Source organism: Poecile atricapillus, chromosome 13, assembly GCF_030490865.1.
Source record: "Poecile atricapillus isolate bPoeAtr1 chromosome 13, bPoeAtr1.hap1, whole genome shotgun sequence".
Taxonomy (NCBI): domain Eukaryota; kingdom Metazoa; phylum Chordata; class Aves; order Passeriformes; family Paridae; genus Poecile; species Poecile atricapillus.
In genome coordinates, this window is record NC_081261.1 from 5995484 (window position 1) to 6067572 (window position 72089).

Genomic DNA, 72089 nt, shown 5'->3' on the forward strand with positions numbered 1-72089 from the left:
CCAGGTTCTTGAAATAACTGTCTGTGAGACTACAGAAGAGCCTGGGTGTCTCTGACACTTCTTTCATTACCCACTGAAAAAGAAAATAGATGTTGTGTAAACTAGAGCCTTGTGGGCGCTAATAGCAGATTCTCACATGGGATAAACATATGTTCAGTTTGCTCAGAGCAAGCGAATTTCCCATTTCACTAAAAAAAAAAATATATAAAAGCCTTATTTTAACTGATGGAAATTTCACTGTAGAACACACTGGTAATTACTTGCAATATTCAGTTCTCTGCCCTTGGATGTTCAAGTGGGTGATGAGAAAAACAATGTGGAATTCCGGCTATTTATTATCCATCTTGAAAACACCTGTAGCATCCAAGATTTTTGCCTTTTGTGGATTAAGAGTCAATGTCAAATTTGAAGATTGCTGAAAAACAAGGCATGAATAAAACTGAAAGGATCAGTGATGAGTTGGAGAATAAGCCAAGGGAAGCCTGAGTGTGGATTCTTTTGTGCTAGAAGAGAAAAATGAGTTCACAAATCTCAGAGGAACATCCCGCCACCCGCTTCTGTTGTTTCAAAGGTACCTTGATGTTTAACCTTCAAACCGCATTGCAACAGCTCTTCTCCCACACCAGCATTTTGTTTCCTGCACTTAAAGCCAGCAAGTGAGAGGGAAAACAAACAGTGTAGGAAGAAAATATTCCATTTTCTTTGGTGACTCTTGCTTAGAGTTTGGTCTGTGCTGACAATGATGGAGGATCTTTGTTCCACAGAAAGGGGTGGTGGTTCCTCTCAGGGTCTTAAAAATTTCCAAATCATGTCCCAGATTATCCCCACTTCCCTAGACAGCCTGTTTTTAGAAAAAAGATTGGAAACCCTGCACCACTTGATGGTTATTTCTGAGAACACAGTGAAAGAGTTACAGGTGCCCTCATTCAGCACTGCTGCCCATAGGAGTAAGGCGGCTCAAGCCTCCAAATTGTTCCAGATTCCACAAACTCAGACAGACAACATGGTCACACAAGGAGGGCACCTCACTTTGGCCATTTGCTGCATTTGCTGCATTCATCAGATTTTGGCATCAATCTCACATTCTGTTTTCCCCTCTCCCTCCATATTCCCACAGTATATTCACTTTGTGCAATTCTGAGTTTTGGATACGGGCCTGCCTCCCCTGTTTCTCCCATCTTGGAGCATTACTGAGTAGGAGATACCAGTGGCTATTCCTTTGTTGATGGAAGAGGTATCAGTAAGAGCTATTTTGGGGGAAAATTTAATTGGTTTTTAAAAAACAACAGAAGTACCTGAAACACACTTAAAATACTTTCAGACAACTTTGGAGATTTGACAGTGCTGTTAAAGTCTGAGGATAAGGAACAGGAAGAGCAGAATAGAAGTAGGATCTGAGCTAATGATGATAAATCTTGGGTGAAGAATTACTTAAGTTGTGAAAACACTGAAGACCAGAGAAAATCAAAAGCCACTTCTAGCTGCCATTTCCAGTTTTCCTTTAGGAACCAATGCCTAGTTTGGCCATACTGTCAGCTGACAACACATCACCACAGATCTCCTACCAGCTTTTCCCTCCTGATACACCTTTACTGTTTAATCAGGGTTTTCCTTCCAGCTGCCACACGCCTGTTACTGAGCGAGTTTGTAGGGCCAGGGTGAGTCAGAGTGGCATTGAAATAAAGCCAAAATAAAGATAATTGTGAACATGACGCCCTCCAGCAGTAATTCCTAAATAATACATCAGGGAAGAGAAAGATAGATATGGAATGAACTGTGAAGAAGTAAAAGCTAAGTGAGAGGGAAGAAGGTGGGATACTCTACTTGAAGGCCAAGTCAGGGAGGGCTGGATTCAACATTAGAGTGAATTAGTTTAAGTTAGCCTGGCACAGCAAGAAGTTGTGTAATCATGCAATGTGATTATTGATCTTTTCCCTTCATGCTGCTCAGTGCTGAAATGTCCTGAATACAAATGAGGGCTTTTAGTGGATTCCAGCTATTTGAAGGAAAAGTTTTGAATATACTGAATCACCCATATGACCAGTCTGTGAGAACAAGACCTGCAGCCATGAGGAGAGGAGAGGAGAGGGGAAAAGGAAAGGGAAGGGGATGAGGAAAGGGAAGAGGAAATAAACATATTTCTGTGTCTGGCATTCATTTTTATTCTGACAGTACCATGTGCCCAAGTCCCCAGATCCTGCTCATGAGTGATGGAAAAGAAAACGCTTGATGGGTTCTGACATAGAGGGACCATCTGGGCAAGGTCTGAACTCAGAGCTGCGAAAGCCACATGAGGAAGTGAAATTCAAATATGATGCACCCCTCTCACTGCCACATACAGAGAATGACTTGAAAAGGCAATGACAGCTCCAACAACACTGTTTGCACAGCAGAACACTGGGAGAGTCAGCTGGGGAAAATTGGGGTGGAAAGGATTGAGCTTCAAGATGCACTACAGATGGACTATATGATTTTGAACATGTAATTTGTTGCTCTCATTCATATGGATACTGCACTAGTCCTGAGACACTCTGTGCACACAGATTCATAAAGAAGAAATGCTCTTTGCTGTGCCACAGTTAAGGATGCTGAAAGGGAAGATGGATATGAGTATATCAAAATGAGACAGAAGCCTGTGGAAGGTAAAATCCTCAGTCCCAGTCACTGACTAAATCATTACAAATAAAACCACATTCTTCTGAGCCAATCCAAAGGTTCCTCTTTATTTCAAAGCAGCTTTGGTTACACTCTTGCAGAATCCAATATCCTCATCTTTCCCTCGCTGTCTCTGGTGATACTCTGCTACACTGACACACAGTTGGCATCAGCATTTTTCTCTGGAAGGACTTATCAAAACCACTCATCCTTCCCTCTCCATTTCCTGTCTATAAAGTGGAGCTAACACTGCTTGCCTTTCTAAGTTCCTTTCTCATATCCATTTTTTGTTCAATACTTTAGGGCAATGATTTCCTCATTTTATGTCCTCTGCAGCATTAAAACATAAACAGCTACTCATGGTAAAAAATATGGCTCAAAGGAAGAAAATAGCCACTCTTTTGGAAAGTGGCACAGTAAAGGTTTTGCTATTTAGCAGTGTTTCAATAAAAAGTTTTGAGTAACAAATATACATTTTTGAGGTCTTGAAGTACCAGCCACTACCATTACACTTAACAGACCAGGCTGGGAAGACAAAGTGTTTTTGCAATCCAAGTCCCAGCATTCTATTTTTTCTTCCTTTGGAAAGGATTTTGTGTCTACCATTCTCATGGGGAAACAGTTTGTGACCTTGTTTCTTAGATGACACTTCCCACAGAAGCGGTTAAAACACTTCAGAGAGTAAATTTTGTTGGTTTGGGGTTTGTTTGTTTGTTTTTATGATTTCTACTCCTTTTAGAATGCAAATGCCTGGACATCACTTCAGTGAAGGCACTTAACAACAGCTGAATGGGTGTCAGCTCATACATGAATCGTAACATAATGAAAAGTTGGCTGCCACAAGATGATTTTGGTGGAATTCTATACTTAAAGGCTCTAAAAAATATTAACTCTTAAAGAGTTACAGCTCCCAAACTGCCCCATTTCCTGTGTTGTTCTTGAATACAGAATGAGGAAAAAACCCCAAACCCCTGGAAATATGAGCAAAAGCTTTGTTTGCCGTTTGTTTGTCAGCCACACCATAAAATAAGCTCAGAAAAAGGAGTGATATGCGCCATAAATCTCAACTGCTTTATAGAAAATAAAGCAAAGCTGTCACAGGGGTGACATCACAGAGTACACAGGAAATGCAAAAATATTTGCAGAAATGCTGATTTCAGTAAGTATTAGAATTAGATTAAAATGTTGGGGGAACTTTTAGCCCAGCTCAAAGTCAGTGGCAGCGAAGGAGGGGATAAACGAATAGGAAGTAGATAATATTTTTCCTTTTCAGTAGAAGTAAAGAACCAGAGAACCAGGTTAAAACCATCTCTGATGATTCATATTCCATCTGGACTGGTGAAACATTTGGCCATGAAGAGTCCAGTACAATGAAAATATCAACCGCAAGAGCAGTTTTTGAATTTTCTTTGTCCACAAATCTACCTGGTTCATCTATAGACCACTAACTGCACCTCTTGACCCACTAGTTTTATTGTCTGGTCCTAACAATCCAGAATTATGGGTATGTTCCTTATCCACATCACCAAAAGGAGCTATTCCATCCCTATTTGTTTCTTCAGTCTCAATACTCAGCTGACTTGGCATGGTGAATATTGTTCCCAGTTTGCTGAGACTCCCAAACCAAGGTTGAATAACTGGAAAACTCGAAGGTTGAATATCTGGACACACTGAATCCTGGAAAACACTGCTGCCAGCTCTTTGGTGAAACTCACCCATGGGTTGAACTGAGCACTGAGGCCTTTTGCATTTTAATCCCCAGCATTCTTTCATTATTCTTTTTGCCACAGACAAATATATATGGGTACCTTGGGTTTTTTTTTAGTGTGTAACAAGTTACCTGTCTCTAACTGCTCTGCTGTTCACCCTTGATGAACATCCTCTGATGTTTATCTTTTTGATTTGCCTGCTGTTTATTTACAGATATAGATTTGCTTCTCTCCCCTTCCGAGTAACCTTTGGAGCAAAGCTTTCAGTGAGGGATAGCCTGAGGTGGCTGAGCACACAGTCTTTTCTTCTCTGCTTGTTTAGTTGGGAGGCAGCAAGGAACGAACAGACCAAAGGTCAGCTCAGTTTGCACAGCCTAAATACAGTATTATTTATCAACATCTCCTCTGAAGTCATCCAGGAAGCCTCTGAAGTCATGCCTACCTTAGGGAGGGGACTGCCAGAAGAATAGTAGTGCTGACATTACAAGGAAAAGAGGAAGAACAAGGAAAGGAAGAAGGTAATGGCAGCAGAAGAATATAAAGTGCAAAAATATTCATCAAAGGTTTAATAATTGATTCACAAGACAAAGTACTTTTCCATCTGGAGTGACAGAATGGCCACTGAGATAAGCAGACACACTTAATTTCTTTTATTAAGAAATAAAACCAATAAAGGTAAGTTATTGGGCCTTGGAATTTGTTGCATATTCTCTCGTAAATCACAGATTCTTTTTGAAATATCTGAAAGTTTCAGGACAGCATGGAGCCACATATTACATTTTTTTGGAAACTCTGCAAGAACATTGGGGAGGCTGGAAGGGAAATTCAGAGTAGTGACATGTTAAAGTGGATATATAAAAAATCTAACTCTGGCTTTTGGCAAGAGTAGGGGACATTTGTAAAGCTAAAGAATGAGAAAGGTAGGAATTTACCAAAGCCACAGATGAATCCACACACACACATTTGACCAACTCCTAGAAGAAATATCTAGAGATTTTTAAACATAAACTCATTACAACTCCAAACTATAAATTTCTGGAACTGAGGGAAGCACAGTTCTGTGCTTGCCTCTTTCTTCCATTCTTTTCTGACCAGTCTTCCTCGCTGCTGGACAGCTGAACTTGACCAGTTGGAGCTTCAGTCTCAGCCACTTCTTACACTGTGTTGTTTTTTATCAGGGGAATAGAGAAGGGACTTCATAACACACCTAAATGTGTCACTTACAACAAAATATTATACCCAAAAAAATGTAACTTTCAGTAGCCACTGAACTGTGAAATACATTCTCACTGGAATGTGCACCACTGTGCATGTTCAGGAGGGATTTTTTTGGCACAGCTCCCTGTGCTGGAATCTAACACCAATACATGCATAGCTTTGCATTGCATCCAATTCTAAAGAACATGTAGGTAAGCATAAAACCCAATATTAGTGTGATTGTTCTGGATATTCCCCACTAATGTTGACAGAGATTCCTCATTATATGGCAGAAAAGAAAAGTAAACCCTTTTGTTGCTGGGTACTGGAGTTGAACAAATTATTTCTAATGAATAATTTATCTGACTAAATGAGATGTTTTCTGCTTGCTGAAGACCAACAATCCCTCTAATACACACGTATTTTAGTGTTGGAATGTCAGACAGCTCCTGTGAGTGTGGGGTGCCCATGAGCTGGCGGGGAGCAGCTCTCTGACAGAAGCAGCTTTCACTGGCTGAGCTCTGTACGAGGCCAGCACAGCTTGGCTGAAGGACAAAACTCTTCCCACCACATCCACAGGGGACTCCTTTGGACCAGCAGGTAGGATGGGGCTGGGGAATGGTTTTTGTGAACACGGTTTTGGATGGCTGAGCCATCACAGCACTTCCAGCTTGCACATGTATAATTCAAGCCCTGTGAATACCAGCTGTGACAGGATGGGTAACTATTTGCAAAGAATCATATTTTATTGGGAAATTATGATCTATTTTGATCCATCTGTACGTTTTGATATGTTGCCAAATGAAGAACCGGGGCTGGTCAAAAACATAAACTAAAGGTCTGGGCCAAGGCCCAATATTGGCATTTATTTGAGATAGTTTCATTAACTACATGATAGGGATAATGTCTAAAAGTGCCTGAAGAACCAAGCTCTGAAATGGAGCTTGGTCTTTGACTTCCAGCAGCAAAGCAAGCCTGGAGATGATGTGGAGGGTGGCAGTGCTGTCCCTGAGCTCACCAGGGGAACACCTGAGGGTCACAGGGAGCCTGCAGGTCACAGCAGGGCCCTGGGACAGTCGCTCTGCCAGCTCTGCCAGCTCTGCACACATCGGCTGGGAATCTCTGACTGGGGCAGGGGAGCAAGATGAGAGAGGGATGTGGTGCAGGACAGTGACTCAGGCTGCCGTATTTGGGGTGCAGGCAGAAGCACAGACATGAGTCACCCGTCACACCAGGCAGGAAGGGCCAGCTTCCCATCCAGAAGATTAATTTGAGACTGGCTGATTTCCAAGAGGAAATCAGATGGAGGGATGCAGGAGGCAGTGTTTCTAGGAGAGAGATATTTAAGTACATGTGAGATGAGAGGGAAGATTTACCAGAAAGACCCAATATCAATGAAAAGAGAGTTATTTTGGAGAGGGAAGGGAAATGAGGAGGATGCACAGCCCAGTGAAACTACTTAAGGTTTGGGAATTTAAAATTCATTTTGCCACGTTTGTAATTTCTTTTTCCCCAGTGAAACTATGGAAATCTTTCACATGATGGAGCTGAGGGACCTGTTCTGCAAACATCCAAGAAATGTTGGAGGACGATTTTCTGGGATATTGACTTCATATAGGGACACAAATCATACAGCTAACATGAGACCATAGAAGAGACGCAGGCAAGGAAATGCAAAGACAAAGTTGAGAAGTAACCACGTTTAATCCTCTTTTTGTCTCTTTTAAAACAGTCTGTCTCTGTTAACTGGACTCTCCTTTTGTGAATGCCACACTGGGCTGATTTACTCCAAGGCTATTCCAACAACCTTCTCCCTCTTGCAGGAGGCACACAACGTGAGGCTGAGGCTCAGCCTAACTCTGGTCCTCGCTGCAGACAGCACTCCCACTGTCACCAAGCTGCAGCAGGGAAAAGGTGGTGTAGCCTGGTTCTGTTCCCACACCTACAGCCACAGAGGGGAGCAAACAGGAGGAAATCTGCCACAACCTTGGGAACATCGTTTACGCTCTCTGCAGCCACTTTGCCTCATCTACAAAACAGCATTTACGAATTTTCCCTGCTTCCTAAAGATAATCTGAAGGTGTAGTTCAGCTGAACACAGTGACTTGAAGAGGAGTGTGTTTTCACTCTGTCGAACATTATAATTTGCTATAAACTGTAGTTTCAGGAGTTTTAAAGCCTTGCTCACAATGCATTGACTGAAAATCTGATTAAGTATGCAGTGAAGAGTGCAGTGACTTCTCTTCAGAACATGTTTTCATTGGAACCTCAGAACTATTACAGCTGTCTAAGTAATAAACAGGCTTGACATATATGGTATAATTTGGTATAATTAAGGATTTACATCTTAGTAATGGATTGAGAGTACACACTTTCTGGACTCTCTTGTCACTAATATTACACTGAAAAAAATCCCCTGGTGATTTGTTTATATTTGTTCATACAGATTTTAAAAGATACTGAAGCACTAGACAAAGTAATTTCAATGCTTGACATGAAGAGTTTGCCTCCATTTCTTTAATGCTCCAACTGCAATGATTTGTTCCTAAGGACTGCGGATTACAAAAATTCTCCCTACAGACAAATTAATATTTTCTTTAACCAGGTTTTTTCAGGATTTTATTTATTATCTGAGACAGTCTGTGGTGGGAGTCACAGGCACTGCAAAGTGAATATTTGAGTCATTAATGACTCAGCCTCCAGCAGCTGTGAGCTGGTGACAAGGTCTGTGGTGTTTCCCCCAGGCCCCTGCAACTGAACCTAAGCAATAGAACAGAGAGAAAGGGTTAAGATATTCCAGGGTGTTAAAAACCACTTCTGGATCCCATCCCTGGTTGAAACACAATCCAGCTGGTGGAAATTCAACAAGAATTGACTGATGACCTCTGCCCAACCAAGCGTGTGTTATCCATCTCTGACACAAGCAAATCACTTTGCGAAACATTTCCATCTGTCTCCATTCAGCTCCTGCCCTTGCAGTTCCGTGTCTGCAGCAGACACTGCCTGCCAGCTCTCCAGGCTGAGCTCTGAGGATGTGCCAGCACCCCCCTTTTGCCAGGATGATGTTGTTTTATCGTCTCTCTGACCTCTGTCCACAGCAAAGGGGTGTCCGAGCCCTCTCCCTGAGCACAGCACACAGAGATTGTCTCTCACCCCCTGCTTCTTCCAGCGATTCCCTGGAAAGGGACAAAGCCCTTTCCAAGCAGCCCCTGTTTCTGCTCCTCTCCCAGCAGCTTGGTGTAACACCTTGTTCACACGCTCACACAGGGCCAGAGACATTTCCCTACTCAAGGGAGAATCATTCGAGAGATTAATCTGTTGTGACACAGATTTTGTTCAATAATAGCTATAAAAACATGGCAGGAAGTGGGAGAAAGAGAAAGAATAGCTTGACTTGTGGTCATTTTTCTCCTGTGGAACTTCTTAATTCTGCTACAAGATACATTTTACATTGAGGGATGATTTAGTTTCCACTTCAAACTTCAGGTCTCTGATAACGTAGCTAACTCTGGGAGCCACAGTTTCTTTCTTCTGTCTTGCTCTCACCTCTCCCCCTCCCTCTCACAGTATCTGAAAGACATAATATGGTTATAATGGGGGAAAAAATCACAGAATATGATATGGAGCATCAGAACTTTTCCATGAAACATTTTAGATCTGATTTTTTTTTTTTACTACACGGCAGGAATTTGAAAGCTAAATGGAACTGCAATGCATAGCTACAAAGCTGCTTCTCTTTTTAAAGATCCTTATCATTCTCTACATTTGTCAGCACCCTGGCTGGGTACAGTCCCCGAGCACCAGAGGAACCAAACCTGCTGGCAGGGATCCAGGTGGGAGATCAAGCATTGGGAAATAAATGTGCCCAGCTCTCCTGGATCTCCAGAAACTGAGGCTGAGTTTAATGTTCCCTGTCACAGGTATGTAAAGATGAAGATTGATAACAAGAGAAGCTCAAAGTCAGGGCTGCTGTACCCATTTGCATGGTGACACCTGGAGGGGAAGCGGGGATTTGGATCTGGGAATGACACCTCCACAAAGCACAGCCTTCCTTTATTGTCCTCTGCTATTTTAGCTGCCCCAGACACAAAATAAAAGCAGAAAAGACATAAGGGGACCTTTCCAGCAGATATTCTAGGCTGTAGGATTAAAAAAAAATTCCACATCCCAGTCCCAATACTGCTAAAAGATTTCCACACAGCTGGGCTGCAGCTGCCTTGCCTCTTGTCTTTAAAATTAGGCATCAGCTTGTCTGCAAAATGCTACAGCTCCCAAGGGAATTGAAGATGGGTCTGTTTGTCTCCAGAAAGGCTGACATTAGGCAACCTGCAACACCAAACTTTATCTGTCTCCTGTGTGAGCAGGAGAGGCTGCTCCTCCTCAGAGGGTCTCCCAGCACCAGTGCAAAGCCCCCGAGCTGACGGAGCTCTCCAGCTGTGGGCAGGGGGCCAGGCTGGCGGCCACAACCTGCCCTGGAGCCCAGTTTTCCAGTGGGCTGACTGCCTTAAGCACAGACAGAGCTCCCCAGCTGGAGTTTTGCTGAGCATGACCTGTCAAACCACTTTGCCAGGCTGGTAGGAAGAGGTTTGTGGGCTGGGGATGGGATGGGTGAAATCCTCTGGAACAAAAACAGGGATATGTTAGAGCTTAAAGCCAAGAGCACCTAAAGGGGGACTAAAACTAAGCTGGAGAGGGACTTTTTACAAGGGCATGCAGTGATCAAGCAAAAGGGAATGGGTTTAAGATGAAGAAGGGCAGATTTAGATTAGACATTAGGAAGAAATTCTTCCCTGTGGCACAGGTTGCCCAGAGAGGCTGTGGCTGCCCCATCCCTGGAAATGTCCAAAACTGGGTCAGGTGGAGCTTGGAGCAACCTGGGATAGCAGAAGATGTCCCTGGCCACGGCAGGGAGTTGGGAACAGATGATCTTTGAGGTCCCTACCAAGACAAACCTTTCTGAGATTCTGTGGGACCTGGCAGAATGTGAACTTGCTGCAGAAGCTATTGCCATCTTCCACTTCATTTCAAATGGACTCAATGACCTTAGAGGTCTTTTAGAGCCAAAATGATTCCATGGGTGGTTTTCTGGTCATGCAAAAAGGAATAGAAATCCATGTGACAAGGAATACTGAATTTAAGTGAATACACTACAAGGCCCTTCAGTTCTGTCTGTTGAGGAAACTCAAACCAGAAGTTCTAAAGCTGCTTGTTGCAGAGCAGGATAATCTCAGCAGGCCTAACAGAATAAAAAATCATTTTTTCCAGTACACTGAGATTGGCTCAAAATAAACATGGAAAAGAGATCTTAAAATAAAAAAGTGCCATAATTCCTAGCTTCAGGATAGGGAGGAGGGGAAGATTAAATACTTTCATTAAATTAACTTTCATCTAAATGAGGCTTTTGTTTAATTTCTAAAAGAAACTCGTTTCTTTGTTGTCATTTTCTTCTTAAGTGGTAAATATAATGCAGAATTCCAGAAGCCTCGTTTCTAAACAAGCAAATGTAATCAATTTCACAGAGCACTGAGACAAATCAATATGGAAGGAGTCAGAAAACCAAACAAAAGCAATGAGAGAAAAATATTACCCTATTTATATGTCCATAATACATGGGAGAAAAAGATATTTAAAATTACAGAACTAATTTCTAAAGCAGCAAACATCACTAGTCAGTGATAAAAACCAGTAAACTATTTCAACTGAAAAATACCACGAGCCTGTGATGATTATAACAACCCATGTGATGGTCATTATTGTCTGCAGTATAAAAACATGAGCAATTTTGCCCTCTTTTTGTTCTTTTTTAATTTGTCATTAGCAGAGAGTAAGAGACCAGGAAAGTAATTATTGCCTCATTAACCCTTGTAATATTATATGGCATTTCAGCTTCATTTGCAGCTTCAAAGTTGGATTTTACAGGCTGGTGACTCTTGAGAAGGATCCCAAGACTTTGCTGAAACATGCAATATCTGCCTTGAGTGGCAGCTGCAAGATGCATAAAATCCACATTAAACTGGCTTCAGCCTGCAGAGCCATGGTTCAGAGTCTGCCTGCGTCATCAGAGAGAAAAGATACTACATCATAAGTGGAAAAAAAAAAACCTATAAAATCTCATCCTTTTTTTGTTTTTTTTTCCCCTTAAGATTCCTCCTGTTTCCACTGCAGGAAGTCTCATCTGTGCCCAGAAAGCACAACTCACGAGCCAGCTGAGAACCCACACGCTCTTCAGGGCACTGGAGCAGGGTGGGAGCAGGCTTGAACATCTGAGACAGAGTTACCTTTCCTGTTCTCTGTTATTAAACCCTAAATCACTTCACTTTTTTCATAAAATTCACTGTGAATTGATTTTCTCAGCTGTTAGTCAGGAAAGAATATGGGTGGAAAATAGAAAAAAAAAGAAACCAAACCAGAACTGGAGTAGAGCTCTGTTCTTTTGACATCGTGTTCAATGAATCTGAGCGTAAGAAAAGCAGAACCTGTCTGCTATTGCAGAAGGAGAAAAATGATAGTAGCCAACTACAATTTGTGACTGCTTTTGGGGTAGGAATATCCCTTCTGAGTCACTGGGAAATAGAAAAGTCAAATCACCCTTTAAAAAAAAAACCCATAAAGTTCTATTTCAGCTGGGAATACAAGGCTGAAATTAAACCAAATATTAATCAGCTCACCTATTATTCTTATTTCAGTAGTAGAGAACCAGAAGGAAACATCCTACAAAAATAAGTTAATATTCATCTGGAGACATATTAAATGAAAATAACCAGAAAGTCAACAAACTTCAGCTCATAAAAAGTTGCATGCACATTTTTATTCTGCCGTCAACTCTGCTTTACCTTTGGGCCATTTTATATCTACTTGAATTATAACTGGTGTAATAAATGGGGTTTTAGGCAGCATATTTCCATGCAAATTTACATTGTCAAATTACTATTCTTATTCCAACTCCATCATAGATGAAAAAATAAATTGAAGGATGTGTTTAAAAAAAAAAAATCATTATGATAAAAAAATGACTGTTTCAATAGACTTATCCTTTGAAATATTACTTTTCACTCTCATGGAACAGAAGTGTATAAAATTTAATAGGAGTAGATTCAAGAAGCTTCTAGATGAATTCCACTAACGACCATGTAAAAGTAACCTTGTTTAGGGAAGTGTTGTTCCACTATTTTAAAAAATAAAAAAAAAAAACCAAAAAAAACCAGACAAAAAAAATAAAAGGTAAAATCAACAGAATCTGAGTGATTGATTTTTATTGACTGGTTTTCAAAGGTGATCATTACCATCCAGTTTTCTCTCTATGCTAAAATCACACAAATAGAATTAATTGTAAAACACAGTATTTTCCTTTGGCAAATTCCAACGTTCAAATGCAGCTAAAGCTCAAGTGTGACATGTGTTTAACTGCATTTTAAAAGAGACCCACGGTGATTTCCCAGGCCCTGCGTGGGTGCCCGAGGTCGGAGCAGCACTGAGAGGCTTCGCTGAATCCGAGCCCTGGGAAGCTGTGGAGGAGAGGCACAATGCAGGAGCTGAATATGGAAATTTTTCCTGTGTTTGCACCATTCTCTCCCTTTTTTTAAAAAGGAGGAAAATTTCAATGCATTCTTTTTGCAGCCCCTGATAGTATGAAAAAGCCTTTGCAGCATGTGCAGCCAGTTGGCTGGAGGAGCTGGCTGAGAAAACCCAGCCTGGTAATTTTGCCTATAGTAAATGCTGACAGAAATTTCTCTGATACTGTTCCACTGCAGCTGCCTCATTGTTCTGTTTTAACATAATCAGCACAGTAAGGAGGAAGAAAGGAGCGTTAATTTTATATCAAATAAACTTTAATTGAGTCTTTCATACTTCAGTACTGTATGATAAATGCATATAATGGTCTGTGAGTTAGTTCTGGTTGTGATAACGTGGTGTGTCAAAACTTGTCTCAGGCACATTCTGGTACTTTCAGCTTTGTGTCACCGTCTTGCAGCCTAAGAATGTCTCCTGAGACACCCCCAAACTCCTCTGCAGGAGGCCCTGAGGAATCACAAGCAGAAAAAAAGGCTCCTGGGTGAGGGGGAGGCTTCTCAAAATAACAGCAAGGGTCAAGGTGGTTCAAGGTCCCTCTCGCTGTCAAAAGACAAGGGTGATCCAGAGGGGAATGAACTTGCAGGCAGGGTGAGCCATGGCACCACTGACAGTGACCTTTCAAAGACACTGATGGAGTGGCCTGGCCTCCACCATGAGCAAAACGTGGCAGATCTCACCACCAGACCCTCAGCTCTGTGCTCCAGCTCTCAAAAGAGTGCAGCTCCTGGTACAGGAATGAACATTCCTAACCCCTTTCTCCACTTATTGCAGATGGGATGCGTTAACATAGGGGGATTTTGAGACGCTAAACATGGCTTACAGACAGAAAACATGTAAACCCCTAAAAAAACAACTTTACTCAATATATGGACAAATCAGTGCAGCCACTTCTTCCTCCTTCCCAGACCCCTCTTATTTTGTCAATTTATCATATCAATCATATCAATTTTAAGTAGGGGATGCTCAGATGACATTTAATCCTTAGATTTTGTGAGTGAAAACAAATATTCTCCCTGGTTAAATTCTAAATTTTCTCACACAACTTGTACCAAAATCACAGACATGGCAGTAATATGGATGAAGGTCATGGTGCCTATTCCCCATGTCTCAAGGTGGAGCACATTAGACTTAAAATCATGCCCTGACTCTTCTTAAAACATTCCAAGGCTGGGGACTACAGATGGTCCCCTACAGTTTTAATTAACCTTCCATAATTTTATAATTTTATAAGTTATAGTAATTTTTTTAGAACTTCTCAATGTCTTTTATTCCATGGTAACTTGTCCCAGCCCCATCAAATACACAAAGGAGTTTATCCTCCCCCACGTTTTTTTTTTGTGTTATCTCTGGGCATTCTCTTCCTCCAGAAGCTGGGCAGCCTCAGTTCTTCTCATCTTTCTGGTTGCTAGATCTCCAATCACTTACTATTAGTTAATTCTCATTCTTTGTAAAACACAGAAGTTCCAGACAGGAGCTTGTTCTCAAAATTCCAAATCAAACCAGAATAAAAATCCTGTGATAATGCCACATTTTATGCTTTTTTTACTTACTTGAAGAGTCAAGACTTATCAGTGAAGGTATCATCAGTGCAACAGCCAAAACCATTTATTATTAGACCTGGACAAAAGGAATAATTTATCTCAATAGTTTCATCTTTATCTGTTTAATTAATTGAACTAATTTGTTGCAAATAGTTCTTGGTTGTTAGCATATTCCCAAGCACATTGTGGCAAGTATTAATTACTTCAAATTCAATTTGCTTTGCTTGATTGACCAACAAGGTCACAGAATTCTGTATCTTTCTGTTTGAAATAGGGCAAAGAAGTCTCAAAGAAGCTTCTCAAAGAGATGCAAGTTTGCTCTGTCCAAATATCCTGCAATCATCAAAACTTTATTCTTTCCAGAATTATTCCTACAAACAATCTTTGATAGAATAATTACAGAAAATGGGCAGTGGAAAATGAAACAAAGCACAAAAAAAATTCTCTTCCTTTCCTTCACTATGCAAAGACTGATTCCCTTCCTATCATCATCTCCCAAACCAGTTCAGGATCTCACAGCACACAAACAGGTACATTTTGATGGGAAAATTATGAAGCCAAGGGGTAAAGTAGAACAAAGGGAACAGCTGTTGCCAGTCAAGGCTGGAGAAGAGAATGAGAAGTAACATGGAATTTGTAAATTTAGCAAATCTATTCTGAGAATTCGGAATGATGAATCATTCCCCGCCTCCCTAACTTCCGATACGCTTTAAGAGAAAGTTCATTTGGTTTAACTCTGGCCCTCCATTGTCTTTTAGCCAAAAGAATCCCCCAAGTGCTGTGTTTCCAAAGATGAGACCCTGGACTAAAGGTGCAAATACCTATATTAAGCTGTTGTTTCTACCTTTCAATCCTTTTTATTAACTAGTCAATTTTGCCTATACTGCAAGAAGCTTGTTTCTTTGCCCTTACAGTTTTGACTTTCCAGGCCCTGGAAAAGAAGGATTAGGAACACTCAGCAGGCAAACTGGAGCCATGGCTGGTCCAGCTGAGCAATCCAGTGCACCCAAGAGGTGCTAAGCAAGTGCAGCCTCCAGCAGTGGTGCTGGAGAACCCCAGCCCTGCATGGAGAACAGCCCAGGAAAGCAGAGAAGGATTAGATTTCACCACTGAGAAGAAGTGTTTCAGCTCCTGTTGTCCACATCTATTTTTTTTACCCCATCTCTTGGTTGCCTTAGGTACCCTCTACTTATATTGATGATTCCCTTGTTTTTGTCACCCTACCCACACAATTTCCCAAGCATTCCTGGAGGTGCCCTTTTCCTGCAAGCCCCCTTTTCTGTAGTCTCTTTCCCTTTTCTATAGCTGTTCTTTTCAACCTCCTTTCTCCTCCTTTCTCCCTAATCCTTCTTTATTCTTTTTGCCTTCTCTCCTAGCACTTCTCTGCCCTGTAACCTACCACTTTCTGCTCAAAAAGGAAATTATAAATCAATAGCCTGCACTGTGGAATTGCTGCCTTTTCCACTTTGTTTAAATTCTGACCTCATAAGAATCAATTCAAAACTCCACTATCTCAGCCAGAAAGGAGAAATAGTGCATGCAAAAGCTTTCTTCACATACACTGACCCACACAGAGCTCCAGTGCTGGTACACACCGGGACACTCACGGCCCAGTGGCACCTGAAAACACAGGTGGTGTGTCAAAAACCACACTGTCATCTCTTCTCAGATTGTGGTCTCCTTTCAGTGCCAAGGGAGCAAGCAGAAAGGAAAACTAGGATTTTTCTGTTCCCATTTCACATTTTATGCTCCTCAGAGCAGGGAATTTTCCTAACAGAATGTTGTGTCAGATGACAGAAATTACAACTTGTCACACAGCAATGTTGATTTAAATTACCCCACAAAACAACTAGAAAGTCAGGCTCTGAACCTATCACTCAAATCCTCATGGGTAGACACGTTTGACCACAGCAATGCCAGGCAGAAGTTTTATTTTGGTCAGGGAATGGATATTCCTGTACTGAGCCACAGTCCTGCTCCAGCTGGAGGATGCAGCAGCAGCAGCTCAGCAGTGGAGCCCACGGCCCCAGCCCTGGGGACAGCTGGACAGGAGCCCCATCCTGCTCCTTGCAGCACATCTCCATTACCCAAAATAGAGTCCAGGTAGTGCTGATTCAACCACCAGTCATAAAAGCAGCAAGAAGTTTGGCTAAAAAAGCCAGCGCCTGTGACGGCAGCCAGGAAGGAACAGATTTATGTTCATAATGCATTAGGTAACCTGTGAAGACATCTCACCTATTTTTAGTGAAAGAAGGAGCCCACAACACCTGGGGTCCAGCTGAGACTCTCCAGAAAAGTGCCAGTTTGAGGTGGGACTAATCTGACTCCTTGTCCTTGCAACAGGGCAGATATGAGTCAGTGTGTTAGCAAAGGACAAGTTGTGCTCCACTGGAGAAAAAATTTTCCATTTCAGGAGAAATTGGGGCTCTTAGGTTAGAAAATTGGGGCTTCTTAGGGCAGAAGCCTCTGTGATCCTGAAGCCCAGGCACATCTGCCACAATCATTTGGTACACTCTGTAAGAAAGGCATCCAGTTGCTCTTTGGTGCTCAGGCTAAATTCTACTCGGTCCTTTGATGGCAAATGAGAGGCATAAATCAATGGCAGCTGATCAGTAATTACACAAAATTACAGTATGCTTTTGTGGTGTTTTTGAAAGAAAGTGTCATTTTGCTACTCAGCCTGACTAATTTCTGGCTCACATTGAATCATTGTGCCATGTTTGCAACTCATTAAAGCCACACTCACATCTCTCACCACTTTGCCTTGGTTTCTGTGACGACAAGGGGGGAAATGATGCTTTCTCCAGGCTTCTGCATTACCCTGTGACTTGCCTCGAGGTGACAGGGCTTTGTCAGGAAAAGCCATCCTGCAGGCTGGGCTGACAGCCCACAGCTCAGCCTGTGAGTGAAGCAAGGTCCCTTACCCAGCTGCTCAAATTGCCACACCAGTGCCAGGCCTGGGGAAAGACAGAGAGGCTTTAGAGCCTCCTGAGGCTGCTCAGTCCCTGTCCTGTTTCTTGTAGCCCAACCAGACCCAAGGAGTCTGGAGCTGGAGCACAAACACACACACACACACACAAACCTGCACTCCATAGAATGTTCCTACAGAGAAAATCCATTTCAATATTGGTTGGTGGGTTGGTTGGTTGGGTGGTGGGTTGGAGATTTCTTTGGTCAAACAGTGTGTGCTGAGCTACAGGATTACTTACAACATACCTATACTTATTTCCACTTTGGAAAACAACTGACTTAGACCTGATTTTTTTTTTCCATTTGTTTCTACTGCTTTTCTACATCCTCGGAAATTTTACTGGAAAAATAGAAACAATAATTGAAAATAAACAACCCCACAAAATGGTCTTAACACACAAACCAGTGTAAACCTGATGTTCCCAGTTGTCTCTTTTATGCCAGTCCTGTGCATAGCTCTAAATTATTTTCAGCAAAAGTGATTTTTACAGCCACCTTTAGTCAGCATTTTGTGACCACAGCCTTGCTCCATTGCAGCCAGTGCCACCCAGCAGGGCAGAAATGCATCTGAACACTGTCAGCACCCCCAGCTGATTTCAGGGACTGATTCTGCTGTACTAAAGGCAGCCAAAAAAGCCAACTGGAATTACTTTGCTTTCTAGACACTTCCAAAATCCTTATTGATATCACCCAGTATCAGCCCAACACTTTCCAAGTGTCCAGCACTATTCAACAGCAGTGATCACTCAGTCAAAAATGAATTTGGGGCAATATTAGCAGAGGAAATGAGACAAATACACTTCTCTAGGGAGCTCAGAGAGGGAAGGCAAAGAGGGAGGGATTTGGTATTCCTGGAATCCAGAACAAAATCTTTGTCACAGAAAATGAAATATTTCAGCAGGGGTCATTGTTTTGTCTCCTTTGTTCCAGAAGAGTCAAATATCCCTTTTTCACACCAAAGCTTTAAATTTGAGTTCCCACTTGGACTTACAATCCTGTTTAATTTTCTCAAGTACCAAATGCCTAACTTTGGGTGAGATCATTGTCATCTTTGCTAAGCAGGATCATCAGGCCCCCAAACAGATTTAGGATCTTAACTTCAGTTAATCTGCCTGACAAGTTGGAAATCAATCTGCCATCTGGTACCCAAATATATCTAGAGAATAAAAAAAACCTTTGACTATGAGCAAAGAGAGAAACCATAGGTCTGTAACCCTTCCCTTTCCTCCTCCTGCCATGGGTACTTGCAGAATATTTGGGGAGTTTTATACTTTGATAGTGCTTTGGTAGACTAGAAAGAGTAGGAGTCATATGTCACTTTAAGAGGTTGACCAAAATGAAATAATTTTATTACTTTTATGAGAATGTTCAACAATCATGAATTTTTTTTTTCTGTGTTTTTTGATAGGTTTTACCAACTTATTTAAGAAAATATATTTAGGCTGTCTTACATCCAGGTCATATTTCTATTTGGACAATTCTGAGCATATTGGCAATTATTAGCAACCTCTAGATTTAGGCAATTAAGCATCTAACTTGAATGACCAATCCATCTAGGATCCCTGCAGGGCTTAATGGGAAAAGAATCTTATTCCTTCAGATGCCAGCTCACTGAAAGCACCTAACCTTTGTAGCTTTAATTCTCTAAGACAACTTTTTTTTCTCTGCTAACTCTTTTTGAAGGCTAGGCTCCCACACCTTCCCAAAATTCCAGCCTCTGACACCAGAAGGATTAGACAAGTTCTTGCACATTCATTGGGAAATAGCCATGCAACAGCAGAGACAAGCAGCAAAAATACTCCTGCTGCACATATTACTCTGGTTTGCAGAGTATTTAAACACAAACCAGTATTTCTGAAGTAACATTGTGAGTGTTGTCCCCGAGATATTCCTCCCATCATTAAGGACATGTGATCATAAATGAAATGAAGTGTGCTCCATGGCAACCTAACAAACAACATCACCTCAAATGCTGCCAAAACGGCAACATCACAAATCTCACATTGCAATAGGTTGTCTGTTAATTAAAGAGCAAGGGCCAGTTTCAAAGGGGAGCTACCAAGGTTTTTAAAAATATGCCAGGGATAATGTATTTCATGCATTGCTAATCATGCAGGCATTTTCTACAAGAAGCCAGAATTAATTATGTATCAGATCCACCCCCAGTATAAGGGAATAATTAAGTTTCTTACAAAGTTATGGCTCAATAAGAGGCTCTGTATGGGCTGCACACCCTGTGCTGTGTCACACACACCGAGGTGGAAATGGGCTGCCACGCTGCACTTGGCTCAATGCAAAGGCTGCTGCCAATTAACACTGCTAATACATGTTAATTTAAGATTTCCCTTTTCCAACTAATTGATATCTGATTAAACGCAGAGTAAGTTTGCTTTTTTTTTTTTTTAGCGTTCATTAAGTAGCTAAAATTTCCTCACAAGTTTCACGTTTTATATGAGGCCACGATCGCGGAATACGTAGCTCATGTAATTTCCAAATCATTACAGAGTAATTGGACTTATCAGTTACATGCTAATTAAATGCTCTTTCTGCAATCAGTTGACATCAGATAGATGCACGGTACCCATCTCATTATGGTAAAATGGAATTGCTGAGGCACTTAAAGCAGAGCGTGGCACAGAAAAGTGTGTTCTGCTCTGTGATGGGAGCAGCACCTGCAGCTCTCACAGCTACAAACCCAAAACTCCAGCAGGGCAAACAGGCATTGGACAGGCTTCAAAAGGGTTCCCAAAGCCTGGGTTAACACAGGTGCTTCACCTGCCCTGTGCTCTGTTCTGCCATCATCACACTGCACCCAGAAATGAGCTTGGCTGGGTTTGTATCTACTCCAGTGCATCCCCAGCCCCCCAAAGCTCAGAGTGTCCCAAGAACATCAGCTGCACTCCCTGACAGATTGTGCCTGTGTCAGAACATGGAGCAATCTGTTTTTGGAGACCTGCTGCACTGGCTGCTGCTCTGGATGCTGCTCCTGCCAAGCAATAGTTAACAACTTGTGATTTCCATGGGAAAGAAATGATCCATGAAGAAAAGAAACAAGGGAAGAAGCTTTGATATATCCAAAATTCAGATGTGCTTTCCTCACCTGGTGAAATGAGCTCATCACCAATATGATAATGACAGAAAGATTTGGTGACATTACATGATAAGGAAGAAATCAGAATTACACCCACTATGAGGTTCTCTGGCTTTTGATGGAATAACATTGGGTGAGGGAATTCGGGGAACACAATGTGATGACATTTGTAACTCTTCCTAGTAATTAATAAGAAGGGGATAAAAAATATGATAAACCATCAGGTGCTTTAATATTTTATTCACTCTTTCTATCTGCCAGAACACCTTTTCTCTAGGACTGTGCTCAATATCACTTCTCTCTCCTGGATTTGGTTTGGGTGCCTGGAGTCAAGAAAAATTCAAATGAATTGTCTTTCAGGGGAAGGGGAGAGAAAAGAAAAATAAAGGTAAGTTTCCCTTTTGGTGCTCCCAAGGAGCTGGGCCTTTACTCCTCTCTTTTGAGACCTGCTGAGTTGCAGGGGAGGTTTTCCTGAACACAAATTGTGGGGTTTAATCCTGCAGCTGTGGAGTCCCAGGCACACAGCTGTGAGGAACGCTGCTGCTCCTCAGCCCACGGATCCAGCAGAACCCAGCCTGGGAGTGCACCCAAAGCTCATCCCCTGCTCCTCCCAGCACCAGCCTGCACTAAAATAAGCAACCAGAACCCAGGGAAACACACGAATTTCAAACCCACAGGGACCAAGCCAGCTCCCAGAGAGGTGCTCTTTAGCTGGTTTTTTATTTTTGTTTAGCTTTAAAAGAGCACAGATTTCTGCAAATGAGTACAGTGTAGATGCTGATTTCTCCAGCTGATATTCCTGTAGTGCTCATTTACAAGCATTTTCCAAGCTGAAAGCCAAGCATGAGTGTTTTATTTTTTTAATGAAAGCCTGAGAATTATTAGGAAGACCTAGAAGAGATGTCATAGTCAATTACTAATGTGAGGCTCTAAAAGTGCAATTAAGCATGGATGAGTATTTGCACTAATTGCAATCAAGTCACCTGAGACCAGTTAACCTGTCTGCTCAAGAGAAAGCGAATTTCTGTGACCTATGTGAACAAATCCTTTAAAAAATAGTCTCTTCCATTTATTTTTTTTTTTAAAAAAGAGAAAAATAATTCTAAACCATGCCTGCAATTATCATCAACTTCCAGCACAAGGAAGATAATAATTTGCCTGTAAGCTAAAAAGCCAAGAGCTTTATGTCTCTTATTAATGCTGTAAGAGTAACTGTTGAGCACTTCCATGCTGTAAGAGTAACTACCCTACTTTACTCTGGGTTTTAAAAATAAAAAAAAATTCTCCAGACTCCCTGTCTCCAGAGCAGCATATCTAAATTTTCTGAAGTCAGCAATCATCCAGGGTGGTGGCATCTCTTAGAAAGAAAGAAAACTCAGCTGGGTTCTGGTGCTGGTTTACATCTCAGTGGCCTTTGGATGTTGCCTTGGACAGTCCCTGTTCCCAGCCTGGGAGCTGACTAAAACTCCTCAAGTGCTGGAGAAAATCAGGTGGAAATTGCTGTCACCCTTCCCTTTTCCTCCCAGCAGCAGCTGCAGAACCAGGGCTGTGGAAATGAAGGGAATCTCTCAGTTGTAATTGCATGAGGCTTCTTAGCATTTACATTCATCTCCCTGACACGCACATCCCCACACCTGGAAGAGCTTTCCATTTGTTTATATGTTCAGGTGGAAAGCAGGATCAGAGCTGACACACATCTTGTCGCATGATTGCCACTGATCTGGGTGGCAAATCCACAAAGAGCTACAAAACCTGATAGAATCATCCATCATTATTATTATTATACACGTGTGGGATTTTTTTTTTTTTATTTCGAAACCATTTCCTTTATGGCACACTGATTTTATTTCTGTATCGAATTCCATTTAATTGTCCCTTGTTTTAATCTTGCAGGAGCTTTTAAATCACTGAGGAGCTCCAAGAATGTTATCTGCTTACAGGTGGAGTATGCAATAAGATGTATTGCTGCTGTTATTGCCATTATTAGGGGTGTATGTTATGGTGGGAGCATCATTTGATGCGTCTTATGGGAACAAAAAAGCAAAACAAAACCAAGTCTTTTCCCTATCTGGCACTTTGCCACTTCACTGTTTCTTTTTGTATAACTTTCTTTTTCTTTTCAATAATTGATTGATTTTATTTGGAGTAGGGGAAGATGACATCCCAAGTAACACTGTTAGCTTGGAGGGTTTGATCAGAAGGAAGGTGACTCACTCCAAGCCAGCTGGGAACTGGCTAAGTGGGAAGTGGCAAATATTTTCATTTTGAGCTGTCTAAATCAGTATTTCCTTGGCCTTCTCTTTGTGTGCAGCAGACTTACTTCCTCAGGCAACCTTTTGCACTTTTGTATTTTGCAATTAAACACAACTGCAATTTTTTTATCATATGAGCACAGGGGAATTTAGCAGCATCTCGTAAAGAGAAGGTTGACTGGCATTTTTCCTAACAAAATTTCATTTTCAATTGTCAAACAACAGTTGGGATCTAAATTCTCTTTTGCAGTTCAGCTTTATGATAAAGTTTCATCTCAGGTTGTTTACCATTTCCAGAAGTTTAAAATAGGTAAAATACAGTTACAGTCAAGGTAAAAAAGCCCATACAACGATTTAATTGAATATTTTTTCTCTTCTTTCCTCCTGAGGGCCATTTTGTTGCTTTCTGTGAATACAATACAAATATACATCTTAAATCCACCACTCTTTTATACAATTGCATGCTGTTTCCACTGTTGCTTAATAAATTGTCCTGTCTAATATAAACTGCCCTGCATTCACCTAACTCCATTTTCACTGGCCACTGTGTGACTCAGAAATCTGATTGTGCTAGAATTTTCTACCATGAATGAGTTTAGAGGTTTCTAGCATGAATTTGGGATGAATGTATGTAATTTTCAGCTTTTTAAGGCAGTTGATGTGGATTCCTATTCCAGTCCATAAGGGTCGCTTCTGTCTGCTCCTACTGATCTGCCTCCTATGACAATTACAAATTATTTCCTTCACTACACAGTGCTTAAAACCGGCAAAATCATCACAGGATTTAAGCTAGAGCTTGTTGCCAATGTTTCACCTCCAAATGAAGGCAGCCTTTAATAAATTATCTTGAACTTGGGAGAGGTTCCATCATGATTCACTCTGGAACATCTTGAGTGCCGGGCTATGCCAGCAGAAATAATTTCAACAAGGCTCTCGGTTAAGATGCAGCATACGTGATTAAAGGAGCTGCAGTTTTGAACAAATTGTTCAACATGTTGGTGTCAAAAGGAAACATTTTCCCCCCTCGACTGGCTTGGCAGCTGTTGGACTTCATTATGAGGAGCAAAACACAAAAGTGTGCAGACAGGTGCACGGCAGATTAAGGGCTCCAAAACAAGGTGGAGCAACAGCTTTGCTTTGCTGGTAACAGAACAGAGACAGAAAAAGAACATCCATGGAGAGCTGTGATTCAGGGAGAGCATTAGTTTGGAAAAAAACCCCAAAAAGCAAAAAAAACCCAACCCCTAAAAACCCCAATACTAATACTAAATACTGGCACTAAATTAAAATACTAGCAATTCACACAGTATGAAAACTGCCTCCAAAAATAAGGGAATTGCCAAAATACATATAGTGATTTGTGCCTGTTTTCTCCCACAAGGCTGTGAGAACGTTTAAAAAGAAATTGTGTCTTGAGCTGGCAAAGCAACAGCTCCATTTCTCAGCTTAAAATGAAAATTAGGAATTTGGCTATTGTCATTTAATGCTTAAGGACTGATCTCCTGATGCTAAATAATAAACAAAGGTAACAAGAGGCTTAATTCCCACTGCAATCAAACTGCCCAAGCTCATCTCAGAGTGTCTTCTTAACTGACACTTTTGGAAGTGCAAAAAAACCCCACTTTTGGAAATGTAGGGATAGACACAACACTCAGGGGTTGCCTAGACAAGAAACAGGTTTGTTCTTAAAAGTGAGGCTTATCAGGCCAAAAGAGATAAGCCAGGGAGGACCTGGAATTATTTAGGATGTGTAATAATGATTAAGGCAAGCATTGCCTCGGTGCCTCTCCCCAGCATCTGGAGGAGGTGCCAAGGGGGGTCTGGAGGAGCCTGGAAATTTTCCATGGGAGGGAATCACACGTGGCTGCTCCTGGGGAAATTATGAGGCAGGATGGGAGAGTCTTCCTCCAAATCTTCCATCAAGAACAAGCCAAAAACACCCACAGAGCCCTCCACAGCCTGGAAATTGCCATTAGGAAATAAATTCCTCTCCCTTTACAGAAATGGAAACTGAGGTCACAGCTGGGTATTTCAGGGACAGCAGGAGTCAGGGGGCTGTGGTGCTGGGCAGCTGAGAACACACCTGGAACCATCTCCACCAGCCCCCTCTACCACTAACTGGACTGGACACATAAATTAACAAAAAATGTCTTCCTTTCAGCCCATTCAGGTGAGCACCAACCCACAGCATTTCTCTAAGGTTAGCAGGATACCATAAAACTGACAATCAGCAGTTTCACAGCTGAAATTGTTCCCCCACATGTCAAGAAAAATGAAATCACTGGTCAGGCAGAGCACAAGGGCAAAGAGCAAAGCAGGGAGGCTTCTGCTCCTCATGTTACCCAGGGTAATGTGAAAAACAAGATACTGATGATGTTAAGTGCTGTGTTTATTTTTTATTTTCCATTTTCCCACTGATGCTTGCCTGTGAAGAATTGTCTTTCTTTAAATAAAGCACCTTTCAAACAAGCTCATTACAAAACCATCTGAGCACTCCTGACAGCCAAGTTGGTGTGTGAGACAATGGCAAATTATTCATCACAAATAAATTACCAGATGAACACACTCTCCTTTTTTTTTGAGATGTATTACTGGAGCCCTTGAGTCTGGGGGTGGAACAAGGGCCTCAGCAGAGGACTTTATAAAAACTATGAGCAGTGAAAAGTAACAAATCCCCAGCCCCACTAAACCTATCAATTAAATTTACAAGACAAAGAACCACATCAGGAAGGAAACTATATGATGAGGAATATTTTTGGTTAAATCAGTGACTAAATCAAAACTAAATTCTCTGGTCTCCTGGAAACTGCTAGACTAATATTCAGGTTAGGAGCAAATCAGGGATGGTAAAAAGGGGAGGTGAGTGAAGAACATATGGATGATTTTCCTAATGTTTGAGAACCACTGGTGAAGAAAAAATCAGGTCATAGCTAGATTATACTGACTAGCTGATTTTTATCCTCCAGATTTTCTGCAAATTCCAGCAGGGTGCTGCTCAGAGGAGGGGATAAGATTCTTCTGTTGCCTTCTTTTTACTGAAATGGTCTAAATAAGAGAATGAAGAAAAGCAAAAAGGGTGCAATCAGTGGATAACAAAGGAATAACTGCTGACAGCATAAGGAAAATTATGGCAGATACACATAATGGCTTCAGTAGTGACAAAAATGCAGCAGCAGGAAAGATGTGAACAGCAGCAAATGAAACCAGGGTTGCACACAGGCCCCAAAGCTGGCTTTCAAGCAATTCTCTCCATATCCTATTCACAGCATTTGGCTTGCTGGCTCTGAGTTCTTCTGTTTCTATTTGTTTTCCTTAAACGAGCAATTAGTCAAATCTGAGTTAATGAAGCTTGCTTAGTCATCCAAGGTCTATAAAACTTTGCCAGAAGTCAGCATCTTTGCAACCCTTGAAAATGAGGGAGTCTGGCATGACAGGCTTTGCTGACTGGCCTCCTCCATCATCTGAAATCCCATTTATCAGCTCATTTCAGGCATCTTTTGAAAAGCAGGAGAGATGAAGAGGGAAGACTTTGTCCTGTCAGGGTAGTTCATATCAGTTCCTTTAGACTAAAGATTGAGAGACTTAATCATCTCAAGTAGAGATGACAGTGAAATATCAGACTCTCGAATCAGTAATGATCAAGGGGGATAGATTTAGAGTATGTCTGAGAAGTGCTCTTTGCTCTCTGTATGGCAATTTGGAATCAGGGTTAAGTCCGCAGGGATTTATCACACATCTGGGACAAAAACTGAAAGTGCTGCTCTGATCAAGAGGAGTTGGATGGTCTTCAACTCTTTCAGGGTAAAAAAAAAAGCTTTTCCTCTTCAAAGTTCCAATTGCAGACTGAGTGAGGGGGCTGGGGAGGGCACATTTTGAAGGGGAAAGGCAAATGTGGTGTCCTGCACACAGCACTCGGCAGTTTTCAGCATGGAAAGGGAACTCCCAGGGAGGAAAGGAAACCCACACCTATTAGACTTCACAGACATGCAGCAATTAGTGTGCCAGCAAAGCTTAATTTCTTTGATAGAGTTATAAAAGCAGCACAGAAGAATCTTTTGACACACACACACTCTCAGCTAAAGCAGAGCCTTCAGTATGCCTTGATATCCAAGGCAAAGTTAACATTAAACATTTTAACTCAGATTTTCATTCACATTATAAAAAATAATAATAAAAACCCAAACCAATTTTCCTGGAGGAAAATGGAGAATTAATTCCTCCAGCCTCTGTGAGTCTGTCTTCCCTCAGAGGCTGGTGACACGAACACTTGGTATTTCACTTGGCACATGTGACTGAACAATCAGTTCCCAGAATGAAAGGCATGGACTTCTACATGGGAATTAGGAGCTAATGTCTCAGAGTGAAGGCTATGGCAGATTCCTATTTTTAGTGCATTATTCACGGAGATGTACAACCAAGACATTTATTACAGGATTCCATGCTTGCATCCTCTCTCCTGGGGAGACAGCCTGACCTAAAGTTGGTGCAATGTGCATCCTCCTCCTTTCCATTCCACCCTCCAGTCCCTCCACGTCTCCATCTGTTTTGAGGCCATATAATAAAACACCTTTTGTAATTTCTCCTCTTGAACAAATCCTTTTAAAACTGAAATGCATCTTAGGAAATCAATTAGTTGAAATAAATTAATATTTTGACCTTACATCTACCTTCTGCATTTACTCCCACCTTCTCCACCTTTCTCCTAACTTCTCATGGGGCCAGAGTCTCACTGCTGCCGTGCAATTACTGATCTCAATTACTCAAAAATGTGCAATTACTGAAACAGTTTTAGAAATCCTGTATCCAGGCCAGGATGACGTAGTCAAGGATTCAAATCCTTTTCAATTCTTTGAGAAGAAGCAACTTCCTACTTTGGGAACCTAAACAGATTTGAGGTCCACCCTCAGTGTCCAGCAGTTCAAATACTCCCATGTGAGAAGTTAACCTGGTTTGGGGCCAGATTCCAAACCAGCATCAAGTACTAAATGAGCAAGAAAACCATTTTACTTTCTAGTTCTGGGATTTTTTTCTTCTACCTCAAGGAAGAGTTATGTAATTTTTGTTCTATGTCCAAAGGGCCAGTCAATTTGGAGAAAAATAAAGTTCTTCTTCCCTTCTGGCTTGTTTTTTATGACATAGAGCGCTAAAGCAGCTCCCTTCTAGGATTCTCTCTCCCTGACTGGGATCATCTGTGCACCATCTAAGGAAGCAAGGTTTTGGTGTAAAAACATGCCTCTTACCTCTTTTGTTAACCAGAAGCATGATGATTACAGCTTAATCATAGGTTGTTAAATATATTAACTAATACCTGTAATGAACAGAAAATCAATGTACATTGATACAATGCATTTTCAAGAAAAACAAGAGTCAGTGTCAGCCCTGTGGTGATTCACCATAGAGGTTTCTTCTTCATTTTTTATTTTTTTTTCCTCCTTTTTTGTTTCAGGGAAAAGAAAACAAGCTTCCAGCTGTATACAAATATTAGGAACTACTCTTCCCATAGTAGGAAATTTATTTCATGTCTTCTGCATGCACAGATGGGTCAGGACAGACTGAATTTAAGCTGAATTATAGGAACTATAGCTCCTCATCCACTGGCTTTACACAGCAAGTGCCTCTTTCCAGCACATTTCCAGCAAGTCTTTACTGCATGAGCCATTTCTAGAAGCCCAGGGCATTTCTTACAGAAGCTGTTCTCTAAAAACTGCAAGGGCCAAGGCATGATGAGGTATTACAGCCATTGTAAGGGACCTTGGGAAAACACAAATCAAGCTTTTCTCCAGTCCCCAGATACATATAACCATAAAACTGAGAAAACATTGTAAAACGTTTCCCCGCCAACCATGAACACAAAGTTTAAAAAAGTTGGGCTTTTTCTCAAGTCAGCTCCTTTAGATTCACTAGTTCTGACTTTTATTTATTTGTTTGTTATCCTGCAGCAGCTAGAAACATCATGGTTAACACATTTTCTGGGGCAGCAGTACCAGAAATAATTAACTGGGCAAAGCTGTGATCCAGTGGAGAGGAGGAGAGTGGCTCATCCTCCTCAGCCCCCCCAGAGGCTGCAATCACAGCAGCAGGACCAAACTGCTTCTCCAGTAAATCTAAGAAAGAAAATTAGAATTGTATCCTTTTTTTTTTTATTTATTTTTTTTTTTAGCTTCCTTTGAGGTAACCAATGTAAGCATTTGCAGGGAAATTGAAAAGTTCACTTTGAAGAGTTTGCTGCAGCAACACTTCGCCTCCCTCCTTTTCCATCAAGTCAGGAATCTGGAAATGCAAGCACATAAAATGCTTTAGTGAAGCTTTCAAAAGTGAGAAGGGGGTCTTGTGGTGAGAAACAAACAGTTTATGAAGCTGTTTGAAGTCTCACTGGAAAGCTGTGGTGCCTTTGCCGAGTTTTCCATGGACAGAGGGGAAATAAAACACAGGGACTCTCGGCCACTGGAGAGTGCAGGACAGGAAATGAAGGATGCTCTCAGGAGAGAGGATGCACAAGCACAGCGCTGGAATGATGGAATATCTGCCACCTTCCAATTCCATACAGCTAAACATGCAAGAATCCACACTGTGCATATCCTCACCACACCTGGAAATTGCTACTGATGCCTGGCAAATGAGAAACCCAAACCTGCAAACGCTGAGCGTTAGGTTTTGTCAAAAGGGTAAAATCACAGCAGGGAGCTGGAGGCATTCCCCTGAACCCTAAGCTCATTCTTGCTCCTGCACCAGTCAGTCATTTTGTGAGCTCTGATTTATTCTCATTAGAAAAACAAAACACAGCAAAAAAAGGCACAAACCAAGCATTCATCTCGTATCGATCCAAATTCTTTCACTTAACTCATAATTTCAGTCCTTCAGAGAAAATGCATTTCTGTCCAGGCTTCAGCTAAATTGCTCCAAGAGACATATTCTAAACATATATTCTAAAAGTTATCATGTGGCTCCACCTCTTCCCTTTGGAGAAAATGGAAAAAGCAAAAAAGCTAATGGAAGAGGAGCTGAGTATTTCAGAAAATTGTATTCTGCTTCTGCAAACCCAAGGGAATTCAACGATTCAGCTAAAAATGGGCAGCATTTGTTTTTGGTGTTCTTCATTTGCAAGTCTCCGGAATATTTTGAGTTTTAATCATAACACTAAAAGGAGACACGTTCTGCATTATGATTTACTGGATCACAAGGGCATCATCTACACTTGGACAACAGCTTTTTAATGCTGAAAATCTCTGATCAGGATCAACATCTAAAATATGTGTGTGTGCTCTGAGGTGAGTGGGGAACAACACTGTAATTCCAGGCTGGGGTATCCCTTAAGGGCCACACGTTTTATTTCCTATATTATGTCAGGAAAGTAGAATAGAAAGGTGTTAAGAACATCTGGGACTCTATAAATAAAATTACAGGCTAGGGGAAAGCAAAGCCCCAGCACCATTAATGGAATTTTTAAAAGCAACCCATGTAGTAAATGTCTCCAGTATGCTGCAGATTATCAAGATTAACAACTTTCTATGCTGGAATTTTCCTCCTCTTTTTTTATTTAAATTACTCAAATGCCTGAGTAGTTTCTTCATTGAATTTTTAATTTCATGGATAACTCAAGCGTATACAAATAGATAGTAAATACTGATAGGTTTAGTATGTAAAAACAAAGAGATGGGAAAAACAAGAATTTGGTTATTAAATCCTAAAAGCAAGTAAAGCCAAAAAAATAAAAAAAAATCCTATGAGAACCTCCAAGCCCCAGTGGGGTTCTTGGAAAAAATAAAAAAATAAAAGGTACAGACAAAGAATAGTCTCAGTCTTTGGATTATGTTAACTGAAACGTGATTCCCCGTTTGACTCTGAACATTTACTTGAAATAGCACATTAATTTCTCTAATGAAATAATGGAAAGAAACTGAAACAGTATTACAGTTAATGACATTTTCTCCTGACTGTACAGGTACATTTCCTTATTTTCTGAGGGTTTTTTCATTCCTATAAAGAACACCATTTTTCTGCAAAGTAAATCAGAACTGCCAGTTCCTTTGAGTGACTGGGAAGGGGGATGCAATAGGGAAAAGAAGAATATCCTGATGGTTCCTCATACTCACCACTCAATACTCAATTCAAAGTTTACTGGAAGAGGATTTCCAGTGCTCCTCACTTACAGGAACTCCTGTAAGAGAGAAGAATTTATGGTGAGCAAGCTGATTTTATTGGAGTCTTTTCCAGTGCATTACACAGTAATGGAACCCTGGTTCATTTACAGACAAATGCTTGTCCTGGGCTCTGCTTCAAAGGGAAAAAAAAAAATTGTGCTTCCAATAATTAAATTGTGTGCAGAAGGCAGTCACCTAAATTCCACACTGTTAATAATATGCAAAACAGAATCCTATGGATTTCTTGCATGTTCTCAGCCTTCTACTGGAGTAACACACATCCCATCAAGGGTATGAAAGAGATTTTTCCATTAACTGGAAGTCTAAGGAATGGTACATGATATTTGAAGTAAGTCCATGTATCAGAAGGACCAAGGAGAAAACAAGAATGGGGAAGTTTTCTGCAGATCTTACACTTCCAGCCACAGAGTTTACTCTGTAATCTACTTGTGAATTCACCCTGGAATATTTCTTTTTACTCAGTCTATGCAATTCCCACAAAATATTGAGCAATTCTAACATTGCCATAGATGAATCTTCATTCTTTTTTTCTGACATGGAAATTTTAATGAGCTCTAGAGCTGTTTCTTCTACCTCCTCTCTTTCTGTCTGTGCTAGGTCGTCACTGCCACTGGAATGAGGTGCCACTACATGAGTGGCCAGGTAGGAAAGTTTGGGATGCTCTGGGGCTGGGAGAAATGAGTGCCTGCAGCAGTCCCCCAGGTCTCCAGGCAGTCCCCAGTGTCACCTGTCCCCCTGTGACCTGCCAGGGCCAAAAGCAGCAGAGGAAAGCCCAGCTGCTCTGCCTCCCCTGCAGAGGGTGAGCGGGATGGAGCTTGTTGGCACAGCAAAGTCCACTCGAGTCAAGGGAAACATTTCAATTATTTGAAGTGGGCTGTAGATTGGAGTTATAATTGAGGCTTGGTTTCTCAGTGTTATTGCAACGTGAGTGCTGATCCATTGCAGCAATCAGCACAGTGCCCTCACTCACTGCAATTATCTGAAACTATTGAAAAGCAACACCCCATGGAAGCAATTTCTTTTCTCTTTTAGGACATCATTTATTTGTAAATCACCCAGGGTGGGTCTTTGTGTTGCAAACATCACAAATGAATTCTGCCTCTCATAAAACAGTCATCTGATACCTCTTCAAACTGGAAAATAAAGCTGTAATGTTATAAGAACTGCTCTAATTGACCCCTTCCTTTCACAGAAATCACAAACAAATGTGAGCAGCAAAGAATAATGAAGTAAATTTCCTAAAACACATTTTTTTCTTCTAAGAAAAGCACAAGGTATTTGTTCAGTTGCACCCAAATTCCAGGAGAGGTTACACAAGCTTCACAAGAGATTATCTTTCCAGCCAGAGCTGCAATGCTACAAATGTGCCAAATCAGATTTCAGGCATTTCAAATGGAAAAACCTTGAGAGACTGTCCAGGCTGTGCAGCAATTCAGGTATGATGCCACGAACAGATCAACTTTCTAATGGAGGAGATGGGGGCATTGGCTATACACACACACAGATCTGGCTGAACCAGTGTAGCTGTACGTGATCCTTCACAGGAACGCTCAAGAATGGAGACATTTCATCTGCCATGAAATAACCTGTCAGATGAGTCGGGTGAGGCATGTCATCAGGGTCAAGTAAAAGCAATTTTTTCCCCAATCTCAGGTTAAAACACAGGAAGCAGAGTTTTCTTTTTAGTTTAGGGTTGATTTTTTGTTTTCTGCTGTTTTAAGGGCAGCTATAAAAAGTCTAGACACACGTAGCCTCCCTGGAATACCTGATGATAGAGCAAGGACTGGATATGAAATCCCATGTTTGACTCTGTCTTTGAAAAAAATATTGTCTTTTCTTCCTCGTGGGCTGATTAGAGTGATACCATCATACTTTAAATCCAATCTGTGCCATCAGTGTCAGCAGAAAGATTTGTTTACCTTAACAAAATCTATTTAGGCCACCCAGAAGTGACTCGACAACAATGCACAAATATATTCAGAGGGAGAAGATATCAAGTGGTAAATGACAATTCAGTATATCATAAAAGCACAATAACAACCAGTGGATGAAAGATAAAGCCTGACTCTTCCAAATTAAAGCATGGTACTAATTATTTAATGACTGTGAGGGAAACTGCTGGCATAGGCTGGCTCGGGACTTTGTCACCTTTGTGGAGATGAACAAGGACTGATTGGACCCACATCCTGCAGCAATTTTTGCAGGAGGAGTTGTTGCTGCCTTGGGGCAGGAACATGGGCTTGTGCCACTTTCCTCATTTCCCTCCCAGCCCTCCTTTCTGGCACAGCACAGCACAGAAAGCTGTAGGATCCCCAGAAATGGTAATGGCCAGCAGAATGCAGAACCTCAGCACAGCATGTCTGCACACCTCCAAATCCACCAAATCTGGAGCACTGGAATAAAATCAGTGCTAGTCCCTTTGAGCTCTGCAGCCAGCAGGATTTGATAAGCAACAGGGAAAAGATTAGGGACTGGGAAGAATATTTCCCAGATGTTGTGTGGTGCTTTTTGACAGGGGCAGCTGCAAGTCAAGGCTGGAGAATCAGTGTCCTTTGATTGCCTCTGGGCCCAGGGCAGCAACAACACAAAGATGAATTTCAGGATTTGAGCTGGATCTTACAGCTCCTGTTCATCTCTGTAAACCAAGACCAGAGGGGTGAATGGAAAGAGTCTCCTCCCGCTTTGCCAAGCCCTGCTCCAAGCGTGTTCTGCTGTGGTGAAAGTGCTGAACAGTTTGTGCCCAGAACTTGCATCAAGAGAGCAGAGTGAGAGGATTCTGCTGCTCATGACCTCTGTAAAGGGCACCTGGCTTCAATGTGCAGTGACAATTCACACTTAAAGATGAGTTTCAGTAGTTCCAACTCTACTTCTTCAACTGTTCATGACCCACAGGTGCCTGCACTCCTCAACTCTCCCCATTGACCTTTATTTGACATGCCCAGTCACTTACAGATCCTTCCACAGCAATCACCATAAATCCATCCCAACGGGAAAAAGGAGGAATAAATCATGTAGATTCATCTCTTCCCATTCAAATATTCATTTACATTATTTATAGATAATGAGATATCAGAGACTTTCCTCTTCTCACTGTGCATACTGTCCTGTCAGAATTAATGCTGCTCTAGCTCCTCACTGATTGCATTCAATCTAAAGATCAACATTTCTCCTTTTAGTCTCCATTCTCCAGGGTGAAAACCTGAACATAGAAAATGAAAGAATCCCTAGTCATAACCTTAGAATGGGATTAATTTCACCTGTACTTAAAATACTAAGAAATCTTTTGCAGTGCTGGGAGTGAAATTACTGGTCCTGATGAGACATTGGGCAAAAGCAGAGCTCAAAATATTCTGTGTCTAGAGGCTGGACACTCTGCTGTGCAAAGCAAGTGCTGGACTAAACCAAAGTTTAAAAATAATTTTTTTAAAAAATATGTAAAATAAAACCCCCTGTTCATTGAAACCCAAAGAACAGCACTGCAAGCAGCCTTCAAATTTCTAGGCAGTGTCAAGAGTTGAGCCAGGGTATAGCACAACTGAGCTCACCCTAATCACCAGTCCCATCTTTGTACCCTTGAGGGGTAACAGATTTTGAGATCTTCAAAATATTTGTCCCCTGTGGAACAAATGGAATTAAAAGTCAATCCATGGACAGAAAACCAAAAAAAAACCCCCACAGACCCCTGAAAGTGACGTGTGAGGTTATTAAGCCAGTCTCTCACTTCAGGGAAAACAGACAGAGAGAAAATAGGTCTGGTCAAATATTGCACATCTGGAAATCTCTTTTGATATCCTGACCGTGTGCAGCATTGCAATATATCCAGCTCCAGTCATGTGGCAGCAGGCAGTTTGTCTGTTTAACACCCTCTGATCCCAGTTTTAATTCTCTCTTCACCCCCTTTACCCCCCAGGTTCTAAACAGCAGTGGGTTTACCTCTTTCAAAATGCAGCTCTCTACCTGTTTCAAAGCCTTACCTGGCTTCCAGCAACAATATTCCACTAATAACAGTGAGAGGTGGGTGAAACCCCTTTCTGATATCATTTCTCATGCATAAGAAGTTAAATTGTGCTTTCGAGAGCTGTGTGTATCAGTAAAGAGTTACACGAGCACCAGCCCAGAGGAGGCTGAAATGGGATGGTCAGGTGCAGAACTAAATTAATTTTAAAAAGGCTGAGCAAGTATTTCAGGGAAGAGTTTTATAAATTTACCCAGGCTCTACAAAGACTGCAAAGATTTGCAGTGGAATTCAGTTTGAAGATAATGAACTGAAACACCATCCCTACCTAAAGTGTTCTCCAAAAGCCCCTTATCCAATGCTTCCTCCAGGCTTCTAACTTGTCTCCCGATTGCTCTAGAAAACATTCCTTATAAAAACCACATAAATGAACGAAATCCATGACTTGCAGAGATTAAGAATTACTTTTTTTAAGCCTTGCAACCCTCCACATTCAGTTCAAAGTATATGAAAAAATAACATTGCTAGCAATGACACTGCTACTGCTCATGGAAAACATCTTTCCTGATCACTGACATGGCAGATCTGCAGCTGACATCTGCTCAGCACTTTGAGATTGCTTTGCTGACACATAAAATTGAGTTTCACTGGGAAATCAAGATGATATCATTGGCTATTATAATAAGTTGTTAAAGCCCATGGTAATATTTTTCTGTCTTTTTCAATCAAATTGTTATCTTTTTGCTCTCCTCTCTCCCTCTCAGCCACTAGCTCTGATTTTATCTTCTCCACAAAACACTCATAGAAAAAGTATTTCCGTTGTGTTTTCAAACTGCCCTTGCTTTCAATAAAACTAATTAACATCTTCCAGTAAATCAGTTCCCTGGGTCTCCTTAGATTTCAAATGAATCTGACCTATGCACAACAGGGTCTTCACTTTAGACTGAATGTGCTCATTAGTACCTCCTAATAAATGAGATTACTGGGTGGTGCTGCTCATCCCACCTCCCAGAAAGTGCTGCAGGAGGGGAGGGTGGAATTGGGACAACTATTTGATTTAAGCATGCCCCATATCTGTGTTCTTTTGCACAATTCAGCAACAATTAAAAAGCCGAGAAAAGACTGAGGAAAAATAATTGAGAGGCTCATAGCTCCAGGAGGTTCCTGCTAAAAACCAGGCTGAGCTAGCAAGAAGTCCTCCTGTACCCCCGTGCCCCAAGGACAGGCCTTGAGGATGCTGGGTTTTACCCTCAGAGCTGTGGTGTCGTGGGTCAGCATATCTGACAGAGCAGAGAAGCAGCTGAGATTGTTCTTAAACACCCCTACTCCAGGCTCTGTGCAGCCCATCATCATCATCATCATCATCATCATAATCATCATCATCATCATCATCATCATCATCATCATCATCACACTGAAACTCCAAGGGGAGCAAGCTGAGCTGCCTGTCAGTCAGCGAAACCAGAGTTCAAACCTTCCAGACATCCCCAAAAAGAGAGATGCTGAGGCAGAGATTTCTCATCCTTTACTGCTCTTCAGCACAGCCCCTGCAGTCAGATTTCAGTGAATGCCCCTGCACAGCACTTCCAATTGTGACAATCTTTTGCTTCTGCTGATAACCCTGAGGTTACTTGGGAAATTGATGTAACATTATTAACATCAGAAACACTCAAAGCATTCCCAGGTGTGGAAGGGGTGTGGGGACCCCTCAGGCTTCAGCAGGAAGGTTTTCTGCTTGGCACCCAGTCAGAGCTGGGTGAACAGCACAACGAAGGAAACCCAATGACAATCTCATCACTCACCTGTCCTGTAAGAGGTTTGTGTAGATCCTGAGAAAGCATTTGCAAGACTAACACTTAGGGTCTGTTCAGAAGAGGGACAGGGAACATTCCTCAATACCTTTAAAAAGTAAAGAATAAAACAAATAAAAGCCCAAAACCAAACAACCAAGGAAAAAAAAAAACCAAAAACAAACCAAAACCAAGAAACCTAACCCAACAAAACCCCACTAGCTTCTTTCACTCCTTGCTTGCCTTTTTACTGCTATTAATACCCTCTATTTGGGCCTAAAAGCTGAATTTCTTGTTTCTACTGGCTGTCCAACTCAAAGAAGACCCCTTACAAAAGATCTCACCCATAAACCTTCATTTGATGAAAAAGAATATCTGTCTTTCCTGCCTGAATGCCAGGAACATCACTTCTTCCTCCTGAGAGCTCCACATACAATCCAAATTAAATTAAACCAGAAAAATGCTCACTCATTCCTTTTTAAAGTAGATTACCCATAATCCCCTCTCCTGGAATTCAAATTTCCTTTCCCTTGGAAAAAGTCTCAGTCAAGTCACATCTGAAAAAAGACCATTTAGAGATCTGCCATGCAGGATTTGAAAGTAAGTTAAAGGTAAATTCCTGGGAAAAGTGTCTCCTTTCATTCCCCAGTGAGGAAAACAAGGCCTGCAACCAGCTGAGTGCCCAGATGCAAAACTACATTTCCCAACAGACCACAGGTCCCAGATCAAATTTCCACACTAAATCTCCTTCTGTAAAAGGTTTTGTGGCCAACTAAAGCTTTTCACAGATGATTTGGGAGGGTGGTGATGCCATTTTTGGAGTTTATTATTCCTTAGGTGAGTAAAAGGTCCCAGCTTCTAAAGAGTTGCTGCTTTTTAGAGTTGATAATTTACTACCTGTTTCTTGAGTTGATAATTTAGCCTCTTATGCTCATAGTTTCTATTTCTCATTTGCAAGAAATTAATATTAAGTTAAAGCTTTAGGCTAGCATGTCCAAAATTCTCAATTGTTCAGTAGAAGAGGGTTTGAAATGTAGCAAAATTCAGAGTTAGGCCTTGGTACAAAGGAGTCAGGCAGTAAAACACGCATTCCAAGGAGAAGAATCTGTTTACAAACAAGTGTGTGTGCCTCTCTTGCCTCAGGCTGCTGATCAAATTATGCTCTGGGTTAGCTGAGGATTCAGAGGCTGTGTATTTGTCAGGGTCTACTTGTAAATGTAGTTAGCATTTGAAAAACCCTTACAGATTCATTAAGTTCTCTAATAAAAGGAGGAAGAAAAGCGAAACTAAATAGAAAAGCTCTTAATTAACATTACAGTATTGTCTTCTCCATAAAGTATGCAAAGGAGCTTGTTTATTTTTCAATCCCAGTAGTGTTCAGATTATGTCCACTATAGCTTTTTTTTTTTTTTCCCCAGGAGAGTGAAAGTGGAGATTTCTTTCTCAATTATGCCTGAGTCCTATGTGTTTGAATTTGGTGCATAAAAGGGGAAAAAAAAGGCATTTAAAGACTTTGGGACTAGGCTTATGCTTTCAAGGTACTTTGGTGCTCACAGAATCAAATATTAATACGCTGAGATTTAGGTCCTAAATATTAAGTCAGATGATATCTTGAAATCACACTGCTTAGCTTGCTGGCTTAAAGTGCAAAAGTCTCCTTTTGTACCAGAGGGAGATTTATTCTTACAATTGATTAGAAAAAATGTAAGCACACAATTAGAGTTGGTTTTCACCGAAGGTTTCAGAGCAGCAATCTACCTCCTATGTTCCTTATTGTTTAACAAGGCACCTGCTGGGAGTTTTTATGTGTGGAGGTTAGGTATATTTAGAAGTATATTCTGATTAAAATACATGTTATTTTGATGTGACCTACTCAATTATAAATGCAGAACTCTGATATAAAAACACAGCTCCTCCTAGAGAACTAATATCTAGGCTTTAATTTAACTATTAAGCACTTCCAAATATACACACTTAATTAAAGCATTAGGGAAACCTCTTGTAGAGTGCAAACAAGGATCCTCCGCATTTTTCACCCCAAATGCCCCTTTCTGTCTTTGAAACTTAGTTCTCCACGTAACAAAACAAGTTTTTTAGTGCTGCTGGGTTTATGGATCTGAAAGGGGCTAATTCCCAGGATGTTTTAATACTTCTCTGCAGCGCTGGAGGATGCTGTCGCCTCCAACCTCATTGCTCCTGTGCTTTTGAAGGAGTGGTGGCACAAAGAGGGGCTCCAGGAAGTGGCAGCCACTGAGCAGAGCAGCAGCCCAGGCTGGAGAGATGTGTTCACGTGGAGCCAGAGCAGTGCAGGGCATATGCTGTCAGAAATGAATGCTGATTGCCCTGGCATCAGCAGCCCAATAAAGCTGATTGGTTTTTAATTCCTCGGTGCTGGGCTTCCAGCTGCAGGCAGCACAGACAGAGCCACATTTTGCAGTTTTGCAGGTATTGCTGGGGTTGCTCAGCTGTGCTGATGGCTCAGTCCCATGTGGAGGTTTCTGCTGGAGCTGCCCAGTTCTCCATCATTTCCTTGGTGCCTTTTTGGGCTACCTGAAAACAGAGGCCAGACAAAATTAAATGAATAAAATCAGTTATATTTGTTGAAGGGCCTTCAGGTACACTTCAGGCAGACAAAGCTCCCCAGGGTCTACACCCAAAAGTGGATGACAGGTCACGGGTTTTCATACTTTTTTTGGTCCATTTGCATATTTGGGGTTAATCTTTCAATTACAGCTTCAGATAATGAAGTAATTTACCTCAAGTTTTCTCCCCCACAACTCACTTTTATTTACATTCCTTGGGGCCTGAGACAGTAAGGTGTCCTTGATTCCCAGGCCTAGAAAGGAATTGTTTTGTCTGACCAAAATGGGAAAGCAGCAGCTAGCACTGTGTATGGAGTTTAGAGTTATACACTAAAGAATTGCAGGATTTCAAATATCTGAAAGACATAAAAGCTAAAATCCTAAGGCATCATTCTCCCTGCCAGCTCCCAGCCACCCTGGCACACTGCAGATTTCTCAGGGAGTTGGGCTCTTGTGGAGAGCAGCCCGAAAATTGGGCCTCATTTCTTCTTCTCTGCCTCCTTCAGGCTTTGCTCATCCCATCAGCTTCTGGTGTTTCCAACCAAGTTTTTGTTGCAGCACTTGGTGGGTAAAGGCAATACTGTAATTGGCCAGAAAGGCAAGTTCAGTGAAGCACTAGCCATTGCTCACTGTTCCAGTTATTTTAAGAACAGGAAAATATTCTGAAGGTGGAGCTTGCAGCACACAGCCAGTAGTAAGAGGGTGAAGAACTGCAGTGTTGCCTTTCAGTGAGATAAATAATAATACAGGTAAGTTGTCCTTTCCATCTGTCTTCCTCCATGTTTGCTATAACATTGCAGGGGGGAGAAGCTAAATCCTGCTTGCCCAGCACCTTGTCCTTGGTTAGCACAATACAAATCAGTTTATGTAAAGTTGATGGTGAAATAGAGCTGTGTATCTACAATTAATACCTACCTGGAAGGGTTTGCTTAACTCTGAGTTATTACAAAATCTACTTATTCTGAGCTTGACTAACTGTGGGAAAAGAGTTGTAGAGTCCTTTTAAGGCATTTGAAAATCTTTCCTGGAAACTAAAAGTGACCTGTTCAGCTGCACACTGAAACCTTGATGGGTGTTTTAAAAAATTAAACACCATTTATTAACTAGGGGTTCCCTTCCCTTCCCCAGGCAGCTGATGTCATTTGCATTTCTCAGTTGGAGAAACAGGAATTATGGTTATTTGCATTGTTTGAACAGAGTTTAAAACCCAGGAGTGGGTTGTTGGATGTACAATAAGTAGAAAGGGCCAGGAGCTGGCACAGCCAGGTAGATCCACCAGCTGAGCAGGTCTGGGTCTGCCAGTTTTGAGTGTTTTACTCACTTGTCTAAACCAGGAACGTGGATTTTGCTTTTTCTTCAGATGCATTTCTATTCAGTGAACTTGTATCTCATAAATTTGGTCAGGTGTTTTAAACTGGAGACCTTCAGCTTTTGCTGGCTTAAGTGGAATTCTGCTGAAAGCTTCCTGAAGGGTACCTGGACTGCTGTGGTGTGACTTGAGGCCCAAGGGACAGTGGATATGATCCACTGCTGGCATGTCTTCAGAGTGAGGGCAGGGACTCCAGAGAGTCACCAGAGCAGCACAAACACAGTCCCTAATACTGCAGGAGAGGTGTTTGGGGTGCTTGGCATTTGGAAGGCATTAACAGCTATAAAAACAAGTCAGGTAAGGATTGTGGGATCTTGTGAGCCTCTTTTGGTCACATCTAGGTGACCACTCAAATTTTCCAATGGCTTCCTCTCTCCCCATCTTTTCTCACTGCCCAGCGATGGTGCCCCACTTTGTAGGTTTGGAGAAGCAGTAAATTATATTTTCCCTAGAAACATGTTGATTTTCATGAGAAGTTGAAGATTTGCTGTGTTAACCAGGAAGCAAGTTCCGCTGAGGCAAAACCCAAAGAAATTTTAGGCTGTAGTAGCTGCATGTGTGATTTTGTGCAACTGAAGTGAAAAGTCAAAGGAGCAGATGTTCTGTCCTGCTGCAATCTGCATGAACTGCAAACTGAATTGCCTGAGCATCACAGGAATATCTGAAACCTGTGTAGGATGGCACTGAGGTGAGGCTACAGCAGCTGTAAAAGCTCTGTTTTGGCATTTGACCATCTTCTAAACATAAACAGCAAAATAACTCATTCATCTCCAGGCTCTGGAATGGCTGTGTGAATTAGCCTCAGCTTAAACCTTGTAGGTTGAAATTGGCTTTATAGCCAAATACACTCAGACTGAGGTCAGACAAGGTACTGGCAGGTTATGCAGGCGGGCTGAATCTTTTATTATAACAAAAGTCGCTGGAATCCGTTTGCAACAAGAGATGCCATGGAGTGCATCTGCCCGATCGTTCACCACTGATAATAGAGCTGGAGATAGCTCAGTGAGCCTCTTCATCATGAATTTCTATTTTCTTTTATAGTCTTAAATATTCTTACTGCCTTTATCTTAGAAAACATATTGCACTTTAGTTTCTATTTCACTGGTTTTTGAACACTGCTATTTTTAAGGGGCTATTACTTTTCCCCTTTGCTAAGTTCAGCATCTTATTCCTGAAGAAGAAAAAGTGTAACTGAATAAACTAAACCCATTTTTTTTTACTTTGTCATTCATATGACTTTGGAAAGCAGTAAGCTGCAGATACTTTTGGGGTTTTGTGTGTGTGAACCTGCAGTGAAAATCAACCACTTTCCTGTATTTGATTCTATTATTTTTCTTTTTTTGCATTGCTTACCCAGGAAAAGACACTTAAACATTTGCAGCGAGTAAATGTTGGCAAGCAGTGCCATGACTTCCCCTACTTTTCAAATTATTATGTTTGGCATTACTTGAAAAGGGTGTTCTTCTCTTACAGGGTGTATTAAATTGGGATATAACTTCTGTTTCCCTCTGGAGAAATCCTATTCTAACCCTATTAATTCTGGGTACATCCTTATGCACACCAGATATTGTTCCTGTATCTTTATTGCATCACTAAGATTGGTCCTTTTGATGAACTTATCTTCAGAGAAGCTGAAAAATAAGATTAGATGGGCTTGATTTGGTTTGACAAGCAGCAGCAGATTTGCATTTGCTTTGCACTGATGTGCTGCTTTTCCCCACTCAGTCGTAGAACCACTCCTGTGCAAACCTCCCCCTGCTTGCTTTCACAGTCTGAGACAAACAGATGTTTGGCTAGATGTTTAGCATCTGAAATGATTAGTCTGCTCAGATTCTTGCATTTATTTACTTTATGTTACTTGAGGGTTTGGGGGTTGGTTTGTTTTTGTTTTCTTCCAGTTGTGTTATGAAGAGGAAAACTTCAGGGTCCCATTGTGAGTTTCTCATCTTCAAGCTGCAGCTCCTGGCCAACAATGGGGCAGTGAACAATGGCCCATCAGAGCTGCAGGAAGCAATTCAAGGTTTGAATTGGGTAATGAAGAGCAAATGTACTCTCGTCACCACAAATACATGGAAGATGCTCTAAGATTTTATGACAAATCTTCTCCAACAGTCCAGCTGCAAGAGATGTCTTGTGGAGGAGCAGAAATAGAAAGCCTTCATTCATCAACAGTGTCTCTTTGATGGCTTTTTTCTTTCTCTTTTTTTCAGATTACTCAGATAAATGGATATATTCCATGTCCCAAGGTCAGTGGTACACGTTTTCCTTGCAGTGGCTACACCAGAATCATCTTGTGTAGGTGAGCATTGGTCTCTGTGACACCAAATACCAAGTACACGGGCTTGTTTTAGTTTTAGATCTCTTTATTAGATATACATCATATTTTGGTGTTTGCAGACTGAGCAGGGTTTCTGGTTCAAAAACACTTGAGTTGCAGAGGCAGATTTCCCATTTTCCTTTGGCTTGGCCTGCTGGAGTAGGTCTGTAATTTATTAAAGTTAGCATTATTTGTGTTTAGTGCTGGGGAATGTCCACACTGGTTAGGCCTGTGGGTGAAATCAATGCCATGCAGAACACAAAGTCTCATTATTCTAATTCTGCAGCTAAACTGATGGGATGTTTAAAAGTGTGGTGGATAAGTTGGAAAGTAAACCAAGGAGCGAGATCTCTTTGGTCTGTGAGAGGACTGGATAAAGGACAATAGAAATGAAGATATGCAGGCTGGAATCTAGCAGCTAGAACAGTGTAGTAGTGATTGGTGTTTATGTGCGTACCTGGCATAGATAATTAACTCGTTCAGAAACATTTGATAGATAAAGGACAGAATAATCAACAGGAAAATGCAAGATCTGACATCTGAGAAACTGATTATGTGTCTGGGAAACGACTGATGGCTTGTTTGGACCTGCTTGCTGGATGTCTGGTGATGCCTTGAACTAATTCAGTAATGAACATCTGAGCTCGTTACTCACTGAACTAATTCACCTGACTGGTAAATCTGGACTTGAGCTGTGGCTGTTGGGGGAGCAGACCCAGGGAAACAAGGGCTGATGGGTGAATGCTGGGGAGTGCTTTGCATTAATATTGGCTAATGGGTAAAAGAACTAATTATGGAAAGAGGAAGAGCAATGAATGGTTCTTGTGAAAGTCTGGGGAGGTGAACCCTCCTGTAGAAGGAGCAGCTCCAAGGCAAATCTGATCAAATCTTGGGTTGTTCTGCCCTGTATTCCTGTGGTAGAGGAAGAGAGTCATGCTTGAAGCACACCTGGGAAATTTATGTTTACTTGTCAGTCACAGAGTTATAAAAAGTTGAGGAATGCAGATGCAGTTAACTTACTTAATAAATTAAAAATAATTAATGAGGCTGCTAGAATATCACTCATTGGATTTTTCTGGGTGTTGGGGAGAGAAAAAGAACCTATATGAGCTTCCATTACAGTTTCTGGTAGAAAGGTGTTTCTTTCAGCACAGCTGGAGAGAAAAACCATTCTTTGGTATTTGATAACAAAACAATTACCTCCCTTTCTGCTGCAAATCCTGGTTTGAGGGAACAATATTTCCTAGAATGAAAGTAACAATGCTGGTTTGAAAAGTACATTATAAGCCAGAATAGCTTCCCTACTGCATTCTGGTTTATGTCTCTGCTATTGTGTTTTAGTGTTTCTCTGAAATGAGCAAGCTGTGTCTTTTCCTTGTTGCAGTTTTTAAAAGAGTGTACTGTGTCAGGTCACTAAATACAGCATATTTACAACTATTACTAACAAATCAGATTAAATGGGCCATGATTCTTTGGTTCTTGGTTTAATCAAGCACTTCATATGTTTTTTCAAAAAGCAGGAATAGATCTCAATTATGTAACTATTCTTCCCTAGAATTCTATGAAAAAGCTCTTTTATTTTCAAACCTTGGTAGGAAAAAAAATAGCAATAGTGTTCTGAGCTTCTGTATAAGCTCCTTCTTGTTGTTCCTTGCTGTCACTCTGTACAGTTCATACATTTTTAGTAGTAGAATAAGAATATAAATCTCTAAATATGTGCTTTATTAGTATTGACAAATAAATAAATGAATTGTCCTAAGAACTGAAAGTGACCCTTGGGACTCACTGAGCCATTCACTACCTAAGCTTGGCAGGCAATGATTTACCAGACCATCTATAACTTTTATTTGAAAAACAAGGACAATTAAAAATAGTATGAGGCATTTTGGTCATGAATTATTCTGACCAGGATTGTAACTAGAATTTTATTCCAATGCCTAAATGAAATATCTACCAGCATATCCAGTGAGTTTCATTATAGCTTCAGTTTTATTACCTCACTTTGTGAGATTTAATCCTGTTCTTGGAAATGCATTTCTCTTCAGAAAGTACAAATAAAAATGAAATACAGCATTTTTATTTTGTTTTTTTGGGGGGGGGGAAGGGGAGAAGAATAACAGGAGTGAAGGAATCAACTTTTATATTTAAGATAGCTAAACTTTTATGGTATTATTATATTGAGGTGCTCTTAGCACTGTAAGAGCTTTTTTGAAAACTCAGGAAGGGCAAAGTTGAGAGGTTTTTGTAGCCTTGGTGGCCCTTTCCCACTTGGCAGCATTATCAGTACAGGAGCAGTGCTGGGCTCCTTGGAGGGGCCAGGTGCCCTGGCTGCACAGGAATTTCCTGCTGTCAGAAGAAAAGGGACAGACTGAATTCCTTCTTCCCAGCCCCAGCAGCTCACCTCAGCCTCACCTCTGTGCTCTGGAGCCTCTTTGGAGAGGGACCAACAGCTTGTGAAAAACGAGGTTCACTCGCTTAATAAATTATAAAAGGTTTAATAAAAGCAAAAAGACAATTAGGAGACAAAGATAATAAAGCAAAGGGTTAAAATGGCCGGGTGCCCTGGTGCACTGCCAGGAACACACCTGGTACCTTTGGAACACTCCTTTTATCCCATCCTGCTGTGAGGGTTTAATGCATATTCAAACTTTCCCAAGAAGTATTTTGCATGGCCACTCCCTGGTTCCCCCTTTTTAGGGGATGCTCCATGGAGGTTTGATTTCTTCTGATCATCATTTTATTTGGGCTGGGGTTCCTTTCTCTGCAAGCAGTCAGTGCTGACACCAGCCTGGCCCCTGCTGGGGTTATCTTGCTTTGTACAGATGAGACATAGCCCTAACCTTCAAAATCCTTCTACACCTCAAACCTGCTAGCAAGAGAGAAAAAAAGACATAGCAAAAGCATATAGCATATAACATTCATCCCAAAACTGGCAAAAAAGCCAGTATCACACTCCAATTCACAACGAGCTCCTGGGGTGAGGGGAAGGACAGAGGATTGCAGGAGGCCAAGATCCTTCCAGGGGCTCCTCCTTTCCCCCAGGCTGCTGGGATGGGCTGAGCCCCAGGGCTGGAGCTTTGGGGTGGGAAAGGTTACCCTGGAAGGGAATCCTTGCTGCAGCTGAGTGTTAACACTCCAGCTCTTCTTTCACGTGAAAGTCACCATTCAAATAATTTAATAATTTCTGAGCTTTGGTTAATCTGACACTTTTTTTTTTTCTTCACTCTTCCTCCCCTTTCTTGCTCCACTTTTCATCAGTGTCTTGGCACTTATAAATCCAACCTATTTTGTGTGTGAAGGGTAAAGATTAATGCTACTGGATAGGTTTATCTTTTTAACAGTGCTGTCACAGGCTGAAGCATGTTACCCACAGTCTAAAACGAAATTGCATCGTAGATATATTCTGTCTGAAAATGAATTTACTCTTGTGAAATATAGATGGAAATAAAAGTATTGTGTTTATAGATAAAGATTTATATTTTTTTAACCTGTTTTATTGCATTTGTACAAACAAATGCAGCATGAGTCTTAAAATGTAGCTCAAGAAGAGGAAGAGGGAAGGAGAAAAGAAAAGAGAAAAATTAAAAACAAAGGTAAAGATTGAGATGGAAACACAAAACAGGAGAGTGATAAATTCCTGCAATTAAACCCAGTGGTAGAGTTTAGATGCAAAAGGCACAGGGTCAGAATTTAAAAATTTTTGGTGCTCAGCTGCTGTGTTTTGTTTTCTGAAGTCAAAAAATTGACATGGAAAATGATGTGCAATGTAAATTGATCTTTCTGCACACTAGTGATGGAACTCATATGATTGATCCCTCTGAGAATAAAATAAAGAGGATTCTGAACATGAAGCATTAGAAAAACTTTTCTTCTTGTAGTACCTATGGAAAGTTATAGGAATGGAGTAGATTACAATTTCTAATATATGTGGGAAATACTTGATTGAGATTGAGGCTGGAGTATCAAGGAAGAAAGAGTTCCACCTCTTATTTTTATTTAAAAATTTAAACACCTAGAGGGGCATATAAAGTCCCAATCTACAGAGGAATTTCCAAGAGAGGTACTCTGTAGTTAAATTCACAGGAAATGAAAAGGCAATGGAAATTGCACATGAAGAACATGAATGGAAAAGATGGTGCAAGTCCAAGTGAAGGAAATTAGATAATGCTAAAGGAAGCAGAACCAGCTCACATCATCCCTGTGCAAATGTAGTGCCTGCAGGAATATCTTCAACCACCACAGACAGAATTTCTCTTGGGAATCCTGTCCTGAGCTGTGCCCCAGCTCAGAGCTGCCTGCAGAGTGGGGACAGACACAAGCAGTGTCACAGACTGCCTGGGCTTTCCCCAGCACATGCCACGGGTTCTGGGGAAGATTTATCCCAGAAATCTTTACCTACCAGCTCTCTGTCTTGCTTCTGCAGTAGATCCCACTCCTCAGGATCTTCTCCTTCCTTTTTTTAATTGGTTGTTGGTTGTTTTTTCACTATTCACCTTCAGCACACCCTGACCTTCCCTGTGTAGCTCCTGTAAATACTTCTGCAATGTTTTCTGTCAGCATCTTCTGGAAGAAGCAGTGCTCAGACAGCTCAGGGAGAAGATGCTGCTCACCAAAGCTCGGGCTGACACAAACTGAAAGTACCAAGAGGTGTGAAAAACCTGGAGGGGAGCACAGAGATGGTGATAGCAAACTGGATATGTGGAAGGGACGTTCCAGGAGCCAGAACTGCAGAAAACATTGTGAGTGAATGAGAAATTCGAAGTTTTCTGGTGACAATTCACCCTAATTTAAGGATGAGCAGCTTTGTGTGGCTGTTGCTTCCTGCTCTTATGCAGACACTGCTCTATGCCTGACCTTACCAATACTGGCAGCAGAAACCTTAGCCATGTGTTTCCAACCTTGGACTCCCTTGTCCTAACAGGATGGGAGGCCAGCAAGGCAATAAAACTGCTATTTAAAACACTGTTTAACACATTGTCACAAGTACAAACCCAGCACTTTTACCTTTAATATTGAGTGCTAAGCTGCTGGTTGATGTTAGTGACAGTCACAGATCTCATATTACAAAGTGAGGCAAATGTCCACTAAAGCCAATCCTACTTCCTAGAGAAAAGAGCAAGATTTGTTCCACGAAGCAATCCAAGTACTTTGGGAAAACCTTTCCTGAGGCTGTTAGTGTGAGCCAACAGGGATTGTAGCTGATGCTCAAAATCCTCCTTTGAATCAATGGATATAGAAATTGAAACCTGTTGTTCTCAGTCTGAACTTGGAAGACTACCCAAAGAAAAAGGCCTTTAAAGTTTTCTCCAGTCCAAGGTATATTATGGACCTCTGATTTCAGAAGAATTGCTTGAACATTTCTAAAAGCTGGGTGAGTGTTTAGCAATAATATCTCCTCACTATACACAAAGCTCTTTTGCCATTCGCTCTTCCACCCAACAGCCTGGTCTCAGTTTCAGCTGTCTGGACGCAGATGGCTTCCTCACACACTGATCCAAGCCTTCCTTTGATTATCTGAAGCACTTTAACTCCCTTTTCCCCCCGGATATTTCTCAGATTGACAATGAGCCCTGGCAGCAGGGCTGTGCTGGCGCTGGGGGTCAGCAGCAGCTTTGAAGCCAAACACTCTGTCCCTGCACGTCCCATTTGCAGCTGGGGCCACCACAGGTAGGGCCAGCAGCTGCTGCAGGCAAAGAAAACCTCACATATGGCCTGGGCTGCAGCTACAAGCTTCATTTCTCGTCCGTTTTTGCACCTTGGCAGCATCTCCGGGCTGGTGCCAAACCCCCAGGCCAGTTCAAGATCAGGTGTCCCGTGGTGAGGAGGTAAATACAATTTGTCAGGAATACAAGCACAGGAGGTTTCAGAGAGCTCCAGGAGCTCAGGTTTGTGTAGACAAAGCTTGGGAGATGAGCCAGTGATGCCATCTGCTCCGGGGTGGTGCAGGGCCAGCTGCTGTGCCCGAGCTCTGCTGGGGAGCCCCTTCCCACAGCAGCCCCCCTGCCCTCTGCCACAGCCTGGCACCCCAAAACCAGAGCTGCCAAAGTCCTGCCTGCCAGCTCGCTGCTCTGAACACACACAGCATGGAAAGCTCTCCTCTGCTGCTGTGCTTAAGGGCTGCAGAAAGCTTTGACTTGTCAAAACCACCAGAAATGCAAAATATTTCTGTTATTGTACATAGGAGGCCAAGTTCTGATAGAGAACAAACTCCTGCTTAAGAGATTTTATTCAACTTTATAAAGCACACTTGGAGATACAAAATGTAATAAAACCCCAGAGTCCTAGTACAATATCTAACTCTGCCACCAAATGGATTTATTGATTTATTTACTTATTTATTTATAAAAAGCAGGAGGAAAACTTGAATCTGCTTAAAACACAGAGCAGTCAGCTGTCAATTATGTAAATAATATATGCATGTAATCTCCTTCTGTCTCCCTTTTCTTTTTATTTTCAGAAGTAATATATTTTTCTTTCTATTTTGCAATCCTTTGTGCTGATCTGCTCAGGCACAGGTCTCTATTTACAAGGCAGGTTCACCTAACAACAGCCCTGCTTCCAGATCCATAACTCTTTTCCCAGAAGTGCTTAGATATTGCTTCAGGAAGCAGGCAGTGAAATAAAAATAACGGTAGAAAAGTAACCTGAGTGAGTTGGAAACAAAAAATAAAAAAAAATCTCCACTGAATGCGCAGTAATAATAATAATAATAAAAATAAACAGAACAAAAACAAAGGTATTGATAATTTATTCCCCTGTCTCTCTCTCTCTTTGCTCCAAAGCTGGGAATTTATTTTTCAGCTCCATCATGCAAGTATGTCCTCTATGGAGAAGTCCAAAAGATTTCAAGTGGAGAATGAAATAGTTTTCTATAAGTTGCTAGGATTTACTACAAAACAACATCGTTTTTGTAGGAATGTTGGGGCTTTTTCCTCGGATGTCTCAGCAGTTGGAGCTGCTGTTGGGGGTGGGATTTGATTTGCCCGGTTCCTCCAGCAGGGCTGAAGGTGCTGGGGATGCTCCAGGCGCTCCAGCCCCGCATCCCGGGGCTGATGTGCGGATTCCTCAGCGCCACCTGCTGCCACCGCCAAACTCACAGCCCGGAATAACTGACATTCATTTATTGCTTTTTTTGGGTTTTGTTTTGTTTCATTTTTAATTATTACTTTGATTTTCAATTCCTGCAAAGGAAGCGATTCCTGGGGAACAGAGGAGCGAACCTGCCGGGTCTGACTTCACATCCCTGGGATCTGGACCTGTCAGCACTGCAGGGACAGCTGGACACTGATGGAATCCCCAGGAACACAGGGCAGAAGGGTCCAGGCACAGCCCCAGCAGCCAGGCTCCATCACCTTATTTTTGGCTATTAAATGCCCACTGCTCCCCCGTGCTGGGAGCTGTTTGTAGGCAGCAAGTAGAAATGGAAAGGTTTACTTCTTTACCCACTTAAATTAGAAAATGGGAGAATTGGGAAGAGGGCAGTGCTGACAGACTTTGGGAAGCTACAAAGCAAATAGTTGGGTAACACAGGAATTATTTATATCTGAGATTCCCAGATGGATAGGTATCCCAAACATCCCTGCCTGCCTTGTATCCTGGGAGTATGCAGTCAACAACAGAAACAACTTATCATGCCTTTTCCCTTGTAATAATCTCAGTAATTTACTGGGGCTGGATATTAAAATGTCTTTCCCTACCACAAGGCATTTGCATACATCCATCAGCCAGCTTGCATACGTGGGATGGGAGATGATTTAATACTGCCAAGGAGGCTTAAGATGTGGATAAATGTTTTTGTAAGGATTGTTAATACTCTCATGCCAAAATTTAGGAGGCCAAAGATTTGTCCTAGGCATAATGACTGGCTGAAGCAATCCTGGAAACATTCCTGTCTTGGGAAGTTGTATTTAAGAAGGATTTTGGAAAACAATATCTAATCACAATATGTAGCAGAAATGAATTTCACTCTAATCATTTTAATCCAAATAAAAAAATCAAGTTTCTTGAGTGAATTTTCCCAATGCATCTGCAGTTTGAGCCTCCAAGTATTACAAAGCTGAATATTTGCAGATCTGATCTGTCTGGACACTGGCCCAAATGAGCTTTGTCCATGCCCTGGAGCAGCTGTTCTGCATACAGGATGGCAAGAGGGAATATCAGGAGCAGGAGGGTACATACCTGGGGCTAGGACAGACATCAATTCAATAAGCAATAAGCATGGACAGCCTGTGGAAGCAAAGCAAGCAGATTAATATTAATTACTGGCAATGATTTACGTTTTGTGAAGAAATTACTTTTGCTGATATGGAGTTTCTCAACTACCATTTGAATATTCCTGGCTTCTTTTGGGGAAAAGTGCAAAATCTTGGTAGATTAAAAAATGTCATTAACTTACCTCTGTACTTCCTCATCAAGAATATTTTTTACTGATATAAGCCCTGAAGATTCAGGAAATCAACTGAAAGGCAAAATCACAGCCTCAGAATTGTGTGCTTTGCAATCCCTGTGTGTACATCTCTTCCCAATGTCCCACATCTTCCCAATTCTCCTTTCCAGCCAGGCACAAGCACCCAAATCCAGCTGAAATAAGGCTTCAAATGTTTTCCTGGATTAAAGTGGTGTCAGTGCCTGTCAGGCTTTGAGAGGCAGCATCTCACTCCTTGTGCACACTTGTTCCAGAGATGGTTAATGCTTTGGAAATGCAAACAAGCTCTGGTGATTGGAGAGATACATGGAATGTGCTTTACCCAAGACAGGGTTCCAGTTGTTTGTCTGAGGGGGACCCACAGCAGGTCCATGTTCATTAATTCAGTTTTACAAGACAGAACAAGAACAAGAGCAATATCTACAATTCTCTACTGCACCCCACAAGAACTTCCCAGAAGAAATAACTACTGGCTTTACTAAACTGATTCTCATGCTAGTAACTAACAGAAAGAATGTGAAGGAATCTGAACCTCCTTATCAATGAATTTAACATTATAAGCAGGCACTTTCTCAATAAAATATTTACTTTTCCTACCTCTGCATGGAGAGGTATTTTGAATTAGAATAAGAGCCTGGTGCTTAAGGCAGCTGTGCAGGTCCATTTGCAGCATGAGGAGTGCAGTGATGCTCCTGCAGGCACTCTGTGTGCTGGAGCTCAGCCACAGGGACCCAAGTTCTTTGCTTTCTCCTGTTAATCACTTTCTTTCTGCTGGACACTGCCCAGACACGTCAGGATTTAATTTCTTAACAAAGAGGAAGAGATTGTTTCTCTCACAGAAGTGTGGAAACCAAACTCTTGCTGTGGAGGCTGGAGTTTCTGTTGGGATTAAAGGATCTTGGCCAGCTCGCCCCTGAGGATCTACTCTATTGCCTCTTGCTACTGTGTGATTTTTGTCAGGAAGAATTCATGTTTCCAGTTGGCTTTGGCTTAGTGGATGTCTGTTGAACTAAAAGTATTTTTAACATGTCGCTTTATTCACAGTCCAGTGTGTCTCAATTTCCATTTCAAATACAGCTCAGATCTGACTAATCTTTTGCTTCTTCAACATTTTCAAGGAACTGTAAATTCCACTATTTAATTAATGGGTCAAAGAGGCTGAGTTGCCTTCATGCAAAATGGAACCTTACCGTGATTAATTTAAATTGCTCTCACTGTTCCAGCTTGGTAGATAGACTTGAGCATGGCATATTCTGCTACAGAGTGCAAAACAAAGTGTGCTAAACTTAGAGAAGCAAAGGGAAATGTGATTATTACAAATGGGGGAACAATTTTTGCAGTATGCAGAGACTGATTTTTAAAGGACACTTTCAAGAGTTATGAAGAACTTAAATTTGATCAGCCTTAATGTTCATTCCCTTATGATGTGCTGGCAGGTGTCTCTGGGTTCAGCAAGCTTTTAACCACACACCATTTTACCCTTTAAAAAAGAGGAGGAACAAAAATACTATTTACATGAATTCTGCAGAGCGCCAGTGCATCATGCAGTCTCCTCTGGTTCTTACAGAGGCAGCCAAGTAATGAGAAGTAATTTCCAGAATAACATGTTTTGAGTATGCAGAAGGCAGAAAACAACATTAATTTGAGATGCTATCAGACATAAAGGGAGAATTCTTTTGATTTGTTGGAGGGACAAGTCTTCCATGGATTGCTTACTTTAGACCTCCTTTGTGAAACTCTAAGCTGTGGCATGACTGGAAAGAATGTTGAAAACCTGAATTTGAGGAAGAACATGCTGATTTCTGCTGGCTTGTTTGCTTGGCCAGGCAATATGTGCTTTGTTCTTTTTAATGCAAACTTCAGCTTTTGTGAAGTGACAGCTTTGTAATTACAGTCACAGTTTGGCTCATCTGTGTTAAAGGACTTGAGGTTTTGCCTTGGTTCTCTCTCTGTGTCATGGCCATCATATACCAGGGCCCAAAGAAGCATAAATCTAAATGCATTATCTGTTTTCCTATCAAGATAAATTATCTGTTTTCTATCAAGATGTTCAGTTTACAACTGGGGACCTAAGGCCAAAACCTCACCAGATGCTTGGATGGAGAAATGAAGCTGGAATATTGTCCTAGTGATGTGGGAATCCCTGCCTGGGAATATCACATCACTGTGGCTCAGCACTCCTGCCAGGGGGAGGACAGGAAGCACAGGATGCTGCAGTGGTGGGGACCACTGACATTTGTGACTGCAGCCAGCAAGGTGGATTGCACGTTTGCTCCTGCTTAGTAGATGGGAAGTTCAGATGTTTCCACAGGTCTGGGAGTGCACTTGTGATGGTTCCGTGTTGGTGTGGTGAGGGAAGGCCAACACAGCAGCTAGGAATGAGGGCTGCCAGCAAAATGGAATATTCTGAGTTATTCTCAATTGAACAGACCTCTTATTTATTGTGTGGTTTAGTCTCTTGTGCCTTTCTTTCAGTAAAATACATTAATTTCATTCTTCAAAAACCTCCTCTAGCTCCCAGTGAGAGGATTCCTCAAGAGAAACAGCAGGGGAAGTTCCAACAGTGGATAATAGAAGTAATGTCCTTTGTGCATTTTAGAAACCTCGACTTAACCTGTTTTCCTTCCTTCATGCACACTCACACGTCCCGTCGCTCGTGGATCCACCCCTCAGTTAAAAGTTTAAATGTTCATCAGCAGGAGCTGGCTTTAATCACCACACAAAGGCCACTGACAAACAGCTTTCCCAGTATGGATCCTGTACATGCTTTCACCTTTCCACGCTGCATTTAAATTTGGAATTAACCCCAGGAATGCGAGATCCAGACCGCACTAGCACTGCCATCTGCTAAAAGATCAGCAGCGCAACCCGAGGCATCACTGACAGCACAAAGGAGGCGCTGGGTTTGTGAACTGAATGCTCCTGCTCTGCCCAAGCTCTATTTATTCCCATTTTCTGCTGGATGCAGGGGTGCTGAGGCAGCCCAGGGTGCTGTCCTGGGTGGGTGCTGCCCTCAGCACCACAAACACAAAGCCTGGGGGCTGGTTCCCTGCAGCAGCCAGCAGCGATTTCCATGACAACCAGCAAGCTGATTACTCAATTACAGCCTTCCTTTCAAAAAGTGACATCAAGCCAAGGGGACAACACATCCTCAGCTTCCCATGGTGCTTGATTTTCAAAGCACTGAGCTATGTTTAACTTTTTAATATACCTTGTGATTATGTTTGCCAACCTAGTTCTGAATCTCTTTTTTAAAAAATTGTTATTACCTTCATCATTTTTTTTGTTCCAATTGTTCTTTGAAATGATAAGAAAGTGAAAAGCTACTTAAAACACACAGTTTTTCTTGTTGCAGGAAGCTTGCAGATCCAGCCAACACCCAGAGAAAAAGCCTTACTGGCATGGGAGGACTGTGACAGATGCACTTTTAGGGGAGTGCTGGAGCCATGATCTATTTTGCAAAATGTGCCAAACCTGTTACAAGAAACCTCAACAGAGCTACCCATGCTGCAGTCTCTGAAACCGAGTTTTCTCTTCATGCTGTGCAGGCTTTTCATACCTAATGTGCTCCTGTAGGTACCAGCGTGCTGTTCTCAGAGCTGATGCATTTTTCATCCTTCTGCAGGAGCAGAGATTACAGGATATTTTTCTGCAACTTAAGAAAGGGGAAAAGCTGAGCATACACTTGTGATACTGGCTTTATCAGATTTATAACATCAGCTGTGCAAAGACTGAGGAATTCCTTTGTGTTTTATAGGGATACAATGCTGTTATAGCACCTTGAGGGGCTGGGCAAGGTCTTCCTCATGGTGGACAAGAGAGAGATGTGCAGTGACAAACCTCCTTTACCAAGCAAAATGGAAAAGCCAGGCTAAGCCAGGGAGGAAAATAGAAGCATGGAAATAGAAAGTTGCTTTGCTGGTGACCTTGCCTGGGTTCATAGGATCATAGAATATTTACTTTGAAAAGGACACCCACAGGTCATCTCATCAGGACCTCACTCACAGCAGGGCCAAGTTCAAGGTTAGATCTACTTTCAAAGCTAAGAGATTTTTTCCAGACAGGGAAAAGGACAGCTCAGGGCCCTTTATAGCCAACTCTGGAGTATTTCCATGGGCAGAAATAGCCCAGGCTCTCTGGGCCACTGTCCCAAGGTTTAACACCCTCACTGCTCTCAGTCTGCTCTGTCTCACATGTTCCCTGCACAGTGATGCTCTGTAGGTCTGCTGGAACACATCATGGGAGCATCTCTGCATGACTTCTCAGGACAGCTCCAGAATGAAACTATTTTCACATCCTCTGCCTTCCAAACTGCGTATCCAGCTTGAAGCAGCTCCTGGATTCTGGAGGAAGCTGTCCACAAACAGCAATGTTACCTGAAGTGCTCACTCGTGGTTCAGGCCAAGAGAAAGACTTAGGATTTTAAATCCATCACTTGGGTCCTGCTTGTTCTATCCTGAAGTAATCCCTGGGTTTGTTTAGAAAAGTTTTTGCAAGTGGTTTTCACTTCTCCTTGAAGGTGCCAAGGGGTTCTGGTTGTAAGGAGACAGTGTGACTCTGCAGAGACAGATTAGTAGGATGACTGAGACCTTTCCAAAAATGTCTTTACGATATTTCTCCTGGGTTTGGATCATCTCCCCAGACAAGAAAACAGCCACTTCAACCCTCATGACCTGAGGATTCACTTATTATGTCCTAAAGAGGAGCCTCCTCACAGTTGTGTTTTCAATATTAATGCTTTAGGAAAAGGAAGAGTTGAGGATGTACTTGCTGAACAGTGCTATGGCAAGGCATCCCAAAATGTTGGTTTCTTACAACATTCAGTTTCTCAGGATAGATGATTAATCTTACAAGAGTTTCAGTCTTCTAGAATGTATCACTTTCCTTAATAAAGGAAGACAAAAACCTTCTTTCAAGCACTTTATTGGTACCTCTAGGAACACACTCCCAAGCTCTAGCAATTCCTAAATCACGGATTGTGAGGAGCCAGAAGGGTTTACCAAGAAAAAGATCTTTGTCCCCTTTCTCCTAAGCACTCACCAGTGGTCATTATCAGGCATAGGTTAAAATTAGCCTGCTCACCCCATTTATCTGGTTTTGGGACAGAGCTGAGCGGCAGGTTTTCTGCAGGGGAAAACTGTGAGCTCCTCTTGTCTGTCAGAGTGGAAGAAGCTTCCCCATCCCTCCCCAAAGAGCAGAGCTTTATCCAAAGTCCAACCCATTTGATGAGTCTCAAAGACAGACGGGTATATGAGCCTTTCTGATTTCCCCAGATACTCTAAAATTGATTTGTGTGGAGTATTAACAGCAACAACGTGGTGAGGGGAACAGCAAACCACAGCAAATGAACTGTTTCTATGCATTTGCTCATGCCTTGTCCTTCTTCAACATTTTTAAGCTAAACCATAGCCCTTCTCAGTGAAACAATTGACTAAAAGGAGCCTGATTATTTCAGCATTATTTGCTTTGCAAACTGCCTGTGTTATTTTATTTCAAAGCTATGAAGACATAATCTGATTTTCCAGCCCACGGGAAGGAGTAGCTGAAGATGAGGCTTTCCAGTCACGTCATTTCAGCGTGTGATGGAGATGTCAAACTGCACCAAGGAGGGAGCTGCACTGCCAGGCATCTGTGGGAGAGGGTGCAGGGTGTGACTGGCACAGGTGTTTGTCAGCAAGGTAGGGACAAGCTCAGAACACCAAATCGCTGTTTAATGAGGCAGCTTCCAGCCAGGCACACTCTAGAAAGGAGAGGTAGAAGCATCAGCTGGAATATTACCTGAGCTGTGCTACAGAGTGACAGTAGAAACAAATGGGAGCTTCAAAAAGGTGACAGATCTACATGGGGTGGAGGACCTTCACTGACTCTGGGGCCTTGTAAGATGGGTAGGTGCATGAGCTGGGTGTCTAAATGATGGGATAAATGCAGGCAAATATAACCTTGGTATTTACAACAGCTGAGATGGTTTTACCTTGTCCCCTGGCCTTCTTTTCCTTGCAAAGCCCCTGAGAGCCAGAGCTGGGAAATCAAATCTCACTGATAAAGGACAAGTACCTGTATGCTCTAAAGGGCAGGGATGTAACTAAGGGATGGGGCCTGCAGTCTCTCAGACGAGCTGTGCATTGCAGGGTGCCAGCCTGTCTCCTGTCAGGGCCTCAGACACACAAAAGGACATTTTTTCAGAGCACTGGCAGGAAGCTAAAGAGAATATAGCCTGGGATAGCTAAACTTCCATGTGATATATGTTTGCATCATTATATCTCGGGAGAACACTTCCTTTCAACTACCTGGGGACGTGAAGTTGTTTCCTCTCTGTCACTCCTGCCTTTATCCCTTCCTTTCTCCACCCTCAGCGATAGCTTCTTGCTGTGTAAAGGCATCAAATTAAACAGAGATATCCCTTCCCTTTCTCCCACCACTGTTTATTTGCAAATGGTAATGATGAATCACGTAGGGGACCCATTTTCTGTCTAACAGGGTTGTGCATTTGCAATTTTTCCCAGCACATCATTATTTTCTCTGGTGGTCATGAAGCCATGCTTCTGAAGGTGTCTCCTGAGGATGATCAACCAGGATGCTGGGTGAGATGAGCAGAGACTTCCATTTTCATTTATTCTCTCTAGGTTTTATTTTATTTATGCATTTGTATGTTTTTTGTGAACCTGGAGTTTAGACAGTTTAATAGACTGGAAAAATAATTGAGAGAAAGATCCAAACATCTTTTCCCCCCTCTAGGGACACACAAGCCATTTCACTGGAAATACAGAAAGTGGAGAAGTTTTGCACTCTTCCCATCAGAGCTTTGGTTTTGTGGTAACCATCATAAAGGCAGGACTCAAAGAGAAGAAGAGACAGCTGCTGTCAGCTGTGACAGCCCTGAGTGCAGTGGGACCTGTGTCAGGTAAAGCAGGCAGGGATGCAGGAGCTGAGCAGCTCTGCAGAGCAGTGTCAGTGCAGCTTGAACCTCCCACACACGAGGTGTGGCTGCATGGAGGGGTCAGAAAAGAGAAACAGGACCTCAAACATGGCTCAGCAGCTGTCACACAGCACAGCACTGAGCTTCACAACACCTCAGAATAAACCTCAGAATAACTGAGAGACACCAAGTCTTTCGCTTGATTTTAACTTTCCATCCTCCTTCAGACCCCATGGATCATTTCTTGATCCGTGAGCTCAAACACATCCACAAGTCATTGAAATCCTTTCCTTGGTCCACTACAAATTCTCTGCATTTCAGTAGTCTCTGTGTCTCAGGATGTCTGTTATGGGATGGATTGGGATCTGGAGTCAGGCTGGGCTTTCCTGATTTATTAAATGGAGCAGTCCTTGTGTCAGTTGCACTCAGGTACTGAATTTCATTTCAGTCTGTTGGGTACTGAAAGAACAAATTCTTTGGCATTTTTATTGAAATATGTTCAGTGCACTTTCAGACACTCAGTGAAATTGAGATTTTTCTTTGCCATGTAATTTATGATCACGAGAACAGAGCCAATGACTAATCTATTTTACCAAATAGTCTTAAGTCTTTCCATTTATGTGCATGTAACATATATTTTTCTTTCTATTTCAGAAGGGCATGGTTATTCTATAGTGCTTTCCAGCATTTATATCATCTTTGTTCTTCTTCAGGTGAAGAAAACACAGAACATCCACTTGCAGAATTCCTGTACCTCCAATGTCCCATCATTTTCCCTAATTCAGGTGATACCAAAACAAAGTATAATCAGATCCCTGAAAATGGGAAGCCAGAAAATGCAGCCCTTTTTGGGGGTGTTGAGTTTCATTTTACAACCTCATTGCAGTTATTGCCCTGACTATTAATTTATTCTGTTTTGGAAGACTTTACTTGCTCTTGTTAAAAGTTAAAACATCATTAGCAGCAAATGCCCTCCACAAACCTGGCAAAACAATCCTGTCAGAGACAACAGATTCTGGCAGATACCAAGGCTCTGACCTGTGTGATGCTCTGTGGTTCAGCTCCTTAAACTGTGAAAATCAGCTGTCACTCAGAACTCCTTCATTAGGGCCTCAGTAATTTCTGAAGCAAATGAAGAATCAACATCAGCCACTCCTAATTAGCAGGCTTTTCTCCTGGGATATGACACAGAAAGGGTAGAGGAGAGAAAGGAGGAGTCATCCTCACCTGTTCAGTAGGAGCCTCAAAGAAGAATCTGTTCATTCATTTAGGAGACCTGCATGTGAATGAGCCCCCATGTGCTGGGGGATGCACAGACACAGGATCTGTTCCAAGGGGAGCAATTAAAACATCAAGAGGACATCAGGAGGCATTCAGCCCCCTAGAACTGGATGGGTGTACAGCCAGCAAAAGAAGACTCTGCCTCCAGCAAGCGTGAGGGTGGTGTTGTGATCAGTCTTGTCTTTCCAATGGTTTTATTCTATTTTTTGTTACATTTTGAGAATACAAATAAGGATGGGGCAAAGGTGAGAGTTCTGCTTCTCTATCCAATACAGTTTTATATAGGAAGCTGAACAAGAACATTTAATCAAACTGCTCCATCTGTGTCAACACTTCTGATGGCTTGAGATGGCACCACTAATGCCTGGACATCCATCATGCCCCTGTAATGGCAAAGTTCCCCAAGGAATAATTCAGGAGCCTTTTCCCAGGATATTGCTCAGTGTAAAGTCAGTATTTTAATGGCTTTTGCAATGGGAATATTGCTTATGACAGTTTCATACAGCTGTAGTATTACTGCTATTTATCTTCAAACCCCTCTGATGGCGCTGTGTCCTCATGGTGCCCTTTTATGCACTGGAATTCTTGGTCTAGAACAGAGAGGGAGGAGAAGGTCAAATTCTCTGGGGAGAATATCTTTACAAGCAACATTTAGAAACTGAGATGAGATGTTTTGGATGATGTCTTTGCTACCCTGTACATATTTTCCACGCTGGCTTCCATAGAGTGGTCTAGATCGCAGACAGTCTAATATCATACTCAGTGTGTCAGCAGAGTGCCTCTGGCAGGACATTTGGGTTTAGCTCAACAGTTATTCAAGTACCTGGGCATGTAATGGATTTTTTTCAGCTGTAGAAGCAGACTGTTTGTGGAGATGTAAGTGCAGAGGTTGCTAAATCTCTTTAACTGATGTCAGTGTCTGGGAAGAGTGCTCAGCATCTGCTGTAAAATGTGCTCTTCAACAGTCTACCAATGTTTTGGGAACAAGGGGCTTATTTTAGTTCCTTTTGCCATGTTTATATAGCCTTTGCAACAACTTACAAGCATAAGAGTCCTTATCCAGTGCTGAAATGTATTCTCCACGTTTTACAAAGTGTTCAGTGTTTTCTCAGTGTTTCTAGATTGTTCGTCTCCAATGAAGGCTGATTTTCCAGTGATTCACTCCCAGCTTTTGAGAGTATGTTTTCTGCCTGTAGTACTTTAGAGAGAAGTGAGGAAAAAAGGATTTTTAATGAAATAAATATACCAGAATAATGCATTTTACAGCTATGTCCTCTGCCTTTCACCAGGAATATAATCATAAGATTAACAATAAGATACAAAATTTGACATCTGCCTTTACAAAACTGTGAGGAAGTGGGTTGTTCCAGAAAACCTCATGATGAACTGACATGAGATTCCTTCCTTGTGGTTCTTTCTGCTGCTGATTTTTCCACAGATTCTTCTTGGTGGGTTCCACTAGAAACGCCAGTTCTTTTCAGTTTGAGGAGAAGGCGAAAAAAAAGATGATTATAAATAAAGGGGGAGGGCAAAATAAGAAAATATTTAATCTTCCTTAATGATAACTTCATTATGTCTTCTCATTACAGTAATTGCAGGTTTAACTAATGATTTTCCCATTGTGCAAGCTCTGGAGAGGATGGGAATTTAATAAACAGTTAGAATAATAGCACACAATGAAGGCAAAAGGTGAAATTGCTACTTGGATGCATCTCTTTCAGCTAAACCGTGCAGGATCAAGGGGTCACTCAGCAGAGATAATTGTTAATGTGGCTCCAAGGGGCAGCCAGGCAGACAAACATCCCCATGTTCTATTGGGCTGCCATTTGATTACAACTCCAGTCCTTGATTACACTTCAGAAATGATTAATTGATTAACACTTAGACAGTCACTAAAATGGGCAGCGAGGAGGGGACACCAAAGTGAGGCCATTGCGTTCACCTGCAGGTGACCTCTGAACCAGGAGAGTTTTGTGCTTCTCTCGTGCTCCCATTTAGGGTTATTTCATTAATGTCAGTGCAGCAGGATCAGCCCAGGGCCCAGGTGTTGCACAGGGAATGGAATAACAGAAGTTCACTGCTGGCTCTGCAGAAGATTTGCTCTCACTGGAAGGCACTTAATCTCTCCCTCCTTTCATTCATCATCTGTAAAGTGATGGTGAAAGGTTGTTTTCTACAAATCCGGCTGGGCAGAGCTTCTTGCAGCACAGAATCCATACCCAAGACAGATTTTAGGCTGGGAAGAACCTTCTGAAACTCAAATTCAGCAGCCAGTAATAATGCAGCTGTTGTTAAGACGTGAGGACCTAGAGATCTATTGTAACAGTATTGATTTACAGTTTTAAGACCAGGGAGTATGATCAAGTCTGAAACTGCCTCAAAAAATAGACACCAATTTAATTCCAGCAGCAACTGGCTGGAAAGAAGGATGTCATAGCTAAACAATTTGTTTAAACCAAACAACTTTCATATTTCTTTTTCTTTTTCTTTTTCTTTTTCTTTTTCTTTTTTCTCTTCCTTTTCCTTTTTCTTTTTCCTTTCCCTTTTCTTTTTTCTTTTTCCTTTCCCTTTTCTTTTTTTCTTTTTCCTTTTGTTTTTCTTTTTCTTTTGTTTTCTGGTGTTTTTGTGTGGATTTCTGGAAGCAGAAAGCAAGCTAAGATCATTGAGAACAAGTATTCCATTACATTTCCCTTGGTTCTCTGTATAAATATCATTACACAGTATTTATTTACTTATTTTTGTACTATCTTTTAGTAACCAGCATTTGAAGTTTTAAACACCTCTTAGCTCTTTTTAATTTATCAAAAATGTGAACTTCCATCACAGTATCTCTCAAAGGTGTGGTTAGAGAATTTTCTGTCCCAAACACATCTAGCCCCAAACAATTCTGTCTGATCACAATCAAAACCTTGTAACAAATAGCACAAATACCTTACCTTACCCCTTTTTCTGAACTTGCTCAAGGAATCGTTGTTATTTTACATAAATTATAGTTTCATATTAAAAAGCAATGCACTGAGGTTTAAATATTGCTCCCCCAGCTGGAAAAGTACATTTAATTTGCAGTGGGTAAAGGTGTACTTACAATTAAATAGCGAAACATTCATTAGGATGTTCTGGCTAGCACATAATTCTGCCCAGTCATGTTGAAAGAGCAGCACTGCTATCAAGAGACAGATGCAGTCATCCCTTCTGTGTGGGGAGTGTTAAAAAGAGACCCTTGATTAAATGGTGACTCACAAGAAACAGAAATCTTGAGGGTGATACAATCACCACAGAGAGTTTGGGTGCCCAGGGATGGGGTAGGCACAAAGCATCCTCCTCCCCAGGGAGAGCTGTACTCACGGTGAAGCTCTTGTGGCCTGGATCCCAGCATCTTGGCACTTTCCATGGGTGACACACAGTGAAGAAAACCTTCTAAATTCATCTAATGCTCTTAGCTCTTCTTTTATCTCTGAGCCTCAGAACTTGCACTGTCTACAGCAAGGCAAATTCAGGACAAGTGACAAGTAATTAGGTGTTTGGATACTAAAACCTGATTTATTTCTGGCCTTTCTGTGTGCTGCAGGGCAATGTGTGGGTATGCCAGGACATCCCAGGGAGCTGGGAGCTAAATCCAGGCAATACAGAGGGGGAACACATCTGTGAGTGATCACACACACAGCTCTGCCATCACCAGCACCCTTCAGTCCGAGGCTGGGGAAAAGGCATTATAAATCCTTCAGATGCAGGTGTGGCTGGACATGAGGAGAGCCTGGAGGGGGAGATCTCACAGTAAAACCTCTCCTGTTTAAAACAAAGGCTCTTTGCTCCAGGACTGATGACCAGGGCAACCTCTTTCCTTCCAACACATCACACTTAGTCTAGGAGTCTGTGCTGCTGCCTCTTGCCTGCATCCATTGCCTGCAGGTCTTCTTCTGGCTTCTACTGCTCTAACTCAAATTCCCTTTTCAGCTGTGACTCATAATCACTTTGCAGTGATTCTGTTGCACAGACTCTTAAAAAGATTAAAATCTCTGGAAAATCACCACCTAAAGTTGAATGGAGCTTACAGCCGCAACCCTAGGGAGGGGATTACCCAGTAGTGTCTTCAGCTAGAAAGGTTCTTTGACTGTGGGTATTTTGGATACAGTTTGTGTTCAAGAACTCTGAAAATCTTCTGAGCAGAAATTCAGGTATACACTTGCTAGGAATTGGCACTGTGAAATTTTCTTTCAGGGATACTGATGTTCTCACCTAAGAAAAATGTGTAGAAAATTAAAGCAAAAGAGGTTTTCAACAGAGGATAAGAAACAAAGAGGAATAAATCCAATTTGGTGACAATTGGTTGTTCAGTAGCTGAACGAGATCACAGCAGGTCTGTGCTGTATGGCCCTCTGGAAAGTTACTCAGCCCAGTACCAACCACTCTGAATCAGGAGGAGATCTCATCTCATCTCATCTCATCTCATCTCAGTGTAAGAAGGTTCTGTGAGCTGGATCCTTCTCCCTTTGAACACAGGAACTGGCTCTTGTGCCATGCTGGCTGCAGAAGACATTTATGGCACTGTTCATGTAGTTTTGGGAGGATGCAAAGCCCACAGCAATGGAAAAGTCAAGGGTCTCCCCAGCACTGAGTGCAGAAGACAAGAAATTATAATATTGTGTGGTGCAGAGATGCCAATTTTCAATGTTCAGTCTTGCTTTGGAAGCAATATGGATTATGTATTCCTGTTTTTCAGGACCCCAGATGGGTTTGTTTCCATGGTGTTGCTCTGGTCAGTACAGCCCTCCCACACCTGGCCCAGGGGAATTTATAATAGGGGGAAAAAAAGGCTTGAAATTGCAATATACTCTGGTAACTTTGAGCAGTGAGATCCTTTGGATGGGTTTGGGAGAACTCATCTCAGTGCCAGCCCCAGGAGGATCCATTTTGCCCCATTTGTTTCCTTCCCTCCTAGTGAACCCTGCAGACAAGCACTCAGCAATTAGTGTGATTTTTGTGCCCTAATTACACCACATTATTGTTATCTTTATGAAAAATCGACCAGCTGCAGGTCTGGATTCAGTATTCCTCCTACACTTCTCCTTAAGTTACTTTCCCTGCAGAAGCACTCTCTCTCTCCCTCGCTCTCCCTCTCTCTCTGCTTTGCTGGTAGCTTTGTTTTAGACAGGAATATTTTCCTCACAGTCACTACTGAGTGAAACCCTCTGCTTTTTGTGTCCTGTACTGAAAAGGAGAAACCTTCAGCACAAACAGAGAGCAGCTGAGTGTGAGAGGACGGGTGCAAACATTCCTGACAAAGCTACGGAATAAAAGGCAGTGAGGGGAGGAGAAAAAAGATTTGCTGCTTTTAAAGGATGCTCTTTGGAGAAGATTGTGCCTGTGAACCACGCTGGCATGAGTGTGGATGTAAGAGCTACCAACATGGGAGAGACAGAGGCAAAGGGATCTGTGTGGATTGGAATTTCTGGAGAAAAGGGGCATCTACTAATTCTGTAATTAGGAGATTAACTGGGCCTTAAATTTCCAAGTGTGTCAAGGTTTTATTAGAAACAGAAATGCATTCCCTGATTCATGTCCCTGTCTCTGGGGCTGCTCCTGTTCATGGTTCCCATGGACAGCTCTCCCAGCAGGCAGAGAGAGCTGATGTCTCCACATGCCACAAACCCAACACCTCCAGGAGGTTTTGGGCTTGGTGCCCATTTCCCTCAGCACATGCCATGGAATCTCTGATGTGCCTCTTCTGTGTCCAAGCTACTGCACAAATACAAAAAATCTTCTAATTCTGGCTGGAGGGAATTTCTGGGTGGAAAGGAAGATGTCCAAGGAGCCCAGACGCTCTGGCATGGCTGTGCAGGATGGGCCAAGTCAGAGCATGTCTGGGTTCTCTGCCTGGCATGAGAACCCAGCTTTTGGGACCAGCAGCAGATCTGCTGAGCTGCTGTGTTCACTGGCTCACCTCTAAGCTTGGCAGCTCTCTGGATGTTAATAATTGTGGATTCTCAGTTGGATACAACTGGGATTATTTCCTTCCACTCTCCAGACCCTGTTGTCACCTCTCAATATCTGAGGGGTGCTGCCTCTCTGTCTGAACCCCTGAGACCCCCGTGGTGCCCACCTAAGAGTGACCCTTCCTGCCCAGTCCCTGCAAGCCTCAAACACAACTGAATCGCTCAGAACAACTGCTCCTGCCTTTATCTTGAAATGTGCTCTGGTCTTGCAGAAGGGTTTGTGAATTCGGTGTCCTGCCCACTATTTTCAATCTATTTTAACTGATGCAATCACAAATGTGGTCAGGGAAAGGAAAAATCTTTTTCTGGATTGCAGTGTAGTGCTAAAGGCTTTGATTCTCCACAGAGCTCCAAGGAGTAGAAAGGACAGACCAATAACAACTTCTGCCAACAAGAGAAGTTGAGCCATGAGACAATGATATATTCTTTAAAATTTACTTCTACAGGGATTTGCTTCTGCAGCCTGTCAGAATAACTGGGCTGTAAAGTTCATCTGTAAAGTCAATTTAGGTACATCTGGATGGCTTGGTCATCAGTTCTTGCATCTGCAAAATACTGCAGAACTCTGCTGGTTTTGAAGGAATTCAGCCAAGAGGTTGGGAAGCTTTTGCCATTTTATCAGCCAAAATTCTGGTGCAACAATAGCTCTGTGCCTTTGCAAAACATGTGTTAGGAAAGTCACTAACATCGCTTTGACAGTTCCCCCTTGCAATTAGTTTCCTCAATGTAAGTAAAAACCTGAGAAAAAGAAATCCTCCCTAAAGGGATATCTGAGTACTTTTCAATACTGTACCAGAGGAAAGCTGAGTAGCAAATGTTGTATTTCCTTTTCCAGGCTTCAAATGCCCATCAAGCCTTTGAAAAGTGTATTATTTCGCTCGTTATTAATAATCCGACTGTTAGCTTGGACTGCTAAATGAATCTGCAGAAAAATAATGTGTGTACTCCAGTTCCTCAATGTTTAGACTCATCCAAGCATTTAAGAACTGTCAAACAAAATACACTGTATTCAAGGGAATATACATTCATTGAAAAATTAAATTAGGAACTGCAGCAAAGCCCCCCCTTGCAGTGGAGAGGCATTCCATGCTAACAAATAACTACAGCACTATTAGAACGAGGCCTAGAGGCATGTGATTTCAACTCACTGCACATCTTTGCTCTCTGGGTGCCTGTAATTTATTTTTTCCCAGGCTGATGAAAGAGCAAATAGTGGTTGACATGGACAGAGTTGTTCCCTTAAACAGTTTTAAAAGATTTTGCAGTATTTCAAATACTGTCTTCAGAGTGGTTTCCCTGTGGTTTTCTTTCCATCTCCTTCTTCTGAAGCACTGAGAAGCTGATATGTCTCAGGGCCTCCAAACTTTTGTGCCCAAAAAGTGCTCTCTCCCTGTGCTTCCTGACATGCTCCCCAGTTTTCACTTGGCTTTTTCATGTCTTTATTTGTGCTTTCCCAGCAGGCAACAAAGCCTAGATAACCTGTGCTGTCTGACTTTTTAAGGTAAAATCTGTGTCTCACCTCCTTTGAGACTTGGACACAATCCCTACTTTTATTCTCCTTATAAAATGGGAAATAACTTCTCTTTACCCTTTAAAATATGGTGCCTTTAAAGGAATATTACCTCCTTTCTTGCCTGTATTTCAGATCATAAACCAAAGTTCCCAGGAAAGCCAAAAGGAAAAAAAAAAAAGTCCAATTTATGGCCAGCCACAACTGTGCTTTCCAAGATGTGAATCTAACAGGGCTCTGTTCACACTTGTCTTGTATCCAAGGCTTGGCTTTCCATCTCTGGCTGAGCCCAGTATAGTTACCCCTCTTAAAATGTGGGGCCTAAAAAAAAAATAAACTTAAATGCTGCTGTAAAGGATGAGACAGCTTGTAAAAAATGTGGTATATTCAGCCACTGAGCACCAGCTAAACAAATATTCATGTTGAAGCAAAAGCGTCCTGACGTGGGGTTGTGTACTTTTGCCATCCTAAATACTCTACAAATGTCTCTGTGGGAAGTATCAAAGATGCTTTATAGTACCAGACAGGTTATGAAGATGGTTCTTTACCCAGTTGGATATAGTGACTTATGTGTAAATGGAAGAGGTTGAATAACAAACACTAAATAATTTATTCAAGGAATCTCTTAAGTTTTTTTTCCTGCAGCCCTTATTTGATGAATGTCTGTGCACACAGGGATCGTTGTGCCTGGCTGTTGTCATGCAGTGAGAATCCAATGATGACATTTCAGAGCTCGATTGCTATTGATTCCAGGTCATTTAGGTCATTGGAAAAACTTCCATTTCCCCCCAGTGCAACTGAGACCAAAGAGATGCATTTGAAGACAGCATATGCACCCCTTATGCAGAGCACAGAGAGAACAGTGAACATCCCAGGGCTGAAACTGGATTTACCAAGTGTCAGAAGTGATGGTGGGGATTCAGCTCCTGTTCTGGGCTCTATCCCAGATGTAAAAAATACCAGGTTTCCTTCAGGAAACAGCATTCAGGAATGCTCTATGTGCATCTGTTTTATGGGCAAAACCTTTGTCCTGTAGCACCGTACAGGTGAGAGAAGCTCTCAGTAGTGTTTCTCATGCCCTGAATCCAAAATCCAAACACATTTGGGCAGCACAGTCCTACCCTGGCAGGAGGCTGGGTGCTGGCAGCAGCTGTATGTGCCTCAGTGTTTGTCTGCATCAAGCTCTGACAAAGGAGCAGCCAGTGTAAATCAGAGATGAGCAAAATTGGGCTCTGTCAAGAATTCCCATCCCATCTATGTCAACAGCCAGCCATATTATTTTAGGGACTCCTCTTTCTCTCTGGGATGAACAGGGATTTCATAAATCAAGTCTTGGTTATCAAGCAAAGTGCTGGTTCCTAACCACAGGATGCTGAGGCTGCCAGGCTGGGACTGAAACGGCACACGAATAATGCCAGAGCCGCTGAGCTGCTGCAATCCCTGACGGTGGAACGTGGAAAGAGCCTGGTCCCTGAGGAGGATCAAGCCCCAGAGCATGTTTAGTCCGTGCTCTGTGTGGATTTGGAAAGGGTGACCTTGTTTACCTTTCCACTGCAGCGGACTGAGCTCCTCTGGTAGAAGCCAGCCCGATCTGCAGCGCTGCCAAAGCTTTTCTGTACCATTACAACAAAAGAGACGAGCCAGCCACAGTCTGTAGCCACCTAATTGAAAGTTTCTGAGCCTGTCAGGGCTGTGTTATCCCGGCTCTCTGGTGAAAACAGTACATTCCAAGTTTCCCCCCAATTATAGCTCCCAGCACCAGCAGCAGCTCCTGCAGCCGGGCTCGGTCCTCCCACACAGCCGCTCCTCGCTGGGCTGCTGCCTCAGGATGGAGTTGCCTGGCAACAGGACTCTGCATCTTTGGGAGACAAAAGCTATTATTTCTGTCACACAGATGTGCTAATGTGATTATTGGCTGGAGGGGGGCACAAACACAAGACAGGTCAGATCCCTGATACTTGAAATTTTCCAGGCAAGAGGATCTTAAGGGAGAGAGACAGAGAACCTGAGAGAAAGGCATCAAGGTGAAGGGAGGAAGCAGAGAGCTGCCAGGTATAGTGTGAGATAACGTAAACCTGCTCATAGTTTTTCTAGTAAATTTAATTAAAAAAAAAAAAATTTAGAAAATCAACAAAAAGACCAGTTTGGTGTGTTTTAACTGGTGAACTTTTATTGAGTTCCTCCTGGGTTCCTGAAGATGGTCTGGTGGCTGCTCAGAGCTAACCCCAGTGCTTGAGTGTTCTGAGCCTGCTGCTTTGGAAAAGCTGGTGGTACAGCTGGGTGAAGAGAAGCTTCCAGGACCTTGCCAAGGCTCAGTGATTTCCAACCTCCCTGGCTAAACATTGCTGACAGAGAAATGTTCATCTCACCAGCTTTGTCCTAACATGGATCAAAGCCAAATGGCAAAAAGAAAGGAAAGCTTTTTTTTTTTTTCCTTGCCACCTTTCTTTCAATGTTTATAAGTTGCTTTTTAAGTAGAACCAACCAAAAATCTCCACTGTGAAAATCCCACTGTCCTTCCTCTGGGATTCTATTGAGCTGCCCCTGTCCTGTGGGTGGGGAGATGGTCTCATCTGTGCACAAGTCTGAGAACAAGTTCTTGTTCGTGGCTTTGCACATATTTACACTCAAGTTAGCTTCCATTAGGGGCAGGGTTGCTTGCCCTATAAATGAGTGGCCTAGGGCTGAGGCCAGCTCATGAAATGTAGGGTTTTATTTAAACTTCTGTGCAGATCAGTTTTGTTTTTCTAAACTGAAGACTTTCCACAAAAATCCATCAGGTGAAATGGATTAATTTTATTGATGGAGAAGTCCTGACCCCGTAGCTGCACATTCCCAGTGAGTTGTGCTGTTGACTGTCTAACAGAGTCTCTTGTAGGCTACTCACAGCTGAGGCTGGCCCTGCTCATTCCCGGATTTCTCCCATCATTAGCACTTTTTAAATGAGCAGGTAATTGACAATGCAACCGAAGTACCCAAACAAGAATCAATGCAAGGAGCAGGACTGGTTCAGACTGAAGGAAAATCATTCTTCACATCATGCCCGTGCTGTTTTGGTGGGTTGGGAGCCTTGCAGTGACGCTGCTGGTTTTGCTGCAGTTTCTCCTGCTTGCTGTTTTTCCAGCATAAGTTGTGCTGCTCAGAGTAATGAGGCATGACAGGCACCAAAGGAATTGTCCTCTCGGGGAAAAGGATGGCCCCGTGCTCCTTCCCCAGCAAAATGGAATTCTAATGACCAGAGCAAAAAATGCACTTTTCTGCTCTCTTAAAACGTGGATTAACAGGAGGGAGGTCAAGGCATGAGTAACAAATGTCCCCCAATGCCTACCTGAAACTTAAATCATGCCTACAGTTAAAAGCTGATTGAGGATGTGAAGTGTCTGTGTTAGGGCAATTATTTCTTTTCCAGAGAAATCATCTCAAGAGACGGGTGAAAAGGTCTTTCTGGGGGGGAAAAAGGGGAAATTCCAGTATTTGTCTCATTTCCAGAATGAAACTAAGACTAGACCTTTAAAAGAGCCTGTGAAAAACAAAATAAGGAGAACATAATGTAGCAGATTTCTTTCCTTAGCTCCTATTTTTTGTTTTGGTTTCCATTTCAATGTGGAATGACTTGAAAAGGTGAAAATCTTTTCACTTTGTTGAAAAAAAGGATAATAAAAAAACAACCACAAAATGCCTTGCCTTGTCTTGAACTGAGATATTTTTCTCCTGGATTTTCAGATGGGACATCCAAATAAATGAAATTGGGAGAGTAAACATAGAGTTTATCCAGCCTGAAAGGTAAGCTTAAAAAGACCTCTTGAGCTCTGCATATGTATGAGATACATAAATGTGTATATACATATAGAGATAGATAGATATAGATAAAGATTAGATATTGATATAGATAAAAGAGTGCAGTAGTTGAATGGAAATGAGGTGTTTCTTACTGTTACATCCTGAAAAGTACCCTGTTTGGATGTCTCCAAATCTTAGAGAAAGGCAAAAAAAGTTGTAACTGTTGTAACTAAATTTCTGTTCAGGAGAAGGCTTTGGTTTTAATTTATTGATTTTCCCCACACAGCTGTAACTGTGGCTTGAGTGCTAGGATGTGAAATAATCTCCAGATCAGATATTGGGATTTTCAGTGGTGTGTGTCTCTGGGAGTGGTAGGTGAAGTGGAAAATAATAGAGGAGCTCAGTTAAAAATAAAGGAAAGCGGATTTTTTGATAAGTTAGAAATTGAAGGTTGGAGCCCTAAGAGGGAAGTAGAAAACACACCTGCCCTTAATGAAATATTTAAATAGAAGGTTTGAACTCAAGACATGCTTCTATCCAGCAGTGAAAGAAGCTGAGAATCCCTGCTGAAGGGCTGCATCTGTTATGAAAATCATCTTCCAGCCATGGTTTCAGTCTCTTTTGCAGGAAATCAATTCCTTGGTGAAGCTACTTCTCACTTACAGTGTAAGATACAATAATAGACTAGGAGAAAAATGCAATTTTGGCACCTTTTGGCTTAACCTACTTGAAAATGAACTTCTCCAGCTTCCAAAATGAGCAAGCTTCTCTGCAAGAAGGGTTGCAAGGGGAAGCCAATCTGTTTGTAGAGCAGTGATGAAGTGTGATAAATTCAGATCTCAAAATTTTTGGTTTATTATAAGGCTGTCACTCAGGAAAACTTCTCATTCTCCTTAATAACCACCATGCTTTGATGGGAATTGAGTCCAGGCCTCAGGATTTGTCCATATAGCCTAACAAATCCTCGCAAATATTGATTAAATCTGGAGTGCAGGTAGCAGGAACAGCCAAAGCTGACTGCC

The 72089-nt window shown here is 41.9% G+C and overlaps 1 long non-coding RNA gene across 1 annotated transcript; it reads left to right on the forward strand.

Moving 5' to 3' along the window:
• Positions 1 to 5020: 5020 nt before the first annotated feature.
• On the forward strand, positions 5021 to 15709 carry LOC131584108 (uncharacterized). Its single transcript, XR_009278658.1, has 3 exons — positions 5021 to 5039; positions 9334 to 9481; positions 15589 to 15709. It is a non-coding gene; the product is annotated as an uncharacterized LOC131584108 (long non-coding RNA).
• Positions 15710 to 72089: the final 56380 nt, after the last annotated feature.